The sequence below is a fragment of the Urocampus carinirostris genome, chromosome 3 (assembly GCF_059441175.1).
Source record: "Urocampus carinirostris isolate Australia breed hairy pipefish chromosome 3, RoL_Ucar_1.0, whole genome shotgun sequence".
NCBI classification, from domain to species: Eukaryota; Metazoa; Chordata; class Actinopteri; order Syngnathiformes; family Syngnathidae; genus Urocampus; species Urocampus carinirostris.
In genome coordinates this window covers 28,847,783-28,919,871 of record NC_142351.1, presented here as the reverse complement: position 1 = coordinate 28,919,871, position 72,089 = coordinate 28,847,783, and the positions used below count along the sequence as shown (strand labels likewise).

The 72,089-nt window shown below is 40.2% G+C and overlaps 1 protein-coding gene and 1 long non-coding RNA gene across 2 annotated transcripts; one reads left to right on the top strand and one right to left on the bottom strand.

Annotated features, from left to right (window-relative positions):
- Window positions 1-52,136: 52,136 nt before the first annotated feature.
- LOC148369355 (uncharacterized) lies at window positions 52,137-58,520 on the bottom strand. The gene is made up of 3 exons (XR_015850001.1): window positions 58,303-58,520; window positions 52,613-52,652; window positions 52,137-52,537 (listed from the first exon to the last, which is right to left on the bottom strand). It is a non-coding gene; the product is annotated as an uncharacterized LOC148369355 (long non-coding RNA).
- A 33-nt stretch (window positions 58,521-58,553) lies between these two features.
- Window positions 58,554-64,662, top strand: slitrk1 (SLIT and NTRK like family member 1). Its single transcript, XM_088331327.1, has one exon. It carries the CDS (start codon window positions 59,438-59,440, stop codon window positions 61,559-61,561), a length of 2,124 nt encoding a protein of 707 aa, XP_088187453.1. The 5' UTR covers window positions 58,554-59,437; the 3' UTR covers window positions 61,562-64,662.
- Window positions 64,663-72,089: the final 7,427 nt, after the last annotated feature.

The following is a 72,089-nucleotide window of genomic DNA, read 5'->3' as shown; positions in this document are numbered from 1 at the left end:
CCCATGGCAAACAGATCCTCAGTCTGGGGTATTCAAGCTCCAGGTTGGGTCAGCGCAAAGACCCTTTATGCTGATTTACAATATTGGTCCACAATTTCTCTCTGACCAACAAGCCAGGCCTAGAGGTGGTGTTCGCAAACAAGCACCTGTTGGGATCCATAATTCAGAATGAACGACTTGGGTCCCCCCTTCCAATGGAATCATCATCTGAGGGATCGGGTGTGCAGAGAGCTGGACGGCTGCTAAATGCGGGAAACCTGGCCAACTTATCCCCAGGTAAGGATGCTGGCTCTCTAAACATGGACTGTCTCCTCTCTGGCGGGTAAAGATCCTGAATTGTTGTATGAAGTTGATAGATATATAGACAGACTCATGTCCACACACAATTTGGGCTTTGTTACCAGTCCTCTCAAGAGGGGTTGCAATCCCTTATACTTTGGAGTTGTCCGCGATGATAGGTGCAGTGTGGTCAAATTAGTTGCCAATAACGCCTGTACATTGGGGTTTACCCCAGTAGATGAGAGAGTAACCTCCCTTCACCTTCAGATGGAAATAATTGTCCTGATGTTGTTGTAAGTGCTTTTGAACCAAAGAGCAGTTCAGAGTATTCACCTTTCTTTCAAGGTTTGCTGCATGGCTAGGGACTTCAACACTTATGTAGGTATTAAGAGTGAGGAGTGGTTAAGAACATCCCATTCAATCTAAACCCAAGTAGTGTTTTAGTACTGTTGCTGCTCGTGAAAAATGAACACGAAGTTTAAACATAATGTTGTCCTTATAAGCAACTGGCACCAGGCCACCGACGAACGTTTTCCAATGATCAACTTAGTGTTCATTTGATTGAAGTTAAGGCTGTCAAGTGAATACCTCCTTGTGAGGTGGCTGCAATGGTGGGGGAAGATTCCCGTCTTACCTGACAGACACAAACACGTTGTGTGGGCCTGTTGGAAACATATATCTGAATCTCCCATCAGAAAGAGAAGAACCTTTTGGTTGGCTATGTGGAAATTTTGGTCCATTCCGTAGCGTCTCAGCAGAAAAAAGCAAGACACTATAAACACTGCTGATCTTGACCCGAGAAGATGTGAAATAGTTGGCACAATATTTTGAAGCCCTTCTCATTTCCACTGGTACAATTTATTTTAAAAGAGAAAAGGTATGGTCCACTATCTCTGGTATTGAAGTCACCAGAGTGGTAAAAAAAAAATAGGGCTTTGAATCTTGTGGGGGTTGTGTGGTTGACAATAACCTGCAACATCACATCATGGACAGTAGTTCTAGAATGGCCATGGAGGTGTTGTTCCCCCATTTTAAGAAAGGTTACTTGAGACCCTATCTTTAGGATTGCCTGGGAATGGCTAGGTATCCCATTAGATGAGCTGAACAAGATTGCTGGGGATTGGGACATCCGAGCTTCCCTGGTAAGGCTGCTGCCCTCGCAGCCAAACTCCAAATGACATGTGGAAATTAGTTTGTTTTTTGGCTCTTCTGTTTGATAATAAGAACAGTGTTTGTGTTAATGTGAAGTGACAAAATGTATGAAACACATTATGCCAGCAGTTCAAAACATTATCATTAAGGTGGCATGCCTGATGCAAACCTTCCTTTTCACTTCTGCGCCTGTCAATACCTCTCATAAAGCATGCATGGATTGCTGTGCATGTGCAATCCTTGTCACTCAGAGGAGGAAACAATGCCTCTTCCTCTTGGTGAATTGTGCACCTAAAAATGTTAAACATAGCTACCATGGGTCAAAAGTTTATGTCTCCAATGTCCATTTTCCTGGGGATATTGATTTACTGTTTCTATTCACACCAGTGCCCTGTTATTCGTGTGGGTGACTAGTCTCAATCATACAGTCCACAGCTTTTGCTCTTATAATATCACAGTACATTGATTTTATTAAAAAAAATGAATAGGAAAATAAAAAAGGTCAATTTTCTACACTGGCATTTCCGTTACCCGTATAAAGCCGATAAACTTCCACAGCTTTTTTCTTAATACGTTTTCCAACTACAGGACACAAATAGATGTGAACACAAATGAGGTATTATTTAAGAAACAATAAATACATTTGTGTTTTGACCTTTGACAAAGTATAAAAAGCAAGCAAGTGGACATTTAGGAGAGTATTCCATTAACTTAAAAAAACTCTTGTTTTCCTAATATCAAGGCTCTATTTGTATTTCTGTCATTTTTTTCATTGTTATTATAACATTCCAAAACTAGAAATTAACATACATGTAAAAGTCAACCCAAATACACTTTCCTGTAAAAACTGTCCTTTATTTTAAAATCATGACATCAATTAATATTTACTATTCAATTATCTTATTACAAATGATACTTTTTGAAGTGATTTAAAATGTTACTTACACCCTGGGTAACGACTCAGGACAGGCAATGCATGCCCATTTACAGGCCAGTAAAACACCACTTATAACACATTAATTCTATTTATTTTTTGTTGTATTTTACAGTGCATTTGAAACTTAATTTAAAAATGCAATTATACACTTTTGGATACATTTTTAAAGCTGAATATCACTTGTCAGAATCAAAAGGAAAAACATGTCAATACTGTTTATCTTTTGTACTTTTTCACTCATTGAGCTCGCTTATGTGTTTGCAGATTTGTTAGGGGTAAGGTAGGCCTCTATCTTGACCAGTGAATTGGCAGACCTTGAGAAATCACTATCATCAATGCAGGCTCTTTTAAGTGAAATTCAGCATTCAGCGTGATAATTATTATTATTTTTTTTTCATTTCAGAGTTCCATCTATTTGGCTGGCTTCTTTTATCTCCCGTACTGATTCCCAAAGGTTGGCCATTTCAAGGTCTTCCAATACTGTCTATTACTACTGTATATATTGAACACTGTTGGCCGTAAACCATATCGTAGTCAAGTGAAGTAACAAAGACAGTGGTCTACAATTTATTTTGTTTCACTGACCGGTTTAGTGTTTGTTTATTCTTTCGGCCCAGCCTGACAATAACAATAATACGAATAACAACAACAATAATACGTTCAAATCCACTGTGTAAACCCCAGGGATCTAGATCAATGGTTCTCAGTTGGTCTGCCTAAGTGACCCACCATTCCACCCTAATTACAGGTTGCGACCCAAATAAAAAAAATACTCGTGTACCTAAACAATGATTTTTTTTTTTACTTTGGGTTGGCCAAAAGTCTGGAAGACATTGACAACTTGCAATACCGCAGCAGAGCCATCCACATTGTTAAAGACTTTTCCCACCCTGGCCACCACTTCTCTGACCTATTATGCTTTGGTAGGCGTTGCAGGTCTCTTAAAACAAGGATAAAACAGACTAAGGGATAGCTTCTACCCTGGGGTCATAACAACCCTGAACGAGTGTACAAAACTGTGAAATATAAACACATACCGTGCAAATAAATTACATACACAGTATATATCCATCCATCCATGATCTGCACCGCTTATTCTCAGTAAGGTCATGAGCGTCCTGGAGGCCATCCCAGCTATCTTCGGGCTTTCGGCAGGAGACATCCCTAACTGGTTGCCAGCCAGTCGCAGGACACACAAGGACAGACAATTCACTCGCTCGTCCACATCTAGGGACATTAAACCTGACATATTAATAATTAACATTGTTCCAACATTTGATCAGCCCATCGACTTGTAGCTAATTTTTAAAAGTTTGCCTTTTCAGCCGTTTGACACCGCTGCCTGACAAAGTTGAAGATAAAAGCACATTTGAATGAACAGCTGTCAAAAAGGAAAGGGGGCGCTTTCACACAAGTTATTTGTATTCATCAAATAAGCTTCCCTCTACCCTCGTACCCAAAAAATATATTTAAAGAGAGGAAAATAACGTATTAAAATGTATTAAAATTTGATTGACAGGGATATGTGGCTGTATTTTGTTGTGGTGTAGGACTGAGCTGTGTGACATTTAGAAATGTGTTCTGACTACAGCAAGTGTTTTGGGGCTTTTTTTGCAAGGAGGATGATATTACAGATGTCAACAAAACATCCTCTCTTACAAAATGAAACAGCTCCAGCGGGAGACATCAGTGTACGTGTTTGCCTTGTAAACAATTTGCATCCATCTTCAGCATCCAAAAGTACTTCCTCCAACATGAAAAAACTGCAGCCCGTACCCAAAAAAAAAACGCACGCATGTGAGCAATGCGCCACATGAGCATTTATTCCCTTAATTTACAGAACGTATTCTTTGAACTGGTTAAGTTTTACCGAAAGTCTAAAACATGCAAAAGGTGAGAAAATAGTACATGTTTTTTTGCATAAGACTTTTATATATTTAAATGGTACATTTCAATTATTTTCCGAGATAACGTATTTTGAAGACAGCCTACCTTGTCTTTCATTCCTTGAGCGGTGATGTCATATGAAGATCACCGGCACACGAGCAAGCCACTCATGATTTTGGTTTAAATGTTACTTAGGCTTAGAGGTTACAAGTGTTTTAAGCCGTGTATTGTTTTTTCATCGTTATAGTTCTTTTATGGAAAATGCCATAGTATCCCAGGTGGACGCAGTAATGGTACAACAAAGGTCAATCAGCCAAAATGGGGGCAAATTGGCAAAAATAATACACGGAGAGCTTTAAGGGGCAAACCAGGAAAATCAATGAAAAGGTGGTCGCAGCCTCGGCGGAAAAAGGCCAGGCTGGCCAACTAAAAACATACAGTAAGAAGCCAGGCTAACCGGGAACCAACAACGGAAAACAGCAATAGCAACAACAATAAAACCAGCCGCTAATGAACCAATGGACACGGCAGGCTAGCCGGCTGCTAAAGAGGGGTAACCAAAAACACTGTAAGCATCCTGGGTAACTGGCAACAAACATTACCTTAGATGAAAATAAACCAATGGATACAGCAAGCTAGCCAGGTGCTAACAGGGACTAGCCTGGACCAAACAAAACTAGAGGCTTTTGGCAGCCTCAAAGCTAATGGGGAGCTATCCGGACATAATTTGACAATCCACGAGACACGCAGAAAAAAACAAAGCCACAATCACCTACCTAAAAGAAGTTGAAAGCAAAAGCGAAACCCACGCGGTAACGATGGCAAGTAAACTTACCTCATGCAGCTTTTGGAGGTGAAAGCATGCAACTCCAACAAAACGGTCACAAAGATCTAAGCCACAGAGTAAAGAAAATTCCAAATTCTCCAAGAGGAAATGAGCTCTATGCATTCACTGATTAGTCCAATTACTGTCTGTTTCAGAGCTGTTCTCAAATCTTCAAATGTTTTAATGTGATTTGCCATTTTGAAAGTGTTATATTCCTTCAATGACGTCACAGTTCTACAGAAAACAACGTGTCAACTCTTAAGACTAAATTTCTCAAGTCCTGGGGCATGTGGAATATTTTGCAACATATTTGCATAATAGTGGGGAAGATCATCACATGTTCTGTGCCTAATTAAAAAAAGGATGAAGGGCTTTTATGTTTCCTTTAAAGTTAAAAGGAAAAAAAAAACGATTGTTCAGAGCGCAAAAACATATACTAAGATAACTGCTGAGAAAGCTCTTGGAAATATTTTAAAGCAGGGAAGAAGAGTGGAAGATGAAATTAAGTTTAAAAAACAAAAAAATTCAAATCACAATCAACAATATGCTCATACCACATGAGTACAGACTCTATGGAAAAATTCGGAGACAAATCAGAGACAAATCAACACCACAAATGTGTTTAAATTACTTTCAAAAGTACAAGGACGTTTTCCAACACCTATAGAAAAGAGTCAATTGATGTTTATTTGGATAGCCCTTATTCACAAAGAGTCTCAAAGGGCTGCACAGATCAAAGACCATTGCAAACTGTTATTACTCACTAACCCCTGATATTCTCAACATAAATAGGTTAACATATATTGGTTATTCATATGCTATAAATTAGAAGTGTTTTTTAAGCTTAGATTTAAACATTTCCACTGAGGTTGCAGACGGAATCTCAGGGGGAAGAGCATTCCACAGCACCGGGGCCCCAATGGAGAACGCTCTCGAACCTGCAGGTCTCTCCTTGGCTCTTGGGATCACTGGTACACCAGCGTTTTCAGAGCGAAGGCTCCGGACTGGAACATAGGGGGAAATTAAATCTGAAAGATATGAGGGAGCAAGTCCATGCATGATTTTGTATAATACTAACAGAACCTTAAAATCACATCTTAAGCTAACAGGAAGCCAATGCAGGTTTGCTAAAATCGGGGTAATATTGTCAAACATTCTTGTCTTCGTTAAAAGCTTCGCTGCAGCATTTTGTAGTAGCTGAAGGCTGTTGATTTTTGACTTTGGGAGACCGTAGAGTAGTGCATTACAGTAATCGGGACGGGAGGTTACAAAAGCATGAATTATTATCTCCGCATGGTGTAAGAGCTAAATAGCCATAAATTACTCTTTTTTTAAAGAAAATAAATTCATAACGTGTACATATGCTTTTTACATGCATGCATGTACGTGAAAGTGTACTTGAACAGTGTAAAAAAGTATTTCCCCCCATCTTAATTTCTGTGTTTTTGCCTATTGATCAGTAAAATCCATCTGTTGTAGTCCTATAGGGTTAGTCATTTTGACATTTTGTCTCCTGGGATGGTGGTATCGACGTTCGATCAGAGCAAATTGTTTTTTACCTCATGCTGTGTGAACACAACGTGTTGTGTTTAGACTTGCAGGGGGTAATTTAATATTATGTTTGAGATGACCTTCATGTAAAGTGGTAATCTATTTGTTATTAAAGCAATGTGTTATCAAGAACCCACATGGGGTGATGCAGAAGCAAAGTACAAAAACACTGATTAGAACAGGTGATGGTGGTCTTTTGCCCAGGCACGGTTCGGTAAAAAGGAAGAACAAGACACTAAGACAAGAGTGTTTGTGACGTGACATGGAAGACAACGTAATAGCAGAGAGCCAAGGAGACAGAGTTTAAATAACAACGATGGAGATTAGTGATAGGAGGTAAACCTAAACATTTGACTGCAGCTGCAAGGAGGGAAATTAAACTTGGAAGTGAGTCGCCAAATAACGTTAAGAGATGGATAGACAAGTAGGTAAATAAAGTTGGTAGGTAGATATGGTATGAAGGTACGCAGGTAGGTAGGTAGGTGGATAGGTAAATAGGTCGAATGGACAGATAAACAGAAATCTGTGTGCATGATTGTGGCATGTTTCCCCCTAAAAATTATTCAAAAAATCGTACATTTAAATTCACAAATAATATGTTTATTTTAGTTACCTGGTGGGTGGCACGGTGGATGAGTGGTTAGGACGTCCATGGGACAGTTCTGACGTCATGGGATGCATTCCAGCGACCTGTCTGTAGCAGAGTTTGCATGTTCTTCTCGTGCTTGCGTAGGTTTACTCCAGGCACGCTGGTTTTCTCCCACATTCCCAAAAAAACATGCATGTCTAAATTTTTACTAGGTGTGAATGAGCAAGTGGTTGTCTGTGTGCCTTGCGACTGGCTGGCAACCAGCTCAGGGATGGGCTCCTGCCCCCCCGCAACCCTATTGAGGATACGTGGTGCAGATAATGGATGGATGGATAGCTGCCAGATTACCCCCATATCCAACTTCAGTAGAAAAAATTAATCAACTCCTGCCACTTGCATTCTATGCCATGTGATCAGACTAGCTGCCGAAAGACCCAGAACCAATCTGGTCTGCCTGATCAGACTTTACAATAATTTGGTTAAATTAAGTTATTTATGTTTGCCCTCTCATGTGTAAACCAATTTTCTATTGTTTCTATAAAAATGCTTCACTAAATTTGTTGCTTCAGGATTAAGCAGAGAGGACAGCATGCACTGTTTGCACTCTGGTACTTTGAGGACACCAGCAAAGAATTGCACTTTGATAGCATCTCCTATAAGGCTCAATTACGCTGGATGGAAGCGCAGTGAGATGGATGTAGCCGGCAGCGCCGTGGCCAGCGTGCTGCCAGGCGAGATGACCGCAGCCTGGAGGGATGGTCAGCGGAGCTCTACATCTCCCTGACACATGATGGCAAAGACTTGTACGCTTAAATAGACGAATGAAAAAGAACAAGAGCAAAACATTTGGTGTGTATGTGTGTTTGTTCAGCAATACACATCGTTAGGATTGGGCAGTCTGCCTGCAACAGAGATGCTCCTCAGGGTTTTCGATAGAAAAGCTAAATATAGCAGTTTGAAGACAGCCCACAAATAAAAAAAAAATATTCCCTGGGTTACAGTCTTGGGCTTTTGTGGGCAGGGTCCTGTTCCCTGTGAGGATCCTCCCCCTGCCCTTTGTGCATAGGTGCTGTTATTGTGCAATGGGCGTGGCTAAAAGCATTCCTGTTGCCGAGTAAGGCTTTAAGAAACACCTTACCGGCTTGTTTAGCACATGTGAGTGCTGGTCTTTAACCTGCTAGAGGGTTGCTGCTGGATCCCGCCACCAGCTTGGATTTGTTTTGGACATATGCTAGCTTTACATTGTTTTGTCTCTGTGGTGCAGTAACCCACAGACACAGGAGACAGATGTGGCTGTGCTATCACATGTATTTTCACAATTTACTTTAAATACTTTGGATGTAATTTCTTACTGCGCAGCTACCGCAACCTCCCTGTGTGGAGTCTGCATGTTCTCCCCATGCCTTCATGGGTTTCCTCCAGGCACTACGGTTTCCTCCCACATTCTCAAAAACGTGTATGTCAAGTTAATTGGCCTTTAAAATTGTCCCTGGGTGGGAATGAGCAAGTGAGTTGTCTGTCTCTGTGTGCCCTGTGAATGGCTAGCCAACAGTTCTGGGTGTCCCCTGCCCACTGGGCTCCAGTCCCTCCGCAATCCTACTGAGGATAAATGGTGCAGATAATTGATAGATAGATGCATGGATGTCTTACTGTGCTGAGCATCTGCAGATGATACGCAATTCTTTTGCCCTATTGTCAAAAACCAAATCGCGGTTGTGCGATAGTAGATTGCAGTAACAATGATCAGCACAGAAAAATGGGGGTATTTGATTTTGGCAGTGTCATCTATTAAGCCAACAGTTCTCGTCCAAAAATCAGGCAAGGGGTCGGTGTAACAGTAAATCTAAACAGCACCGACAACAGTCGAAGAGTTCGGTAATCCAGATCTGGAAGGTTCGGTAAACTGGAATAAGAAGGCACTGAGACAAGAGTGCTGTGGACGTGACATGAAAGACGACTAACTAGCATAAAGCCAAGGAGACAGAGGGTTTATATAGTGAAAAGCAAGAGTCATGTAGGAGGGAACTCAAGACCAGTGACTGTGCCGTTTTGTTGGCAAACTGATACAAAAAGTTGAATCAGTGATCATTTTAGAATGCTTACTGCAAGTCAAGCCTCACGGTAATTCTGTTTCTCATTTCATGGAGTTTTGTCATAATGGAGGATTACCTATCTGTTGTTTGCAATAGCCTGTGGTCTCTGCAGCCATTGAGACTCCTTGTGATTAAGGGCTATACAAATCAACATGACTTGATTATCTATTGATGACTTCATTCAAAAGGAGCAGTATATAACATTACTGAGAAAGAGATTTTTGTAAGCTACAATATATGTGATGCGTTTTGCTCTGTCAATCAAATGATGAATACGGTTTAGGTTCATTTATTGATAAATCTAACTGTGCACCACTAGACACAAACCTCACCCCACATCACTGCTGTAGTTCGCTTTTGTAATGAAACCATAGTTAAAGCACTTTTACCTCATCGTGTCTCAATTTCCTTTGTTGAGACCTTGACAACCACATGCACATAAGCTTGAATACAGTTTGTTTAATAAACCTGTTTTTTTAGTTTTGTTAAACATTTTAGAACACAGTGGGAATCCTCCACTGATCTTAATCCTAACTTTTAATATTCAACAACATAGTATGTTGCCCAAGAGTATGTTCGGCTGTGCTTATAATAATCCTTCGCTGCGCCTTTTTGGACGATTGCTAATTTAAGAAAAGTGTCTTCCCTCAATCGTCCAGTACAGTCTGGTGGACTTTCCCCCCCACCTTCCCTACTGACATGCGTTTTGATCAAACGACTCACATCCAGTTATCAGAAAAGAAGTGCTCAACAAAGACATCGCTCTCCATGGGATGTTATCGCAAAGAGATGGCCCTTCAACGAGACGCCTTCTGAAGTGTCGGCAGAGTAGCGTGGGATGGAGAAAGGGGGCTTGTCACTTTGAAAGGGTTTTAATTTCTAACTTCAAAAGCAACAGCAAATCCCGGTCACAGAGAAAAATTGGAAGTAATTTGATGCGAATAACTTGGTGAAAACCTTTATGCTGCCTACTAAGGTCACAGTTTCATAAAGAACAGTATTTCAATTCAAGTCATTAGAGTGCAATATGAGGTTTTAAAACTCAAACCTTTTATCCTGGGCACCAGTGTTAGGCGTGCTACAGAAAAACAGTAATTAGTTGCAGTTACTAGTTACTTCATTTCAAAAGCAATTATGTTACCCCCAGATTACTGACACCAAAAGTAGCACATAACTCTGAAAGTAAGTAGTTAAAAATTACTGTGTATACTCGCATAGAAGCTGACCCCCTAATGCAGCTTTAAAATAACATAATAGTAAAATAAATAGAAAAAAGCATGAAAGGAGAGTGTGAAAACAGACACTCCATATCCATTTTGTCACTTGACTTTAAAACATGTTTGGAGATTTCCTTCTCCATTTCTGAGTACCATCTAAGGCATTTTCTTTTTTTTCTTCATGGTGCATTGCAAAAATATTTTCCAAATTTAAAAAAACTAACAACATTCGGCACACTTGTACACTAAACATTGTACTCACATTTGCCACATGGAGTTACCAATGGTTTGTTGTTTTTACATAAGCCACGCCTTCGTCCCAATCTGCTGCCTACCATTTGCTACTGGTGACACACAATCAAATGTGCATATATAAGCTGGCCCAGTGTTTTCAGTATTTTTTCTATATTTCTAATATTGATTTAGGTTCAACTATATACGCTGGGGAACATATCTTCATGAGTAGAAAATCAGCACCCGTACTTTGGAAAGCACCTGCCTCAACTCTGTGCTTGAGACAGCGCATATGTAAGTGTATACAGTTATAATGTGTAGGTAAATATAAATATGCCAACCCTTCTGAGAATGTGGGTTGTGTGATAACGTGTGTGTTTCAGGATAATTGAGCAATCAGGGAACCCTACAATTCATGATATGCACTTTATAAGTAGCGAACTAACGCATTAGTCCCAACACTGACCGGTTCATATGTGTCTTTGGCTTCTGCCTTTTGCGACCTGCACTGTAACTGGAAATTCACAATTTGTGTTGGGAAAGCAACAAATGAAAAATAATGCCCACTGTCTCCAAGCGAATCCGCTGCATTGTGAAAAATAATCTTTTCCCAATGACTCCCCTTTGAGAACTCTCTACCTTTTGCTGAACTCAGAGGCTGGGATTGTTTGCCGACATTAAGTGAAGTCTGAGGTCTAACCTACCCACTCTCATTTTCCATGCCTGCCTCCAAATCTTTGCCTGCTGGAGATTGCAAAGACTGAATAACGATTGATTCAAATTCTACTTTGAGCCTTGATAATTTCAATTGTCAAGGCACCCACGCGAAGATTTTTGTCAGGGTAAAGCTGAATAATGCAGCTGCCAAATGCTCTGGCCTCCATCAGTTACTGTCGAACTGTTATCAGTTAAAAATCACATAATTTTTGTGTGGTTATTTCATTTCTTTTGTTTTTGATTTTTTTCCTTTTAAAGTTCCAATGTTTCCAGGGCATGCTTCTGGTTTGTTTTGCAAACATCTGCATTTTGACATATAACCGATGTCTTGTGTAATTTAGTTCTTTATGAGCCAAGGATTATTAAGTGTTCTTTTTTTAAAATACATTTATTTGCATGATTCTGAAGGTTTTATGATCATTATTTGGCATTAATACTGTATAAAAACAAAAACAAAAAACTTATATAATTGACATGGATTTTAAGATACATTTTTATGGTTTCTTTGATAAAAAGGGGAAATATTCCTTAATTTAAGCAAGTTTCATATTTAGCGATACTTTAATTTTTTGTCATCTTGATATCTTTTTTATGTTGGCCATAAATAAAAACTGCTTAAAATAGGCAAAATAATTTCTCATCAGCTATAGTAGATCTCTTGAATTTATATTGATAATGGCAGAATGAACTTAGCATTGCCTAAAGTTTGAAGAGTCACACTAAGAACAAACAAACATTTTAGCCAATGGGATACAATTTCAACAACTTCTCCCCACCCAACACATCCAGTTCTTCAAGTCTTCTTGCCTTTTTTAACCCAACTCCCAACCTATACATTTTACCTTTCATTTCAGCAGATGTTATTCCGTCACAGCAGCCACAGCTGTTCCCTTGGTATCCTAGCCACTGTTGTTAAATAAAATTGAGAACTCTACAATGCAACACTGTCTGCCCATAAACATTGTACTCCATCATCATTCTCAAGTAATATAACATATAATTCCTCTTGATATAATTTCTTGACATTCATCATATACTGTACATTCACCAAACCTCTATTTGGGTTCCATCTTACCACTCGTGTACAGAGTCCAGTTTCTTTAAACTCTGTCACAGTTGCCATGGCGGTCAATTGGCCCCCACCGTGTGGAGCCAGCTTCTGTTACAGTTGCCATGGCTCCCAATTGGCCCTGCCTGTGCGCGCCAGGTGAAACTCATTGACAGATTAGATACTGACAGGGAGCCAAACGCTGTCCTAACATTCGCCTTTTGTCGGTCCGTCTGCAAATCTCAGTTTTTCCTGTTTTTTTGGCTCTTGTTTTTCTTCCGCCACGATCAGTTTGATTTTGACCCTCTTTCGTTCCTGACAACATCATCGCTCGCCACTGAAGTCCCACTTCCGCGGCTAACGATCTCCGGATCGAGTGTGCGCTCCTATCTTTTTTCCCCAATAAAACTGTGAGTAACGTCACGCGAGTGGGTTCTGTCTCCGTTCCTGGTCTCTGACATCATCATCATATAATGGAGTCTTAGTGCACCTGATGCCACCCTTGAACATCATCTTTATGTTTTCAACGTAGTTTCATTTTAATTGACAATCATCCACCCTTATATGCCTTTTCAAATTCCTTGTCAACCAAATGTCCCCACTACTTTCAGCTCAATAACCTATACTTTATGTTGATAATATGTGTATCATTTGCCCTCATGTAGGTTAATAGTCTGTAATAATAGTTTGCAATAGTCTTTGATCTGTGCAGCCTATTGAGACTCTTTGTGATTAAGGGCTATACAAATAAACATGACTTGACTTGACTCAGTGCGCTTTTTTTCCCCTTGGCCAACGTAGCGAGTGACTCGTTCAAAATTAATACTCCCTTCCATTTCAAATACTCAAATTTACTATTTCATCAAAGCCACCCCTAAAATGATCATTGTCCCCCGACTCATAAATACCCTGTGTAGCACAAGTACTGACAAAACTCATCATCACAGCTTCAATTTTAAGTTTCTCAGTCACAACATTTCCTGACTTTTTACTGACCTTGATAATATCTTTGCATAATCCTTCTTCAAAATCAGTTATAAAATCCTGTCTTTTGAAAAGCCTTTCCTCTTGCTAACGGTGGTTTTCTTGAAAAAGGGTCATCCGCCGTGGAGCAGGTCCAAGAAGTAAATCAACTCTTCGCACAAAAACTAAATCAGTAAAAAACACAAAAGCAAGTACATTTGTAATCTTAATATGTCCATCTAGTGTTGATCTAATAATTATATTTCATCTAAACTTTATCTAAATCTAAACCAAACTACTTTATAATCCTGATGTTTGTGTGTGTGTGTGACTTATAGGATCCGGAGTGTCTAAACCGATTTTCGGAAAAAATTATACAGGTATTCTTTAGGGCGGCATTATCTCAGGAGGTAGAGCGCTCGTCTTGGGATCAAGCGATTGCAGGTTCGATTCCTGGCTCCTCCGTGTTGGGCAAGATACTGAATCCCTAACGCCCCCAATAAGCAGGTTGGCGCCTTCATTGGCTGCACAACCGCTATTGGTGGGTGAATGGGTAAATGTGAAGCACATTGTAAGGCACTTTGGGAAGTCTTCATTGAAAAGCGCTATATAAATGCAGATCATTTCATTTTATTGTCTCTGAGAGCACCCTAATGAATATAAAAAATATTTGTAAACATCTGCTTTGGTGTACAAGCGGCTTTTTTGCGCTCAAGAGTGGCTACCCTCCTCGGTATCAATCTCCCAGAAAGAGTCAATAATCCCTACGAGACTGTTCTTGACTCTAGCCACCTCTCACTGGGAGGATACGGCTCTGTTACAGGCATACATATTAACCCAATACCTTGGCTAGATAGAATGCTCGGCAAAACCTATATAGGGAGAGGTTTTGTCTTAACCATTTTTACCCATGTAATAATCAGATTAGAAGACATATTCGTAATGTGCTTAAGATCTATTTGGTTTACCTGTCCATGTCAAGACCATAACAGATGGTAAACTAAAACGCATGTTTCTCAAGTTTTATTGCAGAAGCAGATAAGTCCGACGCGGGAAGACAAACGTCAGCGATTCGGCGATTGCTGGGCAGGAGAAGCAGGAAGCCCACGAGGTCGGAGCGTGGTCGGCGGGCGGAAACGGGTCGAGCAGTCGGGAGGGGAAATCAGAGGGTGGTCAAAGATTGGAACAAGTCAGGTAATCTGAGACGATCGGGAAGCCAGGGACAGGGTTACGATACAGGATACCAGAGGGGCTTGGATAAGGAATCGATACAGGGGCTTGGATCAGGGATCGAAACAGGAAACACGACGGGTCAGGAACAGAACGGGAGCCAGAGTCTTTTCGAGGCAGCCTAGCATTTTTGGCTTAGTCTTCTCTCTTCAAAGGAAATAATTTGAGAATAAGCATCCTATTATAAGGGCACATGTTCAGGCACCAACTAAATGTTTTGCTGATAAAACATCCCCCTCCTCCTTTTGACAACAAGTCAAGTTAAATCTATAAATTTTACTTATTGCGTGAAAAAGGTTTTTCACTTTTGAAAATGTGAGCATAAATTAACAATCAAGATTGAAAACACAATATACACTTATGATCACAAATGGCTGAGAGATTTTTCTTTTTTAGTCATTTTGTATAATATCAATCACAGAAAGGTTTCAGGTAAAGTAATTGTGTCCAAGAAGTTTCAGTTGCCTAACAGCATGCAATCCGTCCACACATCTAAAATGCCCAGTATGCCAGGAGTTTATTAATGGAAAAAAATCATCGGCATCATCTCTGAAAAGGACAAGGCAGCGTACAGGAATGTGGTGGAGTCACTGAGAACGTGGTGTTCGCAAAACCACGTCATACTGAACAGCACTAAAACAAAATAACTCATACTGGACTTCAGGAGAAAAGGCAGGAACCCAGCGCCACTAATTATAAAAGGAGACTGTCTAGAGAGAGTCCACTCTTTCAAATTCCTGGGTGTGCACATCTCCGATGAACTCTCCTGGTCTGCAAACACCAGAGCAGTGGTAGGTAAGGCCCAGCAGCGACTCCATTTCCTGAGAGTGCTCAGGAAAAATCATCTGAAACAGCAGCTGCTGGTGTCCTTCTACAGAGCCACAGTGGAGAGCATTCTGACATACTGCATTACGGTGTGACATGCAGGGTGCACAGCAGCAGACAGGAAAACACTTCAGAGGGTCATCAACACAGCCCAGAGAATCGTTGGTTGCTCTCTACCCAGTGTGGAGGCCATTGCCTGCTCTCGCTACCTCAGCAGAGCAGAAAAAAAACCCAAGGACTTTTCTCACCCCAGCCACCACCTCTTCAACCTGCTGCCTTCGTGATTTAGGGTTATACAAATAAAAATGACTTGACTTGACTTCCGGCAGACGCTACAGGTCACACAAAACATAAACAAACAGACTCAGAGACAGTTTCTTCCCCAGATCCATTTACCACCCTTAACACACACCGCACAAAAAAAACTGAAACTCTTGCAAACACACTACCTCATACCGATGTGAAATTGTATTTATGCCTATGCTCTCTTTGCACTATGTTGCCTATTTTTGCACTACCGCATATTGCACTAATACGATCCCAAAACTGTATGTAACATCGTACATGCCCACACTTTTTATGTAAATATTGTGTAAATTATGACCTTATCTTCTTTGTTCCTTTATCTTCTTTGTTTTCTTTTATCCTCACTGTTAAATGTGAACTGGAGTACCACGTCCAATTTTCACAATATGTTCAACCCATTTTGTAACAATAACAATAAAGGTATATTCTATTATATTCGATTCTACTATGACACTGATTTTCAAACTTTGTGCCTCAAGAGATGATCACATGTACCACAGGAAATTATCCACTGTCAGTTTTGTTCTTTTTGTTCATTTATTGATGTAATTCTATAACAGTAACAGGTAAACAATCAAGAAATAAATGAGCAACGGTAATATTCACTTTTTGGGACAAATTTCATAAAGTGTTATGGGACTAAATATGTGCCTTGATAAAAGTTGTTGAAAATTGCTTACATTGCTGATTGAAGATGCAGTCCCAGCAGATTTGGGTGTGTGACTGAACTACGTAATTAGATATAGCTAATTGTTGCTTGATTCATTTACCCCTAGAAGTCTGACACCAAAAAGAAGTGTGTTACACTGAAAGTAGTAACAAATTACTATATACACTTGCATTTGGCCAAAATGTAGCTCAGAGTTCTGAGACTACTGAATATTCAGGAGGGAAGCGAGCAGCACAGCCTTAAAGGCGGAAAAAAGGCCAATCCAGGGTGTCGCCATATGCAGGCAATACACAAAGAGGTAAGTATTAGTTTCAGGAACGAGCAGCAGCAAGTCAACTGCAGGAGAGAGTGTGGGAAAGGTGAGATGGCACAACATTCATTTGGACAGGTAACTTAAAATTTATTTTACCTGGTTATATCAGTATCAGAAATTATTTTCCCCCCATTTTATCAACACTCCACTTATTGAAACATAAATATTTTGTTTGTTTGTTTGTTTGTACATGATTCAATTGTTTGTTTGTTTGTACATGATTCAAATTGAATTGTTTCTTCCGGCGCCGTCACGAATGGCAGCCACTCCAGCAGCTCCCGTGTTATTTTCGATTGTTCTCGATTGTTCTCAGCTCAGGGATGCTGCTGGAAATGTGAATTTCCCTTCGGGGATGAACAAAGTATCTATCTATCTATCTATCTATCTATCTATCTATGTAGAGGGATCCTTTTAAATTGCTTTAAAATAGCAACATAATTAAACAAATAGATAAAAGGCTGTATACTAAGCATGACAAATATATGGCTCATAGGTCGCATCTGGCCCATTGGATTTTTTGATCAAGCCCACCATAAATTTCTGAGTATGTGAATAAAAACAAGTCTCTGGCTAATTTCTAAAGATGCAAAAGCCTGTCTTTTGTGCTGAAATCTAAGGTAAACAAAACTGTATAAAACGGTGATGCTTAAGATATTACCTAACGGCTGTATGTCACAGACAAAACCTTTTGTTTTTGTGCTAGGCTTGCTCGCTTTGGATTTGTCCAACTTTTTACTGATGAATATACCCTACTTTGTATTTCCTTGTTTAATGGCTGTTGGCAAGCTCGTTTTGGTGAATTATCGCCCCCGGTTTTTGAAAACGGTAACATTTCTTAATGCTTTGAAAAAAAAAATCTAAATTTGAACCAACTTGGGTTCTGATAGGCAAAATTAAGACTTTCATTTTCTCCTGTTCGGTCTCATTAGAGCCTACATATTCTTGTCTGCAGGCTTCAGGGTAGATATCTGAGCCTGGCAACAAGTAATGGCTGAAATGTGATTGGTTAAAAGCTTAAACACACACACACACATATATATATATATATATATATATATATATATATATATATATATATATAAAAATATCTCATCTCATCTCATCAGCCATACCGCTTATCCTCATTAGGGTCGCGAGGGGGCTGGAGCCCATCCCAGCCATCTCCGGGCAGTGGGCAGGGGACACCCTGAACTGGTTGCCAGCCAATCGCAGGGCACACAGGGACAGACAACTCATTCGCTCATTCACACCTAGGGACAATTCAATTCACCTGAAATGCATGTTTTTGGAACGTGGGAGGAAACCCAGGAGTGCCCGGAGGAAACCCACGCAAGCACGGGGAGAACATACAAACTCCGCACAGGAAGTCTGGAGCTGGATTTGAACCCACGACAGGTTCCCATGACATGAACTGTGCCGCACAAGCGCTAACCACTGCGCCGCCGTGCTGCATATATAAATATATATATCACATATCTGGAAGCAGTGTAACTAGGGGGAAAGCAATGAAAGGAAGCTGACAGAAGATTTGGAATTATTTATCGGAATTGATGGACAAAATATAATAAGACTGCATGTCTTGCAGGCTCTTAAAGGCCCACCACTGGGAGAAACTCAGCACCCTCATACTCTGTGCTTGATATGGTGTTCAGCTGTACTATGTGGTTAAATATAAACCTGCCCACCTCTTTTTGCACTTGGCTTGTGGTTTTAGGGCTTTATGTGACAACATGAATGGTGCTGTCGAGTTCAGTGGTTAGAGTCCACTGTAATTTATGATCTGGATGAACAGAATAAATGATAAAATAGCTCTGTAACGTACCTTGTAGTAACGGCAATGGAGTTACAAAACGTGTTACAATACTCGTTACCTTGAAAAGTAATTGTGTTCCAGAAATGTGTCCCATTGTAACAGGTTAGTCCCAAAGCTGAGTGCAAGTAACTCAACTTCCTGGGATGGGTAAAGAAAATATAACTGAGGAGACAAAACAAGTAAACTACTTGACCTGAGTTTGACATAATCTATTTTGGGTTTTAATCATAAATAAAATAAAAACGCTCTTAGATTGTTGCTGAGATTTTTATCTGCTTCTATATCTTTGGCAAACATATGTATTCTTAGGCAAGAACCGTGTTGTACTCTAACTGAATGTTGGTGTGCACACACCCAGCTTGCATTTGTTCTATACACAGGAACCTGTTGTGTTGTGTCCACAGGGTCCTATCTTTGAATAATAGATGCATTAGAAAATAGAGCATTTCTACTTCTGAGGAAATGCACGGATAAATCAGACGCCTGAATGCATGTCTGCTCCAACATGCTTCACAGGAGTATACTTATGTATGGATCAGTTTTTGAGTTTAACGTTCTCTTTATCATTGTTTGTTTAATCTTTTTCCACATTATCATTATACAAAAAAAGCTCAATTTAGTTTCTTTACATACATACTCTAAATTGTGCCATTAATTTTTTTTGCCCCCTTTCTGATTGCTGTGACTTTGCATATATATATATATATATATATATATATATATATATATATATATATATATATATATATATATATATATATATATATATATGTAACTGCGGTGTACCCGTCCCAACAAAGATCCACATTCACGCTGGATTGGATGATGAGGTTTTATTACAGTTGCTGCAATGAGTCACACAACACGTTGTTAGCACCTCCGTTGGCTTTCAACACGTTGGCAGTGCGCTGTAGACGGCCCAATGCATTTTCTTTACAGTTGAGATACAATACAAGTTCAGAAAATCAACCATGACAATTATTTCTACATCCAATTTAACAAGATACTTTAAACAAGAGATCGTGTAGTGTTTTTTTTATCGTTTACAATGAATTCAACATATTTGTCTTTAAACTGAATTTTAACCAACATCATCCTCTTTATATATTTGTGAAAACAGAAATAATTACAATAACGAGTATAAAAACGGGTATAATTTACTTGCAATGAGTAACACAACACGTTGTTAGCATCTCCGTTGCCTTTCAACACTATACGGGGAATTAGCATTTTAGGACAACGTACAACGTCCGGCAAAACTAACATAAATGGCGACAGAAACAAAACAAACATAAATCCAAACAGCTTGACTACATCAATCACATTACTGTGCATGTTGAGAGATTTGTCAGCTGTGGTTTTTAATGTTTATAATTAACTTTTTGCGGAGTACCAAAAGATCGTGGCTTACCGTTGGCAGCGCGCTGTAGACTGCCAACAACCCCCGCGCCTTCCGGTCCCAAAATCAGAAGCCAAATCAAACCTTACCCGATACCAGCAGGTGGCACTTTTGGACTCGTCATTGCAGGACGCTCACACATAAGCTATTCAAACATATTTTAGCAGGAATTTCAACAAAACAAAAGTTATTATTACACCTGTTACACACATTATGTGTATATATATATATATATATATATATATATATATATATATATGGAAAAATGGCGGCGCCATCTACGGCGGCGGCTGGATCTGCTCCCGACAGTTTCTCACATTCTAGTCAAAAACCCCAATCTTCGACTCAGTTTATGAGGGCGAACAAAGACAACTCTAACTGTAGATTAATTTACGATCGCAGTTTTTTGCTGGATATGCGAACATCCAGAAATCCAGCGCAAATTTCGACGATCACTCTGGAGTGTTTACTTAGCCTCGGAGTGCTACGTCAACAGAACACAGCGGCCTACAAAGCAGCGAGTAAAAGTGGCAAGCGGAAGCGCTGTGACCGGGGAAGGAAACGAGGTTGTCGGGCCGGGCTAACGGCTCGGATGAAGGCTAAACCCTTCAAAACGCCTCTACCATCCATTTTCCTATCCAACGTCCGCTCCCTGGACAACAAACTGGACCATTTACAATTGGAATTCTCATCGAACCGCGAGTTGACGAACTGTTGTGCTTTAATTCTGACGGAGACATGGCTAAACTCATCTATCCCGAGTGACGCTGTTAGCATTGTGGGGCTAACTGCTTTCCGCGCCGATAGAAGCGGCGAGCTCACCGGCAAAAGAAAAGGTGGCGGTCTATGCATTTATACAAACAACAACTGGTGTAGAAATGCGAAGATAATCTCGAAACACTGCTCACGAGACATTGAACTTTTGACGGTGATCTGCAGACCCTTCTACCTACCGAGGGAGTTTAGCGCGACCATCATTACTGCCGTGTACGTGCCCCCCAGCGCTAATACGAAGGAGGCAATGGACGTTCTCTACCGAACTGTGAGTGAACTGCAGCATGCTTACACCGAGTGCATTTTTATTGCGGCGGGGGACTTTAACCAGGCCAATATGAAAACAGTTCTCCAGCATTTCCATCAGCATGTAAATTTTGCTACAAGAGGTAGGAACACATCAGACCTGGCCTACACAAACATCAAAGGTGCATATAAAGCAGCCCCCCGCCCCCACCTTGGCTCATCAGATCACCTTTCTGTTATGCTAATTCCAGCATACAAGCCCCTGCTGACCAGAGAAAAACCTACAGTGAAGCAGGTGAGGGTGTGGTCTGAGGGGGCAATGGAGGCACTACAGGACTGCTTTGATTGCACTGATTGGGACATGTTTAAATCGGCTGCCACTTACAACAACACAATAAATATAGATGAGTACGCCATTTCTGTGTCAGCCTATATCAGTAAATGTGCAGAAGACGTCAGCAATACCAAAACTATATGCACCCGTGCCAATCAGAAGCCCTGGATGACTGCTGAGATACGCAAACAACTAAAAGTACGGAACCTTGTCTTTAAATCTGGTGACATGGAGGCGCTGAGATCAGCGAGGGCTAACCTGAACCGGGCTATCAGACTAGCAAAGCGAACGTACAGTCAAAAAATCCAGGAACGTTTCCTCAACAAAACCAACACCAGGGATATGTGGAAAGGCATTCAGGCCATTACCAAATACAAGCCAACCACCGCCCCAGTGCAGGACACTAGCATGGACTTTCTGAATGACCTCAACAAATTCTTTGGAAGGTTCGAGGCACAAAACGGCACCACTGCAGCGAAAGCGGTTCCAAACCAGGACGAAAGAGCACTCCACCTGGACTCATCTGACGTGAGGAAGACCCTGAGAAGGGTCAACACAAGGAAGGCTCCAGGCCCGGACAACATTCCGGGGCGGGTACTTAGGGAGTGCGCCGATCAGCTGGCTTGTGTACTAACAGACATTTTCAACACCTCGCTAGACCAAGCCAAAGTACCATCATGCTTCAAATTTGCCAACATCATCCCAGTGCCAAAGAAACCCCAGATCTTATCATTCAACGATTACCGGCCCGTTGCACTGACTCCTATCATAATGAAGTGCTTTGAGAGACTGGTTAAAGAGCACATCACCTCCAGTCTCCCCTCCTCATTCGACCCCTTTCAGTTTGCCTACAGGACAAACCGCTCCACCAGGGATGCCATCTCCTCTGCGCTTCACCTGAGCCTGACACATCTAGAGGAGAAGAACACCCATGTGCGGATGCTGTTCCTGGACTTCAGTTCAGCATTCAACACCATCATCCCACAACATCTGGTAGACAAAATGAGAGTCCTGGGTTTCAACACCCCCCTGCGGAACTGGCTGCTGGACTTCCTCTGTGACAGACCCCAATCAGTGCGGATAGGTCAGAACAGTTCAGATGTCATCTACCTCAGCACGGGCTCCCCCCAAGGCTGCGTCCTAAGCCCCTTGCTGTTCACCTTGATGACACACGACTGCGTCCCTAGGTCCGCCACAAACCACATCGTGAAGTATGCTGACGACACAACAGTGGTGGGCCTCATCAGGGATGACAACGACCTAGCCTACAGAGAGGAGGTGGAGCAGTTGGTGGGCTGGTGCAGGGACAACAGCCTGGTCCTGAATGTTGACAAAACTAAAGAGATCATTGTCGACTTTAGGAAAAAACAGCCCAACCATGCCCCACTTTGCATCAACAACAAGGCTGTGGAAGTTGTCAACAGTATCAAGTTCCTAGGGGTGCACATTACAAACAAACTCACCTGGTCCGTGAACACTGCATCACTGGTTAAGAGGGCACAGCAGCGCCTGTACTTCCTGCGGAGGATGAGGAGAGCCCACCTGCCCCCACCCTCCCTCATCACATTCTACAGGGGCACCATAGAGAGTATCCTGACCAGCTGTATCTCTGTGTGGTGTGGAGGCTGCAGCGCTACCGACTGGGGTAGTGTGAGGAGGGTAACGAGGACAGCAGAGAAAATAATCGGGACTACACTTCCCTCCATTCAGGACATTGGCCAGAAGCGCTGCCTATCCCATGCTAAGTACATTACCGGGGACCCCTCTCACCCCCATCATGGACTGTTCACTCTGCTAGCCTCTGGGAAGAGGTTCTGCAGTGTGCGGTGCAGGACCACCAGGCTCCGCAATAGTCTAGTCCCCCTGGCCATTAGACTGTTAAATGGTCAATCTAACATATAGTTAACTTAAATCTAAACGGCTGCTAATCTGACTTTTTGCACTACTGGCAGTTTTTTATAGCTTGCCACTCATTGCACATTGCTCTCTGCACTATGGTAAATTACAGCGTTATTGTTACAGTGTTAATGTTACAGTGTACCTGACTTGTTAACCTGACTGCCCATTTTGCACATCTGGTTAGCTACTCTTCTTGCACTATCGGCACTATGGTAAAATACTATACGTAGCCAAAATACAATACAACTTTATTTATTTCTGTACATTCAAGGAAACTGTGGGGGTCAGATGCATCGACATTTCGTTCTGTATACACGTGTACTAGAATGACAATAAAGTAGATCTGAATCTGAATCTGAATCTGAATCTGAATATATAAATATTTATATAATCACAAAGGTACCAGATCATCAAACCAATTTCAATATCCACAGAGAAAACACAAATAAATACAAAATGCAGTTTTGAAATGCTGATTCCATTTATTTGGCACAAAGTAATCAAAACAACACCTAGCGGGTTGGGCCACCTTTGGCACCACTATCAGAAATCAAACGATACTTGGTAAAGAGTCTTTCATAAGACGGTGGAAGAATTTTGGCCCACTCTCCTTTGCAAAAATGACTCAAATCTGTTTTATTGGAAGGTTTTCTACCAAGAACTGCCAATTTAAGTTTGCACCACAGCATCGCTATTGGATTTGAATCCGGACCTTGACTTTGACTTTCTTTTGGTTTCCTCCGTTTGATAATTAAATGCAAAAAAAAATCAATTATAATAACGTGTATTTTTTTAAGGTGACGTTTAATTAATTTAAATTCTTAATCTGTTTATACTAAGCCATTTTAAAGTCAAGCACTACAAAATATCTGAAACCACACAGCTAAATTTAAATGTATACATATTTATTTGGATGTGCAAACACAAAACCGTAAAATACAAGAATAAACCTGTTTTTAGTGTAAATACAAATTTTATAACACAAGATCCCTGAAAACCACAGGAAATGTACGTAATATATTGACTGATCTACGTCAATAAATGGTAATATGCAAAACAATGTAAACGTTTTATATACTTAAAACATTTAAAGTAAAAAGAAAAGCACAGAAACCTTGAAAAAAAACATTTAAGAGACAAAAGTAAGTAAACAATGTAAATAAAGTAATTGTGTTCCAAGGACACTTAACTTTCCTACGTCATAGTGGGCCACACTCAGATGGAAATAGAAAAATGACTCAACTCTTTATTTTATGTGACGCAGTATCTTTAGGAGACTAAAAAAGAATCAGCTATCTCCTGATTGGTGGAGAGCCAGCTCCCGTCTGTGACTTTAAAGAGCCGATTTGTTCGCGCATGTCACATCACTACAGTCATCAGCTTCACAATTATTTCCGTTTCAACCATTTTTTGGGGTGTTCAGTTGATTTACTGAAACGTAAATGGAGAGACCTACTTAACACACACTTTCCTCACCCACTAGTTTGCAATCACTGTTTGCCCACGATCCAGTGTTTGCTGGGCGCAGGAAGCAAGTCGCTCTCGTACTCGGATTGTGATCCAAACACTGGAGTGGATCTTCCGTAGCGAGCGATGGCGGTGTCAGGAGCAGAAAACTGGTCAGTTGCCGGGAGTGGGAGAGCAAGACATGATCGGGGTCAGAAACGGGAGATTAATTTGTGGTATTTTTTGCATGTCAAGTTCCACCACCACACCAGCACCTACCATGATTTGGGAAAATGATCCCGTTTAAAATTACAGATGATGATGGATTCTAGTGTTTGTGGCTACTAATCTGCCTATGCTAATTTCATCTTCCATCTTCTCATTTTCTTCAGAGAATGAGCACTGGCTTCAGTGAAACTACACCCGGTAAAAGAAAAATAAATCAGAGTAGGATCAGATCCACTACGTAAGCCACCGCCTAATTCTTTTGAGCTTTCAGTTTTAGAATGCTGAGTTGCTGTGGATGAAGCCAGGTATCACACTTCTACATCAACTATTTACCTCTGTGAGTTCACAGTCTGCTTGAATCCTCTAGGAGTATTATGAAGAGATATGCTGAAGGGCACAAAACCACGCACACAAACACAAATAAAAAATATATACTGAGACCTGCATCCCGAGAAGCTTATTCTTTTTTTAACTGTTGTTGTTAGCTTTATATTAATGAATGCAATGCAATACAAAACAATAATCAATTCGCCCATGAATCTTCATATCTGCAATGGTCAACTTAGAAAAAAGTTAGATGGACTAAATTTTCCACATTGAAAATTGTGTCTGATCTTTGTGCATGTACCAGAGAAATATCTTCATGCAAAACAAGTGTAAAATTAGTTTACTGGGATACCGTCCATGGTAACTTTGACTTACCCAGCCCCTTTGCCTTGGTCTCTTCTCTTAAATTTATCATCTCTCCTGTAGCAGAACTCCAGAGCCCCTGAGTATTAATTATTTGTGTTGCTTGTGCTTGGATTTTGGAGTCTCCTATTGGGGTTTTCAGAGATTGCACAGGCAGATGAGTGGAATCTTTCAGCATAGCCTGACTTCAGCAACTTTATATAATAAAAAAATATCGTGTTGTGAGCTTCACCAGCTCAAAACCATTGCGCTTGGATGATTAGGCCTTGACTTCGTTGTGTCTGTGTGTGTGTGTGTGTGTGCGTGTGTTGTAGGGGGTATTTGATTAGCTGATGGTGTAATCACAAGCAAAAATAATTGTGTTGAAAGGCCAGGTGTCACGATGCATCATCTGTTTGACACATAATTGAGGACCAATTGTAATACATTCCTTGAGCTAAGTAATAGTTTTTAATGTTTGTATTTTAGATTTATTCATTTTGCAGTTTTATTCATTCAAGCAGATGTTCTCTTATTTGTGTGTTACCTACTCTTCATATCTGGGTCTGAATCTTAAACTGGATTAGTATTAATTGAATTTTGAATATCAAGCTTTTTTCCAGGTACAATAATTCTTAATTTTTTGCAGGGTTGCATTCAAAAGAAACCCGGGATAGTCAAAATCTGCAAGGTTTAAACTTTTTTTAATTTATTAAGTACATTGATACAAACAAGCAAACACAAAACATTCTTTGCATATTTGTTTAACAAGTAAAAATAGCTGTAGTATGTTGATTTCTTTTTAAATTTTATTTATTTTTTTTACAAATAACTTCTGTACCTTGAAATCTGATTCTGTGAAATTCCCCCAAAAATCGTGCTCTAATAATGCTCTTATGATTCCAAACAGGGTTAAAAATGATTTCAGGACATTACAGATCATGTCTATCAGATTATAGTTTGTCACCATTTTGGATGTTCCAAAATGTAGCATGTAATAATTGTACCTTCCCTTATTATGTCAAGAAGTCGAACTTAGACGGCAATAGAAAGCACCTGCCTCAAACATTTGGTGCTTTTGTCATTCCAGACAGTTTTGTTGACATGATGATGCCTTTTAGAGAAATATCAACTTAAAAAAGAATTGCACAGCGGTAATGTGGGTTTATCATGCAGTTTTACGTATGTGTGATACTTCATTGACGTACAGACAGAAAGGGGCGGGGTGACTCTTTAGCCAATTCAGAATTAACAGAAATTCATGATGCAAGTCCACAAAGTAGCGAATCAGCGAAAAGTAAACCGGGATACAAGGATTCTTGAGAGTGGCTGACGTCTAGAAATCAAATACATTTCAATTATTTCAATGCAATGTAAATTACACTATCATTTTAGGATTTTGAACTATGACTTGAATATATATATATATATATATATATATATATATATATATATATATATATATATATATATATATATATATATATATATATATATATATATATTTTATTTTTTTATTTTTTTCCAGAAGAAATTGAGTTTTACATACTTGGGGTATTGACTACCGGAAATCAGTATTGGCTACTAAATAAGTAAAAATAGACAGCTGCATCTGTTAGCAAACAAATATAATAATATAGAACATGTTTTTAAGTCTTGAACAAAGCAAATATTTGAAGCACTCAAGCAGTGTGGCCTGAATGAGACCCGCCATTTAACTGCTCACGCTGTGCATCTGGGTTGTTACTTTCCCACTTTCATGTAGGTGTCAGTAGGCTCCCTTTCAAACGGTTGCCAGCTGTCAAAACAAATTATGTTCCCACCATCTGTGGACTCAGAATGCAAATGTTAAGAACAACAAGGCGACAAAAGTCCCTAATCGGTTGCACCTCGATCAGTTCTGAAAACTTTGATAAATAGACATACAGCCCTCTTCAATTTCTTTGCAGACACGGGACTACTATATTACATGGGTACATTAAGGTAGAAAAGAAAGGCTGTCATAATTTACAATCATGAAGATTCGTCGATGTATAGGACAGACAGACAGACAGCATTAAAATAACAAACAAAGGGCCAAAAACAACAATAAATCAATCTGAAACAGAAAACGGACCATAGGAAACTAGGATTCACTGGAAAAAAAAGTAATGATGGAAGATGAAAGTGGAATATGAAAATCACCCGAGGTGTCTAATCACCCCACACCTATCCCAGTTACAGACTGAATAGGTGCCCTCTGGTGGATGGAGATGCGCCAGACCCCAAAAATTATAAGACAACATTAATGTATTTTTGTATGTGATCAGTATCACGGAAAGTCAGGCGGTTACCATTAGGTGCTTCAACACCAAAACTTGGGTTAGCTCCCATTACATCGTGTGTATAAGGTAATTAACTACCGGAAAACATTTTGAATGACATGCACCCAAACTTGGATTAAGTTCTTCTTTAGGTAGAACAAATGTGTTACATATGCATATATATGCCAATGTATGTGCTCGTTTTAGTAATCACTATTTGACTGAGTGGAAGTAGCCATTTTGAATAGCTAAATCAAAACATGTGACCTACAAAACTTAGAGTTGAAAAATGGTGCAGCAGAAAACAACTTCAGGTGCGTCAGTGAGGGTGCCATTGACATTTTTCAGCCAATAGTGTCACCGCCGAAATCCCCATGCCAACGGTGGGAAAGTATTTAGAGCCTCCAAGAGGTACAACAAAACCCTAATTTGGCAAATAAAATCGTTTAAATAATGGGCTGTGGGGAAAACTGCTTTAAATTATATCTATCTGGTTCAAAATCTATTTCGTTGGTTACTGATTCGGCCAGCAGTTAATGCTCATGATTGACCACCAGAATAAGTTTCCAAGATAGCCTCTTTAGTATCAAGAAGGGATAAATTATTCCAGCATATTGCATTTTCAGCTTTAAATTATCGATTTTTAAATTCATTCATATTGATAATGGTTGATTATCCCAGAAGAAAAATGCATGAACACAGAAACAAATTAAGCAAGTTGTTTTGATAATTGAAAGGGTCAATTTATTTACATGGTAAGGGAAATTTAATTTAAAAAAAAGAAGAAAGAGCGGGGAAAGGGAAGAAATTCTGTAGCAGGAATGAAAGTAAAGATCGATAAACCCCGTTTTGAGATAATCAACTCATTTAAAACAATCAGTAATTATTCCATAGTTTGTCAAAATAAAATATTCATGCCACCACGGTTCCCTCTTCGAGCCAATGTCCGTAGAGAGCAAGCACCAAGAAAACAAAAGGATGAAAGACGTGTTTGTCTCTCTCTTTTCAATGCTGCTGATGTCAGTCACCGGCTGCGTTTCCTGAGACTTGTTTTTCTGTCGATGTTTTTCAAAATAATGTTCTCCAATTTGTTGATCAAGTGATAATAGAAGAAATTCACTTCTGAAATGCAATCAAATAACTGACATGAAACATGACACACATATTTAAATCATGAATGTTTTGATTACAAAAGAATATTTAGGGGATTGAAGGATTTTATCCATTTGACTATTAAAGGATTTCATACGATCGAATGCAAATTACATTTAATGCAAAAGATATTCACTGGCGGAGCTGTGGTGCGATGTCAGGGCACCCTGGTGGAAAATGCGGGAACGGGGCGTAAGGCTGATAAGATAATCAGCATATCCAGACGCAGATAGGCCCTGATAACGTAGAAACGCTCGGTGTTGTTTTGAGTACTCCAGACATCGCGGCGCTCTTCGACAAGATGGTGAAGCCCAGGGGGGGGCTTCCTTCGTACGCCCATGGGCGGAGTCGGCACGCCATTGCGGACAGAAGATGGCCAATAGAAGAGGGCTTCCCAGAGACTCCAACGACACTAATTCGGCCGTTTTCGTTGGAGTACACTTAGTTAAATTGTTAATGAAATTAAATCTGACCCCCGTGTGATAATGTCAGCTTTCTGGTTTATCTTTTCCCTCAAGAAATGAGCGCGCATAAATTGTTGGGTGAATGTAGGTTGTGTTTGGTAATGGAGTCAGATAAGCAATTCGAACAATTTAGTAAACGGTACATTTTGATATTAATATCCAACAGGGTTATTATTATTATTATACTGATGCAGAGTCTGGTCACTTACTGTGAATGAATTGTGGGTCTTTTGTTGTGTTGAGTCTGTGGTTGAGAAAGGTTAGGAGAAATGTATAAGTAGCAGGGTAGTACCCTACAAAGGCAAAAATAGATTAACTTTAATACTAATGTTAATCTTTTCATAAATATTCATAGGTTGATAAATTTGTAACACTTTCAAGTAGTGGAATCAATAACTAGTAGTCGATGCCATGTTTGTCTGGCATCTCGCTGTTACACTGTGCTCATTGGGCACTGTTTTTTGTTTGCATTTGAAAATATACTGCCATCTCGTAGTCAAATATTACAGAATGTACCTTTTAGTTTACGACTGCCTTTCAGATGGGCTGCACCCCTTCAGGAAAAAAAAGGCGTCATGGAAATGCGGAGAGGTTAAACCAGAATCAAGATTATGTTCCAGCAGGGTAAACAGATGGGCTAAAATATAAGGAAATGGCATTGTGGCGGCCTCAATGAATGCCCAGCTGCTCTTTATGCCCAGTCCAGAGCTGTTTCGGTCTCTGTCTCATTATTATCTTCCCTCAACATGTGAGGCATGAAACTTATGTTTTGAGATCAATGTACAGTATGCCTACCCTAGGAAATAATGATGAGTTGGTTACCTCCAAGTCTGACCCATGGCAGTGACTATAAAGTTCAACAAATTAGCAGATTTCATAAGTAAGGTTCTGCTTAACCTTAGCCCCGTTCTATACTCAAAAGAGGAACCAGGAAACCACATTTTCTCTTTTATATATTAACTGAATGCCAGAGAACTCACAGCTGTGGAGCCTTTTTCAGCATGACGCAGAATCAGTCCGTTTTTTCTTTGGTAGTGCGTAGTTTTATACCGTCTTGGTTGCTCATAAACGCAGGGGGGTGGCGACACAGTCTCTTCCATGTGCCTTTGAGAGACTCAATGGTCATTACTGGTTAAAACTGCATAATGTGTGCAAGATGGCTTTGACACAGTAAGACACCAAGCAAGGACGGTCACAGCAACCTAGCGAATAAGTTCAAGTATTCTCATATCTGAGAGGTCTAATCTAACTGATAAAACAGTTTTTGCAATTCAATCACAAAACATTTAACTTGAATTGAAACGCAAAAGAAATGGGTTTCTGGGTTTTGGGGCTGGGGGTAAGGTCGCTGCTGTTGAACTGAAGCTTAAAGGACAGTGGATGTACCTTGTACGTAACTTTGTTTAGTGTCTGCCTTTAAGCCAAGTTTGTTAATTAGTATTTTAAACCTGTGGATTTTATTTTCAAAATTATTATTTGCTAAATTTTTTTTTTATACTGTACATATTGATTTTCTGATTTATTCTTAAAATGTTTTTTTCTTCTCTTTTATTTTGTGTTTCCTAGACCATAACTCCAGCGGCCCCCAAGTAAATTGAGTTTGAGACTCCTAATGTATAGTGTAGATGCATGAATGTACAAAAGTAATAAATGTGTTTATATCTTAAACTTAATTACTATGCAGACAACTTGCATTCATTCGGCTGCATTTCTCTTTAAAAGAATGTTCCACACTATCCTAGATAGATAGATAGATAGATAGATAGATAGATAGATAGATAGAGTTGTATATTATCCCAATATTGGTGTCATCAACATTGTCTTATACATCCATGTGCATTATTTCATTAACGTTCAGAAAAGAAACGTCATTTTGCCAAAATAAATACTTTCAAAATGCTCAAAAGTGATTCCACAAGGTGCAAATGTCCCATGCTTTATTGTTCAACTACATGCCAAAAATTAGATACAAAGCCGTATCCGGAGGGACTGCCCGGGTCCATATGTTGGCAAAACCAAGTGTCTTAACTTGTATACACTTATAAATCAGCACTGATGTATGGAGATACTCCATTTACAATATAGTGGTACATCTGGTGCGGACTGAAGTCAGGCAGAGTGGAAGATTTGTTTATAGGTGTGAATTTGTCAGGAGGATGACTATCGCTCGAGAGCTAGCATTGCTATTGGTATCCCCAGTTTCTCTAAATAGCTCACTTTGTGCTTTCTGACAAAGTGAGCAACCTCATCTGACAGCTGCACAATATTCTTTTGAACAGTCATTGGCAATGGTGTTCAATACTATAGCTTTTATTGTTGTCTTTTTTTCTGCTCTCGTCCACTCTTTACAACGGGCTACTACCATACGTCATGGTGTCGTCACAAGGGTCGATACACCAAAGCCATACCCCTTCACAGGAGGTGGCTGGAGTCAAGAACACACTCACATTCAAATATTCCTTCCTTCCTCCTCTTTTCAACCTGACACCGAACATTAAGCCCACAGCAAAGGGATGAGTTGCTGTGCTGATAAACAGCGCAAATATTTTAGGTGCAAACTTTTACAGGATGATTATATATATATTTCTATTACAACTGTTTCAGAACACAGGCCAAGCGGGTCAAACAAAATATGCAACAAAAATACACATTCTCCATAACAATGTGAACTAGAGATTTACCTTCCATTGTACAATATTTTGCAAACAAGGGTCAGTAATATAAAGTATCAATTGTTACTCATTGGTTTTGTTGCTATAGTGACAACAGTTTTGTTCATAAACAGTAAGATGTTTAGATTTTTGTTGCAGGCATAGGAAGTTGCTAGGAGTGAGCATAAAACCTATGAAATGGCCGAGGGTTCTGGGTGAGAGAGAGAGAAGGGCTGCATTATCTTTATTAAGAAGCAGCACTTTGAGGAAACTGGTGGAGGAGTGAAGTAACGATCCCAGGACAATAGTTTGAATCCAATAAAAGTACTTTCTTGGAATTAATAATTTCAATATTTGTAGCAATCCACCCACAACTATTTAATATGAAGATACTGTAGATCATTTTACCATAAATACCCAGAGCAATCTGAAACAGGTAAGAGAAAAAATATAAAGCCTATTTAACTCACCATTATGTCCACTGGCCTACTTTAACTTCTTTGAATGACCATGGAAATTGCTTTGTTACATAAAGTACAAGCCATAGAATCCAAAAGTATAAAATATTTACTCCAAAGACAGGATAATGCCGACAGATAAATATAAATCCACCAAAAACCTGCTCTGTTGGATGTTGCTTCCTGTAATCCTTTACCAATATTGTAGTGAGCCCTCCCCTTTCTATTGACAGGTTTCGATAAGGGTGTGTTCCTGATAGTTTTTTTTTCATGCACAAAGCACAAAATTATATTAAACTTGGGTCTTCCTCGACACATTCCTCCTGCCCCACGCCTACCTAGCGGCTGTTATAAAGATTGCATCAACTAGCTGCATCATTGCTATAGCCGCAGAGTTGAAAGCTTGTTGCGGCTTATAGTCCAGAATTTACAGTATATTAATTGACCTGGTTTTGGAGCAGTTCTCCAAATGTATGTGCTTTGAATGTGAATGAGTGATTCAATTACATTTTCTTGCCATTCAACGGCAAGTATATATATAAAAAAAAGATTAGGTGTACGTATAGGGCCTTTTTCTTTTGTGTTGCCAGTCTGGCGAATTTGACTGCGTACTGATCGACTGTCCACAAGTGATATGAAAGCAAGGACCGAGGGCGTACATGCAACATGGATGTCACTCTTTGAGCAAAACGTACCACTTAAGATGATGATACAATGCAGGCAGTCCAGTGTAAGATCAAAGCACTTAGAAAGTGCCTCACATATTTGTATTGCTGTTTTTGTGTCGTCTGTGGTTTTCAATGCACAATTAGAACCTTGAAGGGGACGTTTCCCACCATGTTTTAAAGTTTAAAAATATTATAATTTGAGTCTGTAATGTGATTTTCTGAATAAAAAAAAAAAAAAACTAAAATAGCTGTGTGCCCGTAGAACAATACCCCTGTTGAGACGCGATACAATTGTGAGTGGCATTTCCCTTTTTTTCCAGTGTTTTTTTAACCTTTTTTAGCCAATCACAGCCAGTCAGTGCAGTTTCATATCTGGTAAAAGAAAATCCAAATGAAAGATAGCTTTCATCAGACGCACAGTCACACAAATTGGATAATATCCCAGAGAACACTTTAGCAATTCATTGAAAAACACTGACCTACCTGATTGCTTGTAAAGTATAGTGATCCTGGCCAAATTTGTTCAGGCCCTCAAACAAAATAATATACTCTTTGGAAAACTGTTATGTCGCATCTTGGCAACAAAGAGTGCAAAAAACACAGCATGCATTCATAAAAATCCAAGAGCAGCTTTTTAAAAAGCTAAATAAAATCAAATTAATACAATTTGGGTTTTATTTCTGTGCAGAGAAGAAAACAAGCAGAGAAGAAATGCGGCAATGCAGTTAAAATGTAATAATTATTCTAATTCTTTTTTACAATATTAAAAGAAAGGGAATAGCTTTTGTCTCATGTTTATCCTCCTACAGAAACCATATTAAAAAGAAACATATAAAATGCACAGCATGCGATTTCGACGTTAATTCTATGATATTCACAGTTCACATTTTTTTGTTACATAACCTCCCTGTCAGCAAAGCAACATGGACCAGTTACAAAGAACAGTTAAGCATCCAGACTTTTATACGATTTTAGATTACCGCCAGTGTATGGGAATACTCGATTTACAATATATTGGTACAGATAGTGCGGACTAAATTCAGGCAGACTGGATGATTTTGTTAGACCTTAAAGGAGGAAGACGTAATCGGTCAATAGGTCACCCTTCTAATGCTATCCTCATTTTCTCTAAATAGCGCTCTTTGTGTTTTACGACAAGGTGAGACACCTCATCCAACAGCTGTGCCATATTCGTTTGACTAGTCATTGACAATGGTGTTGAATAGTATAACTTTTTTTTGTTGTTGTATACCGTTTACTGTCCTCACTCATGAGAATTTTGCATCGTGAGGATATTTGTAGTCTTCTCCCCTTTCTCCTTGGAAGTTCAAAATTCATTCATGTCTCTTTTCCCCTTATTTTGAGTGTCTACTAAACTCTGAAGTTCTCACTCCATTAATTGTATAATTGATTGGTCTGCCTGTGTAATTATGTAAGAGAAGAAAATGGATTTGTGGTTCACGGTGTGCAAGTGTGTGTGTGTTTTTGGGTTTGGTGTCATTAGTGTGGCGCAGTCAAGGGTAGCGTCTCAGTGTGTCTTTAATGACTGAGGCCAAAGGAGGTTTTCAGAGTAAAGATTAGATGGCATTTTTTACCTGTTGTCAATTTGATGGCTCCTCAGAAGGCCTCCGGCTAAGACTGACGTCATCTGCCTGAGATGAAGTCCTACAAAAGTCCTGAAAAACAAACACATGTGCACTCATAAATCTACACACACTGACTCTTCCCTTGAATATTTTTGCCTATAATTTGATTTTCTATTGACCTCCCCTCTTTGGATTTACACTGCCTGTGGTTTCCATTTATTGTATTTTCTAAACTAAACTGCTCAATACTCCTTTTGTGGTCTTTTGTTTGGAGTTCTCAGTATTCTAGTCATGCCTTATTCTCTTTTTCGTGCGTTTTTTATACAAGATTAAACTGAATAGAAAAATAATCCCCTTCTCCTGCCACCCTTGCTCTCTCTCGTATTGGTTCATTAGATGGAGGGGTAGAAACAAATGATCTGGCAGTAAGACTTCATTTTTCACATACAAATTGAACCAGTGGGTATGGCACGACATGCTAGTATTAGTTTTGGTAGACTGAGTGCATGACGATTGAAATGAAGATTACAAATCCTTGGATTCGATCCCAGAAACCATTCAGACAGGAGACAACCTGCCTCCCTGCTGTTCCCATGAGGACTAAACTCTATGACCTTAATGCTTAGATTCCATCAAAAAGCATTCATCTGCATTTCCACGAAAGAATACAGTCAATGGGAAAAAAAACAAACATGATTTCACACTCAAGAATAAGTATGCAGAACCTTGAGGCACATTTAATGCATTATACATGACCTAATGCTAACGACTCAAATTGTATGTCTTTCTCCCAATACCTCAAACAGAATCATGCATTTAACATAATCTCATATTTTCTGCTATGAATACAACATCAGTTTGTCAATGGCCCTCTGGAAAAGGTTTCTCTATTCACAAGTGATTTGCACGTTTTCTAATTTGAGCTTAAATGAGCACCACTCCATTACCCTGCTCTGAGCTCCAATGTGCTCGCATAAATGCCACCTTGAGTGTGAGTTGGATTGCTTGGGGGGTTATTAAACTGGCTCAAGTGATGCAGATTGTACAACATATGTTTACTAGGAAATTGTGGTTGTTTTTGAACACCATAAAGCATTGCAAACACCTCTGAGCTCAAAGCAAGTCTAGAGCAAAGACACATCTGAAATTTGAATGTTTGACGTAGTCTGTCTCTGAGTGTTTTGATTTGTTCACAAAGTCTGCTGCCATCTCTTTCAGTGTGTATGAGCTTCCCATGGGTTCTTTTTCTCACATGGTTAGTCTGTGCTCTGACATAATTTTTTTTTATTAAATATTTATTTTGTTTATATTTTAATTTAACCATTGTGTATGTGTCTTTGTAATTCCCAGTTGTTGGGTAGGAAAGGAGGGGATTTTATGCAATGTTTTCATACAGCACTTTGAGCTGCAGTTTGTTCCCTGAAAAGTGCTACACAAATACATTTTGATTAATTGATTGAAATGAATAAGTAGGTGTTTAAACTGTTGTGGGATTAACCAATGTTAAGAGTTCCATTCAATGCCTTTGAATTCAAATCAGGATGATGTTTTCTGGAGTTCTTTCAGGAACTTACATGTGCAAATTATTAGAAGGATCTGGGCATTTAAATAATTAAAAACTATGATGTGTTAACTAATATCTACATTGATTAAGGGAAATTGAGGTTCGGTTCAGCTCAAAATTGTTAAACTGGTGCCGTGACATAGAGCAGCTTCTTTAGATTCCCTACCATTCTGCCAGGGCACACTAGTGTGCCATAAGGAATGCGCGATATGCCTCAAGACATTTTCCAATTTAACTGACTGAGTGACAACAAAAAAGATCATTTTAATTGAAATATTTTCCGCCGCTTTTCAGAGCACAGAATATAAGCAATCAATTCTGTATTGTAACATACACTAAATTATTTGCTCAACATAAGATAAAACACATTCTAAAATTACATAAAGTACCTACTAAGGTAACTTCCAGTAACAGAGCAATACCAAACAATTATACCTTTAAAGACATTGATAAGAACCAATTTGTAACGTAAACTCAGGCTGAAATTACATGTAAAACCTATTTTCAATGACAAAGGTATGCCTTAAAAAAAGGTTGGTAAACACGTGTTCTCAGGGATGGGGCAGGAGTAAACCAGTGAAAGTTGTCGCGCCCTGCTGTTGAACAAAGGAGTGTGTTGTGTCACCCTGAACCGGGTGACATGGCCACTTTTTTGTGTCCCGTTTCATCTACAGGGACGGAAGCATGACCACCCTGGGTGCAGAGGTTCTTAACTTGTTTGGGTGTTTGAGCATTTGGGTTCGCCATGGTCCAAAAATGTTGTGTGTGTTTTTTGCTACTTTTTCCCTTTTTTGTTTTCCTTTTTTTTGTATGTGTTTGTCTTGCTGTCGGTCACCCCTCTTGAGGGATATGACCAGCGTAGATAAATATATATTAAACACTGGTTTAAACTTTTTTCAGTGACCATGTTTTCTCCCCCGTTGGAAATTCCTGTAAGGTCGCATAGGGTTTATCAATTATGGTAAACTTGACTTGCATTACACCGAAAATACAGTTATATACCGAGTGTGGCTAAACTTGTCAATAAACACATTTCTGGTGTGCTATCAAGGCCAACTGCAGGGAGATGAGAGTGGCTCAGCGGCTATGACTGATTTAGAAGAGATGAACTGGCTGCCATGGAAACAAGGATTAATTGCTTTACCTTAAAACACAAGACGCCTCAAAATCAATTGAATTTCAAATGTGCTCCATGTACTTTTAGGGTGGATTTAACAACGCCAGGATAGAGTTTGGCCAAGCGTCAAAATTATTTTTTCTAGTCGAGCAGATGCTGACAAATAAGATTAAACCAAGCTATTAGAATAGGGGTGGGAGAACATTTTCAATTGTGTGCCACATTGGGTAAAATATTTTTTAAAGGGTGTAGTCCCAAATTTCACACCTCAAAAAGATTATGTGGGCCTATATAATTTTTTCTCATATACATTTAGAATAAATAAACACTGGAGATCAGAATTAGAGAACGACTTGTGAAAAAAAAAAACAGTCTTAGGCCAGTTTGTTATTTTGTTGTGTATATACCATGCTACTACAAGACTTTTCATAAAACGGATAAGGCATTACAACAAAACAAATTTTGCAAAGAATGCACTGTTTAAAATTTCACATGCCTCCCATTTAACGGTGCTTATCGAGCGTGTGGTGCTAATTGCCTTGATTATCTGTCCACCCCTGTTTAACTGGCATTCTAACTGCCAGTTTCACTGACTTTGCAAGACTGGGCCGTTCTGAAGTGACTAAAATGCTTCCGGCGACAGGATGTCCAGATGAAAACGAAAGGATGACCCTATCAATCATAAAAAGACAAGTTGACCGTTTCAAAGCTGTGATTTCAAGAATATTGAATATCTACAAAACTACAAACGTATTCAAGTCGCCCAGTTCACTGGTTTAACCCTGCAGCATCTTACAGGTGCCATGCCCATCCCTGAGAACACGTCTAAACATCCCACTGTCCTTTTACAACACCTCTTCACTCATTCCTATCACCAACAAGAGTTCTAGCTTCCACTGTATTCAGACCTCTTTCCTGCAGTGCACTCATACCACCATAATTCCATGTCCTATCGCGACCTTCCTCTTGGTCTCCTTCCATTTACTTCTCCTCTTCAACATTACTACAACAATACTTGCTCCTCATCCATCCTCTCCACGTGTCTAAACCAACCGAGTACTCTCTTATCCACACGCTTGCTCAGTTTCACGACTACTCCAGTTCTGGCTTTCACTATTTCATTTCTTAATCTATCCAATCTTGTCACTTCTAACATACTTCAAACACTTCATCTCAAAAATATTTAATTTCCTTCTTAAATCTGCGTTTAGGCTCCAAGTCTCTGCACCATACATCACAGTTGGCACAATCACACTCTCAGACAGTCCCCTCTTAACATCTACACTAATGTTGTTGCTCACTCTCCTCAGACCACCCAAAACCTTGCTTCCTTGATTCACTCTGTGCAATACTTCGCACTCCATTCCACCAACTGCAGGCACATCACAACCCAAGTACCTAAAGCTTTCTACTTCTTCCAGCACCTGTCCATGCAACCTTATTTCTAACACCATGCCCACTCCATCACGTGAACACTTCATCAGTTTACTACACATGATGAAAGCAAATTGTATTTATTTGGGTCAGGTGGGAAGGATTGTGCTCGGCTACACAATGGAGACAGACTAAACCAAAATGTGAAAAAAAAGGTCAGTGAATGGTGGAGGAGGAATTGTCTGTTTCGGACATTTTTTCTGCAGCAGGAGTTGGGCCTCTTATAAAACTGCATGGCAGAGTGAATTCGTCCTATACTGTCTCAGTCGGATGCGGAGATTATAATTCACGCGTTTGTTACCTCCCGTCTCGATTACTGTAATGCACTACTCTCCGGTCGTCCAATGACCAGACTAAAGAGTCTTCAGCTGGTACAAAATGCCGCAGCGAGGCTTTTAACTAGGACAAAAAAGTCCGATCACATCACCCCAATTTTGGCTAACCTGCATTGGCTCCCTGTTAGCCTAAGATGTGATTTCAAGGTTCTCTTATTATTATACAAAATCATACATGGACTTTCCCCCTCATGTCTTTCAGATCTGATTTCCCCCTATGTCCCGGCCCGAAGCCTTCGTTCTGAGAGCGCCGGTCTTCTGGTGATCCCAAGAGCCAAGAAGTGTTCCGCAGGTTTGAGAGCGTTCTCCATCCGGGCACCGGTGTTGTGGAATGCTCTTCCCCCTGAGATCCGATCTGCAACCTCAGTGGAAATGTTTAAATCTAAGCTTAAAACTCACTTCTACTCTATAACATATGAATAACCTAAACTGCTTATGTGTAATAACCTGTGAAGCCCTTTGAGACTATTTGTGATTAAGGGCTATACAAATAGAAATGACTTGACTTGACTTGAATGCAAATATATATCAGAACGTTCAACAGCACGTGATTCCTTTAATTCCCTTCATTGTCCAATCAGCCTGCAGTCTTCATGAATGATAATACTCCATGTCACGCAGGAAAACAGGGGAAATTTTTTTGAGGTGAAAACATTGATTTAAATGGCATGGCGTGCCCAGTCTTGATTCAAAACCCAATAGAGAACCTCTGCAAAATCCTTGCTGACAGAGTTATGGTCAAAAAAAAAAAACTACAATCACCAACCTGTGGAATACGATGCAAGAAGAATGAACCAAAAGTGTGGCTTTTTAATTGTGTTTTTCCCTGATTATGTTGCTATTGGTATAATCTAGACCAGAAAGCTTCTTGTTAGCATCAAGGCTATGGAGTGCTTTCCTGTTTCATTTTCCTGGATAGCGCTCTTTGGCTGCCCACCATGTGTTGTTTGGCCTGCGACAGCGCCGGTTTTTCCAACTCCTTTTGTTTGTTCCTGGCCGACTTCATGTTGATCGCCTTTGCCATTGGCAATTTCTGTTGTTGGTTCCTGGTTAGCCTGGCTGTTCACCGCATGTTTTTTGATCAGCTAGCCTGGCGTTAGCATCAGTTTTGCTATGATAATGGGCTTTTTGTTCACGACCGGCTTCACATTTGACAGCATTGCTGTTGTTGCTTTTCCTTGTTGGTCCCCAGTCAGCCTGCCTGCTCACGGTGTTTTTTCGGTTGACCAGCCTTGCCTATTTTTGCAAAGGATTTGGCCACCTTCCGTTGATTGGTCCCAGTTAGCCTCCTGTTGGCAAGTGTGATTTTTTTTTTTAACTTCTTTTTTCCCCCAGTTAGTGCCTTTTTGACTGCTCGCCATTTGTTTTACAATTACTGCAGTCACCTGCGATACAATGCCAAGGCATTCAACCAAAAACTACCAAAACTTGGTTCATAACACTCGTAACTAATTAACACGTAAACAATATGGCAATCGGCTTGCAAGGGTGACGTCACTGCTCAGGGTGTCAAAGACAAACATGTTGTTTTCAAAATTCATGATCCCAGAAAATCTTTGGAATGTAATCGTTGACATATATGTAGGTTTAATGCAAAAAAACAAGTACTGTTTATTTATACTTTTCATGTTTAAGAATATGGATTTACCTTTAAACAAAACCTTGAAACACAGCTGTGAATGACTTACAGGAATAGCTCAGTTGGGACTTGTGTCAAGAATTTCTCAGAGGGTGAGGGGTTGGGTGGGGCTTTAGACAATGTTTGCTGATAGCTGTATATAGATTTGCAGTCACAGGTTTTGCTGACTCCCCCATATAATCTTGTCGCTCAATAGCACAAGCCAAGCTTTTGCATATCGTCCTATTGACTCCCAGTTAACACTTGACCTCTCTTTTTTTATTTTCCTGACACATTTCATTGAAACACATTCTCATTTAAAGCAACGTCCTTATCTCTTCACCAGTGTTAGGCGCATTTCTGAAATACATGATTCAGTTCTGAATACTAATTAGGTCTAGTTGGCTATTTTTTTATTTCACTTGTGCAATGTGCATTGTATATTATTTGACAACTAGATTGCACTGTAAAGAGGACCAGGTCCAAATGAGTACAGCTTAGCAGCAAGATACCAGACAAACATGGCGGCGACTAATAGGTATGGATCCCTCCATGTCAAAGAAATAAAAGCGTCTCGACCAATGCATATTTATAATTATTGACATTTGAATTATAGTTCATGTATTTTTATCATTTTTCAAAAAATGTGGTTATATTACCGAATGAAGGTGTTTTGTACCACAAGGAGCTACTAATATTACACACTGTACCTTTAGAGTGATTTAGGATGATTTAAAAAGGTGAAGGACTCAGGAGTGCCACTTAATTTGTCAACATCACATTATATACACTTTTTGGGTGGCAGACGCACTATGACTACGCCATACCCAGTTTTAACTAAGGTATTTCTAATAGAATACACACACATACCGAAGAAGAATGGTGGAACTTATTAGACAATGATGCATTCTTTTCAACACTTTAGAATTCCACCCTACACTTATACGGATCAAGCTGTGTCGCCTGGCCCACACACACAATGCCGACTTACACAAATTCTAGGTTTATCATTGCTCTCGGTTCAATGCTGCTAAAATAAGGTCTAATCTCCGTTGATGATAATAAAGTCACAGTATTGGGTGGTAAACTGGTTGTTTAACATAACAAGTGTACAAAGGTGAGTAGCAATGAGTTACATTTACTTTAGTTTTGGGACACTTTGTACTTTTGGGAGTATTCTTAAAACAACTCTACTTTTTACTTTTACTCCAATTTTTTTGGGAAGAAGAGAGTGTACTCTTGCTCCAATACATTAGGCTATATTTATGCAGTCACCTTAATCCCCTTCACATAAGTTCGCACATTTCATGCACCTCGCTCAGGGTGGCACGGGAGCACAATGCAGAAATACATATAGCAAAATGGCTTTTATTTCAAGCAGGGTTTGGCTCATGGGTACACTGGAAAGAACCAAAGCCATGAAGAGAGGCAACAGACTAGCATCAGACCATAAAAAAAAGGAGTGCTTAAATATTTAGCAGGTCAGGTGATTAGGGAGAAATCAGGGCAAGTGACTCCAGGTGGGTTGAAAGTTATAGCCAAGGAGGAAGTGACCGAAAAAAGGCAAGGTAAAGCAAAGGGGGCTTGTTGACTTCTCTTTGGTGTACCCTGAGTGAGAGCAGCTGTGCCAAGGCCCCGCCCCTTTTAAAGGGACAGCATCACATGCCAGGCAGGTTTTAAAGCAAACCGGCGGGTGTCTGAGAGGCGATGGAGCCCAATGGTGGAAAGAAAAATTCACTGCACAGAAGCCAAACATAAATGGTTGTCAAACTTCTATGACGGTGTATGTTATTTTGTCTAACAAAGGGGTAAGAGATATTGTTGTGAGTAATTGGTTTTGGTCCTTTTTTCCAGAACCACCCACATTTTCAATATCTGGTAATATTTACCACAGCTATGTGTTAAAAAAATGCAATAACAGTTACAAATGAAAGAAAAACAAAACAAACGACTCACTTAAATTTTTCGTTATTATAATGAAGTAGAGACTGAAACTAAACGTGCAGACATTGTAAGATAACATAAATTGGAAAAATAAACTGTTATACCTAGGATTGTGAAGATCCGATTCCGGAATACAAGATCAAGGCTGGCGTTTCTCCGTGGATTCAATCGGTTGAAAAGTACCTTTCCGACGTTGTCTTCTGGATTTGTTCGTCCGGATATGACACCAAAACGAAAGGGAACGCGACAGGGAACTACAGGACGAACTTAAGCGCCGTCGGTACGAAGGTGAAGTAAACATTATTATACAGGATGGGAAAATTATTGTCAAGCCGGGAAATGCCTAAGGTCGCCTTCGCCTTTATTGAACAGCCCCTTGATTCATCTCATTAATGCCCAATGTTTGACTTCTAAGGCAGATGACTTGGTCTCGTACATCAATTTCTACACCCCAGATATTTTGGCAATTACAGAAACTTGGTACTCCGCTGGTGACACAGGGCCAACTATAGCGAAATATCATACCATTAGAACTGACCGAAAAAATGCCCAACATGGAGGAGTTTTGCTCATGATTTCTCATGGTATATCTGTGTTTTCTGTCGCTAATTATCAATTCGATAGAATTGAGTTATTGAGTTGTGATATTCTTATTTCTGGGGTGAAGCTGAGAATAGTGCTTGTATATCACTCTGGTCTGAGCTCTTTTCAGGCCAACGTCGCTATGTTCGAACATCTGAATTCTATTTTTGATACTAAATTGCAAATTCTACTTATGGGTGATTTTAACTTTCCTGACCTTCACCACAGTTTTCTTCAAAATTCTGATACTAATCTAACTTCAATGTTCACAAACTTGGTTTCAAATGCAGGTTTCTGTCAGCATGTCGATAAACCAACCAGGGGGTCCAAGGTATTAGACCTTGTGTTTTCTACTGACAGATATCTGATTAAAAACATTGACGTTGGGCCAAGTTTCTCTACCAGTGATCACGATTCTGTTACTTTCCAACTTAACCTGGCTCTTAAAAAAGACACCACTGCTCAGAATTACATACATTTTAAAGACTGTGATCTATATGGCATGAGATACTTTCTGTCCAGTGTCAACTGGTATCTCTTATTTGATAATTGTGGGAATATTGAAGAAATGTGGGCAATTTTTAAATCTGTTGTTTACACTTTGATATCTGTATACGTACCCTCAGTTGCTGTTACACCTCACGTCAAACGGGATATAGCTGAATTGCATAGGCGAAAGCAGTTTATTCACAAGCTTTATAAACGTGATCAGTTGGCATACTTGGAAAGTTATCAAGATGCTTCAAGGGAACTGCGGAGGGCCATCAGGCGGGAAAGGGTGGCTGAGGAAAACAAAGTTTTAGAGGCTAATAATACTCGTAAATTATTTTCATACATCAACCGTAAACTAATTTCTAGGGCATCTATTCTGAACCTGAAGGCATCTGACGGTACCGTTGCTACTGATAATGCTGATAATGTCCGTATATTAAATGATCAGTATGCTAGTGTTTTTGGTCGTGACAATGGTGTTTGACCCGACTTTCCCAGCAGAACTCCAGCTGTTCTGAATTCTGTGGAACTTTCAAAGGAGTTAATTCATAAATACTTGATAAAACTTCCCAGCAAATTTTCAGCCGGCCCTGACAAAATTCCACTTTTTATGTGAACCATTATTTTACCTGTTTTCTAGATCTTTTGAGGATTCACAGCTGCCTGAGGACTGGCTCAGTGCTATTGTCATACCCATTTTTAAAGGGGGGAGTAAAACAAGTGCAGCCAACTATAGACCAGTTAGCTTGACTAGCTGCGTCTGTAAAGTGTTTGAGAAAATTATCTCAGATGCCATATGGAAATTTATACAGGAGCACAATCTTTTTACGTTTAAGCAACATGGGTTTAGGTCCGGACATTCTACCATGACTAACTTGATAGCTCATTTGAATAATATTATAGGTATGTTTTTTGTTCACAATATGGCTGGTCATGTTGTTTACTTAGACTTTTGCAAGGCTTTTGATAAAGTGTCTCATGACAAGCTTTTACAAAAACTGAAATGCTATGGTATTAGTGGAAAACTGCTTGAATGGATAACTGCATATTTGTCAAATCGTAAACAATGCGTAAAAATTGATGATGTTCTTTCAGCGTGGTCGGAAGTTTGTAGTGGGGTACCGCAGGGCTCAGTACTAGGACCATTATTATTTCTGTTTTTTGTGAACGACCTACCTGAGGCCATTCAAAGTAGTGACATCTCAATTTTTGCTGATGATGCTAAACTGTCGGCTTTCTTACCAAAAACCCAGGTTGCAGGAACAATTGATTCTCTCCAAAATGACATTAAATCAGTTTTTCTTTGGTCCGAACAGTGGCAACTGCAACTGTCATTTCATAAATGCTTAGCACAGTCATTTTTTCATGGTTCTGTTCCGCTGTATAACATTAATGATCATGATTTGCATGTTGTTACTGAACATAAGGATCTGGGTGTCACTCTTACTTCAAACCTAAAGTTTATCACGCATATCGCCAAAATTACCAACAAAGCCAATAACATAGCATCAAACATTTACACTTTTACAACAAGAACCCAGCATTCTTAGTTCGAATGTTTTGCGTTTATGTTAGACCCGGGTTAGAATATAATAGCAATGTGTGGAACCCTGACTTACTCAAGGACATTAACCTACTGGAAGGAGTTCAACGTCGGTATACGCAGCGGATACCTGGGATGCACAACTTGTCATATCCGGAAAGACTACAAAGACTGAACTTGTACTTTTTGGAGCTCCGCAGAATTCGATTTGATTTAATTTTTGTGTTCAAAGTACTGCATGGAATGATCAATGTGCCTTTTGATCAATTTTTTGAGTTCTGTCGTGTTGATGGTTTACGTGGTCACAGATATAAGTTACGGGTGCCTAGACCTACCAGCAACTTGCATGGGAACTTTATTTCTTTCAGGATACCAAAAATTTGGAATTTTTTGCCTGACCGGGTTATTAGTGCAAATACGGTGCAAACTTTTAAGCAAAGGTTGGCAGAAATAGATCTGTCAAATTTTCTTAGGGGAGGGGGCGTAAGGTGACCATATTTGGCCATGCTCACTCTCAGCATTAGTTTTTTTTTTTTGTGTGTGTGTCATGTTTTGATTAATGTATCCAACAATACCTTCAATAAACATTTCATTTCATTTAATTTCATTAAATATATAAATAAATAAATATATATAATCAGTTTGAGTCTTTCTCTCTTAGTATCCATATTTTTAATTAGATCTCTGGCGACAACTATGGCCCCAAATCCTCTCCATACATGGGAGGATGGTGTTCAGCAGTATCCTTCCCCAAAGATAGCCATGTATTAGTCTTGAAGGCAGGTAACTAATGGAAAGGTGGGCACATTGAAATAATTATAATAACGTACCAATTTACAAAAACATATCAGAGAATAAAAACTACGTTTTCAATTGGTCACAGATAAAAATTAAGATGTTTCACAAGATGCGTTACTTACTCTGCTTGAGATTGATCTGCTCCAGACAAACATGTTCCTTCATCCAACCCTCCACTACCAATAGCTGGAGGATAATCCATTGTGGGAAGTAGCTGTAATTTTGTAGGTGTTTTGAGAAGTACTTTGATAAAATTTCATTTAAATAAAGTGTTTTATCTAAAGCCTGTCTTCTCTTCTTTCAGGAACCATTTGAGTTTTCTCTTTTAGCTGTACAGTTGCGGGGATACAGTAATTTAAATTAGCACTTGTAAGACCCCACGGTAATTAAAAGGGTAGGTGATTTTATTTACTTTATCTTTTCAAAGTTTTGCTATTTTATTTTTGTAAATGCATTCTGCGTTTTATTCCACTTGTTTTGTTGGCCAGATAAAGAGCACTGTCATGTCCTGCACGGTTGTCATGGCATCCAGCTAGCCCCGCCCCTTAACACCGGCTGAGACGCATTGAACTGATTGCTTGTGAAGTACTTAAAAGCTCCTTTTGGGACTACCCGTGGCCAGACCATTGCTTAACCTTGAGGTAAAACCTGTTCATGCCTGTTTGTTCTGAGTAATGCCTAGTTTGTAATTTTGATTACCTTTGAACCTGTTTTGTTTTGTCCTTGGTCCGTTTGTGTGTTGGACAACTTTTATTTCTCGAATAAAGTGAAAGATCGGCCACTCAAATGAGTTCCGGCTTCCTGGTTTGTTTCGTGACAGAGCACATTATGCACATTTGTTGTTTTTTTCAAAATCTTATAATAAAAATTACATCAAACATTGGATTCCCTAATTGCAATTTTATCAAAGCAATTGAACTTTCAGTTATTCATTAACATAGTATCACAGTTAAACTTGATTTCGTATCATATAACAGAGCAGTCAAGTATTGATCCACAAGGTGCACTGCATTCATTCATCCATCCGTCCATTATCTGCACTGTTTATTCTCACTCGGGCTCTGTGGGCAGGGGACACCCTGAACTTGATGCTAGCCACTGGCCAATAAATAAGCTACCCAATACATTAGATGTTGCTACAATTACTCAGTACTTAAGTAGTTTCTTCACTAAGTACTTTTTACTTTTACTCAAGTAATTTTTCGAATGACTACTATTTACTTATACTGTAGTCATATTATTCTGAAGTAGCAGTATTTTTACTTGAGTAAAATTGCTGGCTATTCTACCAACCTCTACCACTGTAAAACATGCTGTGACTGGAGCGTCCACCGACTTTGGAGCTATGCTACAAGTGATGCTAGCTAAACGAAAGAGAAGTAAGGAGGGGGCGATATTTTGCTCGAAATCAAATGGAATGGACCATTTTAAGGCAGTGGAGTTTATCCAACATTGTGTTGTTAAAAAACTTGTTACTTCGTTTTTTTATGATTTAGCGTTTTGCATTATATGTAAGCCTATCCTGTTCTTTATAAGGGAAACGAGAGTTTTAAAATTCCTTTTATCTTCGGGAGTGCTTAGGTTGAGTTTGGGCATGCTTCAGGTTGGTTACACCCATGTTCCCAAAACAACCCTTAACAAGTAACATTTTGTTTAATGAAGTGTTTTTAACTTTGTCATTTGATCGTTTTTTTTTGACAGGCAATCCCCTTCAGCTTTGCTGTGCTAATGTTTCAGATACTTCCAGTATCGGAACAATGAAGCTTCATTATGCACTTTAAATATTGTTGGGGGCTTCAGCAACAGAAGTTGAATACATATGCACTGAATGTTTAACCAAAGTAACGTTTTTTAAACCTTCTATCTGTGATGTTGCCAAAGTGATTTTTTTTCTTCTGCCAAGTACCTCCCTACCGGTATGCTTTGTAGAGGATGTTTAACATTGTCCACTGCAGAAAAAAAACATTAAAAAAAAGTAAACAATTTTTTTCCCCTAAAGAACTCAGTATATGTCTGCCGTGTCCTAAGTCCAGCCCGCGGGGCAGTTATGGCCCAGAATCAAATTTTTACTGGCCCTCAAGTCTGTTATAGAATCAATAATACGCAGTATATAATACATTTCTTCGAGAAAAAAAAAAAATCACCATTTCACCAGATGGTGGCAGTAGTCCTTTGGCCACCGTCCCGATTACCGACATGACAACTGTAATTAAAAAGAGAAAAAAAGAAAAGTTGACTTAGAGGCCGCCACTTTCCAGATAAGTGGAAATTGGAGTATTATTGCACCAAAATCAAAAACAACTGTGCTTTTAGAATTTAAAACAAGAGCAAACGTGATAATGGGTATTGGGCCTTGAGTCAAGAGAACTTAAAACCTTATCATGCTTTAAGTGAAGCGAAACACCGCCAGTAAGTCCTCCTTCATCACAGGCTGCACAACGTCTGTGTCCCTGTTTGTGTTGGCAATGAATACACTGGTGAAGTATGTGCAATCGGAGAGCAGAGGTCCACATTCCAGTCGTGGCACCCGGAAACCCGATTAGAGCATTCATGGGTATCTCACAGATGCCACAACATCAGTGCCCCGATGCAGATGGCTCCTCTAGGGCAACGATTGTGTGATTGGCTGGAGATGGATGTGTTTCAAACAGGTCAAGTTCAGATACTTAATCTTGAGGAAGGGACAGGTTACCGACCACTTCAACTTCAGTCTGGGAGACACGGCAATTGTGAGAAAAGCCAGTGAAGGGACTGGGCAAGCACTTCGCCAGCAATTTGAAAGCTACCGCTGGACGTCAAGCTACCAGCATTACCCTCTACAAGTGGCTCTCAGCTTAAGGCCTGAATCTATCAGCATGGTATCTTTCCTCGTCTCTCGGGGCACCAATCATGTGCAAATTCCTCATGACATCTACTGAGAGCCTTTGGAGGAAGATCAGTTGATCTCTGCGCAGGTGGATAAGCAACATTGCCCTTTTTTGGGCACAACACTAAGCTAAAACATCCCTTCAGCAGAATATTTCAAGATTTCACAGGGCAGGGAAGTCCTGCTCTACCAATATTGCACTGATGGAAAAGTCTCTTCAGCAGGGGTGGAGTTCAGAACAGGCAGGAAGTGGCGTGCCCGGGAGACGAAAGAGCTCACGACTGTAGGGTACTGGCAGATTCTGGTGGACATAGGGAAGCAGTTGAGATTATCAGACATCATCGCAGCTAAAACACTCCTGCCGGACATGCTTATGATGCTTGGAGCCAGCAAGCAGGTGTTGCTCCTTGAGCTTTAGGTAGAGGGCAGGTCGACTTTACTGCTCTTTTACTCACCCCTTTACTCTCCTCTGCCAGATAGGTAGGAGGCAGCTGGCCAGTCTGTGACCAAGTAGGGGAAGGCATTAAATTGTGCCCGTCAGTCACTTACTCATGCTTAGACTCAAAGCGATGCAGAGGGCACTGGGTGAAAGAGAGGGTGGTGTTCTTTCTGCAGCTCTTTGAGGGAATTGGTGATGAAGTATCGATCCTAGGACAATATAATTGATCTGATCCATGTACGTGCTTAGTATCAATAATATTGATATTTGGATCGACCAGACCACTTCGTCCACCATCAACTGCTAAATTTAGCATTCAAACGGTTGCAATCTAAAATATTAGCACATAATCAGTATATTAAAAGGAAATGCGTCTCATAGATTGTACCAAACCATAAGGTTCACAGTGACTCAAAATACAATGTTAATACTATTTTTAATAAGATTATTATATTATCTTTTCTGTATTTTAGTTTAATGATATGTCTGGTTAAATACAACCATGGGAATTCCAATAGAATCCATGCTTGCATTTGCCACCCCAGGAAATATTTCGTCATCTGGCAGACTGCAAAGTAACATGTCACAACTATGAGCTCCTCTGCTCTCACGGTCACACTAATGCAACGCGGCAGTAACTGCATCGCATCATAATGCAATTATTATTTGGATTAAAAACATAAATGTGTGATCACGATCAGGTGTCACTCCAAGATAAGTATACCCTCCTAGAAATGCAATTGAGACTAATTTGGGGTTTATATTTGAAGTCAAAATGATTGGACACTGGAAAAATGTGTCTCCAGACACAGTTCACTGATATCAGCCACCATTGGTTGGTACACAGAAGATGTGTATGCGAATATGTGTATGTGGTCAGCAGTTTTGTGCAGTATGTAACTGAATTACATTTGACAGTTACCACAGATGTGCAACAACGCGTTAAAAAGTAACACATTATTAATGAAATCGCTGCTCCGGATTCCCAAAGACCCAATGTCTAGCAAAAGACACTATGCGGTTTGAATGTTAAAAATGATTGCAGCGTAACCTCCAATTTTTCGAAGGATAAATTCATACTGAATGTGTACTAAATGTGATTGAATTATTTACTTGAAGGGATGCTAAAATTTATACCTAATGACAAAACGATTGCATGCTGGAGAAGTCGGGCAAGGCTGCGTAGGTAAATGAGAAGAAAAACATGGTTTGGTTTGGCCAGTTTTGGTCTCCGTAGGTCAGCGGTCTCCTACCTTTTGAGATTGAGTGCTACATTTTTGTTAGTGTTTAGCAGTTAGGACTACGAGTTAAATTTGAAATTCAAAAACAAAATCTTATTTTCATCTTTTACTATGCTATTTCTATGTTTTATGTTCTATTACCGGATTGTTATTATAATAGGGCTAAATTAGACTCAATTAACCACTAAACACCCTGCCAGTTAGAAATCAAATTTCCTAGAAAATTACATTGAACCGTGACAGTTTCAGAACCAGTATGTGGGCTAGTCACGGGGTTTTAGGGGGCTACCTGGTGTCTGGGGGCTTTGTAGTAACTTGTTTTCGGTCACACTACGGACTATGGTGATATTTTGTGGTCAAATATTAAACAGTGTCCTCTTTGGAGTACATGAAATTCGACAACATAAAATGTAATAATGAATTATATGTGTGTGTACCCTGTACCACAAAAAAAACACTAACGGTATCGAATGAAGACAGATTAATAAGAATAAATGTATATCAAATAATGCTGCGTCATACAATGTATTGAAATGTCAATGTTAAAAATGTGAGTAAAGCAGAGAATAACAATTTTCGAACATATTCTTCGTTCTGTGTTTCTCAAGATGTTTTCATCTACAAAACATTTACCAAGTTCATAGAAGGTTGGAAAAAACTGCTTTGGTTGGCCCGTTTCATGATAAATGATCGGTGCCATATAAGACACATGGTGCGTGGGTGGTTTCTCGTTGTATGGTGACGAGTCAGTTTGTTTGTGTTTTGACATTTTATATTTTTGTCTCTTTTCATCTGTACTTGGCCCCCTTCTTTTTAGTATCTACAGTATATGATCCCGCTTGGTGACATTATCCGCAAGTATACTGTAATATTAGTTTCCATTGCTATGCAGATGACACTCAACTGTATGTGCCACTGGAGACAACTGGACAGTTAAGTTGTAGAAATCTGGAGGCTTGCCTTACTGAGATTCAAAGATGGATATCACTTAATTTGCTGTGCCTTAACCCAGAAAAAAACTGAAATGTTGGTTATTGGTCCAGCTCACTGTCGTAAGTTGTTTTCAAACACTACCCTGAACCTAGACAAATGTAATATCACCCATAGTGACTCGGTCAAAAATCTAGGTGTTATGTTTGATCTTAATCTGTCGTTTCAGTCACATGTGAAAAACATTACTAGAATAGCTTTCTACCACCTCCGTAATATTGCGAAGATTCGTTCCAATCAGATGCAGAGGTTTTAATTCATGCCTTTATTACTTCTCTGCTTGATTACTGTAATGTATTGCTTTCTGGTCTCCCGATGTCTAGCATCAAAAGTTTGCAGCTGGTTCAGAATGCAGCAGCTAGACTTTTGACTAAGACCAAAAAGTTTGAGCATATTACTCCTGTATTGGCCAACTTGCACTGGCTCCCAGTCCACTTAAGATGTGACTTTAAGGTTTTCTTATTAACGTATAAATGTTTGCATTGACTTGCACCCTCTTATCTCTCTGATTTGATTTCCCCCTATGTTCCTGCGCTCGGAAAATGCCGGTCTTCTTGTGACTCCGAGAGCCAAGAAGTCTGCAGGCTTGAGAGCGTTCTCCATCCGGGCCCCGGTGCTATGGAATGCCCTGCCTCCAGAGATAAGATCTGCAACGTCAATGGAAGTTTTTAAATCAAGGCTTAAGACACACTTCTATTCCAAAGCTTATGATTGATGCCCACCTCATATTCTGTATTGTCCTGTCTTTTTCCGACTGCCTGCCTGGTGGTAATACGAAAGAGAAGGACAATTTGAGATGAGTCAGTGGACCAGCGTTTGACCTGAAGCATGTGAACACCTGCATGGACCAGCTGGCAGAGATGGAAAGCTGCGTCGTGGCGTCATAGACTTTTTGGACTAGTTTACAGGCTGGGGGCGTCGCTGCTGTCATGCACTTTCTGGACAAATTTTCAACATGTGACCTAGTGTTTATTATGTTTGTGTATTGTAATGGTAAATGTAATTAACCCTGGTCATCCTGAAAGGGGGATACCACTTGTGAAGTCCCTTCTCAAGGTTTCTCATTTTCCTCACGCTGAGGTTTTGAGTTGTTCCTTGCCCGCATATTGGTTTAAGATCAGGTAATTGTGTCATTGTAATCCTATGCAGTCCTTTGAGACATATTTGTGATTAAGGGCTATATAAATAAATTTGACTTGACTTGACAAGAGAATGTTACAATCAACTACGAATGGTGCAACAGTCACTATAAAATATAAATGATAAAATAAGAAAAAAAAAAACTGAAGTTTATCATTGTGTCTTCCGCTCAACTGTCTTGGGTCTAGAGACTTACCACAATAACAATTCAACTCGAGAAAATAAATGAAAATAACAAGTTAATTAATAAACAGTATTGGTAAAAAGACAACTAATGGTGAACTCACATTAACTCAGCTACAAGGCATACATAAAATGGGCAGTGTGTTTATTTAATAAAAATATTGCTTTAATTAATTAAGGGGCCGGTCACACAGACATTTACGGCTGAATCACGGCCAGAAATTTCTGCCTCTGAGGCGGACGCTATTGGACGCAATGAGCTCGCCATTCAGGCGAGATACAGCGGTGCTTAAGACGAGGTCGGAAATTCGCGCGCGGGTGGCAGCGCGAGATAGTTTAGTGCTGCTCATTTCTTCAGAGCGCGGGTACAAAGCCTTTCACGAGCATATTGAGGCTGAACCACGGCCAGAAATTTCTGACCGTGAAGCAAAAGCTGCTGGGCGCTGTTGGACGTTTTGAGACCGCCATATATACGAGATAGAGCAGTGCTTTACTCGCGGTCGGAAATTTTCACGTGGTTGGCCGCGTTCAAAACTTTTGAGCTGCTCAAAAGTTTGAGCACGTGTTAAACCGCGTGCCGCACACGTGGTCAACACGAGGAAATGACGCAGAAATGACGCGAAACGACGTGCTCTGGCCGCGGCCAGGGCGTGCTTACACATGGGTAGGACGGGAAATTTCAGCGGGTAATCGTGGGTGGAGCATGGGAATAGCATGTTCTGCGCCTGTATCGCGGTGTTATTACGTGAAATTAGCGTGTTACGCGTGTGACAGTCAAACGCCTTTCTCCGCGTCATTTGTGCTCGTGACGTCAAGGGGGTGAACATGGATCCCCGTCAGCGTAGTTTCTCTTCATTTCGAATAAATCTTTCGGTGCATTCGCGGCAAGACCTTAACATTGGGACCTTAGCTTGGCCTTTTAGTTGAGAGTAGCACTGGTGTTCCAGAGCTCTGACAACTAAGCAGTACTTGGCTGATGAATCAAGGACTGTAGCCACAGTGTGAGTGATAGGCTAGGACCTTAGCTTGGCCTTTTGGCTGAGAGTAAGTGTCCCGGCTCCTAGGCTTTGTAGCGAATTATGAACTGACCGATAACGGATAATGGATAATTAATAACGAAGATAGAACAATAACCCTTAAAATCCCCAAACCCCAAGAGTCTCTGCTCCTAAGCTCTGTAGCGTATTATGAACTGAACGATAATGGATAATGAATAAAGGAGATTGAACAGTCACTTAATAACATTTTCCATCCCGGGCAACCACGGGCAAAAAAAAAACGCAAAATTTTAGCCGTGATTCAGCCGCAAACGGCTGAGTGACCGGCCCCTAACAAAAACAAATGAACTATCATAAAAATGTGCAGTTTTTAAAATACTCGTTTGATAAGAAATAATCAATTACTAAAGAGAGCTGACATTACTGTCCGGCATCTTGCTGCTATGGGTGCCCAAAAACCTCAAAAACGCTCGGAAAATAAAAAAAAATAAAATGGTGCATATTGGGCACTTTTGAGTTTTTGTAGTTTATATTTTTCCTTGTGCTTTTTATTTTTAGCACTTTTTTTTTGTTGTACAACACAATGCAATGAGATCTCGTGGTCAAACATTGTAGTGTCATTAAAAAGAAAAAAAATGAAGGGCAAACCATCGTCATTTGTCAATGTAATCTTTAATTATCTATTCAATTATAAACATAACGCAACATATTCCTGTTTAATTGTCATGTTTTTGCGTCCCTTTTCTTCTCAAAAGCAGCATTACTCCATTTACCAGTCCCATTCACTATTCTTATCCTCAGGTGATTCCAGTTTTTGAAATGATCATGTCTACTCTAAATACCCATGGCTCTTAGGCTGTTTATGATAACACTCTGTGGCTACGCCCCACCTTTTCAAGGGATAAGCAAGCCTTTGCTGCCCATTCCTAATGCAGTGGTATTTGGTGATCAAACAGCAGCCCCATTAGATAGATAGATAGATAGATAGATAGATAGATACTTTATTCATCCCCGAAGGGAAATTCACTTTTCCAGCAGCATCCCTAAGCTGAGAACAATCGAAAATAACTGAGAACAATCGAAAATAAGCAGTCTGAGAGTTTGGAAAAGGTTCGCCAGCTGCTGCCACTACCCAAGCAAACACGGGACGTCATCACGTGTGAACCTCAGGGCTCACTCATTGACACCAAGGGGAACAAGATCGCCGGCTTTGAGAAAGAAGTAAGCCACATTTAAGTGACGGTCAATTCTGAGCTGTTATTTTAAATTGTGAAAGGGTCAAGCGAGAGTCGGCAACATGCAGCCCTTTGGCGCTTACTATCCCATTAATAAATCCTGGGTTGCTACCATATCAACTGTTGTCAGTTAGAGCACTGCAATGGGCTAAAGCTCTCCGGGGAGCAAACTAACCCGTCTTCTTATCATATGTGACTTTCACCTGTGAGCTATGACGTGTTTTCAACCACCCAACTCGTCAGGCTGAGGCTCCCAGTGGGTTCCCGCAGAACAGGCTGCCTTCTTTTGACTCAAAGAGCTGTTTCTTTCTTCGCTTAGCCTGATTCAACCAGACTCATCGTGTCAGGTGTCAGAGGTGGATGCCTTGGACTCAGGAGTGGGAGCTCTCGTCTCCAAACGATGTACCTCAGATAACAAGGTTCACCCGCGGCCCTCCTGTGCATTCGTTTGTCGTCTGGACGAACCACATGAACCTTAAATACATCTACTCTGCAAAGGGACTGCCCTCCCGCCAGGCCGTGTGGTCCCTGTTCTTCAGCCGTTTTAATTTCACCTTGACTCAACAACTGGCTCCCGCAATCAGAAACACAATTCTCTCTCTCCTCTCCATGACTCCACCAAATCCAGAGGCCAAACCACCACCATTCTCCCTGAGGTCAGAGTAATCCCAGAGGTCTCGTGGTAGATTGAGAAGCGAATCCAAGAAGCTCCTGGCCTGCATAATGTCCCACCCAATAGGCATTTGTCCCCTCTGCTTTCCCTTCTGTTGGCTCCTTTGGGCTCATTCCTCCCACTTGGCACTCAATGCACACTCGTGCATTCTGGTGGCCCCAAAGAAAAAATATATCCTGGAGTATGTGGGAACATGCACCACCTGCGTCTAAAGCAAAGCATGCTACTCTAACACTGTGGCTGCCTCCAACAGCTCCCGATACAATAACAACTTAGGTCCCACATATTTGTGGATTCATTTACCTGTGTGCCCCCCTCCAGGCGGATCACGGTAATCCTCACCGACGTTCACCGGTTCTTTTAATCAGTTCACTTCATTCCACTCCCTGAACTACCCAAAGCCAAGAGACTGTACAAGCCCTATTTCACCACGTCTTCCGCCCACACACTCCTTCGGTCGATGTTGTTTCCGACCAAAGTCGCCAGTTCACTTCCTGGTTCTAGAAAACTTGTTTTTCCTACTGGGTTTAAACCAGCATCCGGACCTCGAAGTTCTGTCCCCAGTCTAATGGCCGAGCCGAGCAGGTCAACCCAGGACCTCTAGACCAACTACACTGAGTTGACTCCATTAAACCCGCGTCCTGGGTTGACCACCTGGACTGGGTGAAATCTTCCTGTAACCCCTTGCCCTGCTACCCCACTGCCTTCTGCTTGACAATAATATTTACTTTTTACTTTTTTTACTTTATTATATTATCATTTACACTGTAATGTAATATTGGTGTGTCCTGTATTGTGTAGTGCAACCGAAAGTAAGTGCTACAAAGCAAAAAGAATAATAAAAAAATGAAGACTCAACATAACCAAACTTTTCTTCTCATGTTTTCTTGTGAAGCCTTTTACATACAACAATGTCTGCTCCCTCTAGGTTAGCCTTATGTTATGTAAAATACATACAGTTTTATTGACCTGAGTGTTTAAAAGAATGCATGCTTATATCATCCATCAATCCATCATCTGCAAGCAAGCACCGGGAGAACATGACTTGTTATATTTCAAAGAACTGTAAGTCATTATTGCTATTGTTGCTGATTGTATACTCGTGCTATTGGCAGATTTTTATTCATTAGAAGAGATGATCTAGCACTTAGAATAAAATTGTTGTCTACATTTAGGGTTGTAATTCAAAATGCTCAAACATTGTATTTTGGAATGGCAAAACCATTTGCCTGTTTGACACATATTCTCATTGTTTTGATCTAAGGTGCTGCGTTTGGCCAAGTTATTTCAGATTTGTTTTCCAGATGTGTTTTGCTTATTTCTTTTGATTGTTTGTTGTAATATCATGAGATTATTATGTTTTTCAAATTCTACACCTGCAAAGCAGATATCAGTTTTTTATTTTGACTATGATTGATTATTTACATGATTATCACTGTCGGCCAAAAATGTTGCTTTTCTTTGATTGGCACACGCTTTAGGGCATATCGTCTTTTTGTAACATGAACTATTTATTAAAATAAAGGTCTGAGAGGACTTTTAGAACATTTTGGGAATTTGGCCTTCTAATGGTTTATTTTCCAGTTTTCTCTTGTTAATTTGTTCTCTTGTTATTTTGAGTGTCTACTTAAGTGTACATGTATAGATAGTTTCAAATAACTTTGAGTATGTTTTTTTTTACGTGTCCTGTGAAGAGTTTGCATGTTCTTCCCATGCTTGTGTGGGTTTCCTCCAGGCACTAGGGTTTCATCCCACATTCCAAAAACATTCATGTCAGGTTAATTGGCCGGTCCAAATTGTCCCTAGGTGTGAATGAGCAAGCGGATTGTCTGTCCCTGTGTGCCCTGCGACTGGCTGGCAACCACTTCAGGGTGTCCCCTGCCCACTGCCCAGTGATGGCTGGGATGGGCTCCAGCAACCCCCGCGACCCTACTGAGGATAAGCGTTGCAGATAATGGATGGATGGATGGGTGTGATGTTGAGCGCATATTAGTGAGAATAATTTCAAAAAGATAAACACAAAAACCTTTGTTTCAATAGTAACAAATTGTTTTTCTGTAAATATATTCTACAGAGCATTTTTTAACCAGATAACTATTAACTGTAACTTGTTGTGTTTTTTTTTTTTTTGTACGTAACTTGCACATCACTGGTATTCAAGATCATGGTAATTTTAAGCCTACCCTAAATGGGGAGTTGCTGTTGTTCACATACTGGCAAAGTATATTGAAGTCTTCTGCTGCCTCTTACTTGTGTGGAAGAAAGAAGATCAGGAGCGCAGCAAACACGGAAATAAAGTAGAGACCACCCTTGCTGATTGAAAGAAAAGGCTTCAATATGAACATCTAACTGCAAATACGAATATTGTCTCCTCTTGCTCTTTTTGTTTCTTATCCTAGTGGATTCGTCTCTGTAAAGCATCTCAGCAAAGAACACGTCACGCACACATGCGCATACAGGCTGACGCAACGTTTGATACTCTCCGGCTGAGCTGAGACATGCCTGTGGCGGATTAATTAGTTTAACCACATTCAACAGTGTTGCCAAAAAAACAAAAAACACGGAAGGTTTCAATCGCACTACTGGGTGCTTCTTTCAAATAATGGAGGTGGAATTCGGGATGCAAGTGAGGCATCACGACCTGAACATGTCATCGCGCCACTGCTGCGTCGACTTGGGCACTTTTGCAGCGGTGCTGCGAGCTGGAGGAGCGAGAAGACGGCTGGTTGCACGTTGAAGTGGTGCAACTTTGGCGCAATCGCTCACATTTTGGTGATTTACACGACGCGGACAAACGAACGGATTAGTTCTTGCTGTTTTTGTTTTATTCGTTTTCCAGCGCAGTTGAGTGGAGTTTTTGCGGCTCAACGCTCGATTAACAATTCCCCTCGCCCTTTTTTGGCGGGGGTGATGCCTTTCGACGCAAGAAACAATTGGTAAGACGCAACGGAAAGATGTGAGATGGAATGCGGGTGTTTTGCAGCCGATCAGCACTAGCGGAAAGCAGACAGCTCCCCGCACCGCAGCGCGCCAGCGAGAGAAGAAGGCGATCATTTGTTCCTTATTTTTCTGCCAAGGTCAGTCGTCTCAGCTGTAAAAGGGATGCGCCGGACTTTCCTTCCTCCCGTTTCTAGACCGATAGCATTGCAAAGGCTGTGAGGAGGTTTCCGTTCGAAAGTACAAGCACACGATGTGCTATACAGAGACTGCCTTATCCGAGCGTGTCCGCCCGCCTGCTTTCTTTCGTTTTGGACTGATTTGTACTGGCTCAACAACTCCCATGTCTTGAAACCGGGGATGTATTGTCCGCGTTGAAAAATGCTGCTTTGGGTTGTCCTGCTGAACGCGGCTCTTTGTGTCGCCAGCGGGAACGTGACAAGGGACGTGTGTAAGGAGCAGATATGCTCGTGCACGGAGGTCGAGGGGGACGTGCACATCGGCTGCGAAAAAAGGAGTTTTACCACGCTGCAACATCTCACGGGGCCCAGTTCGCATTTCTACCACTTGCTGCTGCACGGCAACTCGCTGTCCAGGCTCTTTCCAAACGAGTTTGCCAACTTTTACAACGCTGTAAGCTTGCATTTGGAGAACAACGGGCTGCATGACATTGTCCCTGGCGCCTTTTTAGGGCTGCAGCTGGTGAAAAGGTTGCATATTAACAACAACAAAATCCGTTCCTTCAGGAAGAGTACATTTCTTGGCCTGGATGATTTAGAATACCTCCAAGCGGATTTCAACCTATTAAGGGACATTGACCCGGCTGTGTTCAGGGATCTGAACAAACTTGAAGTGTTGATACTTAACGACAACCTTATCAGTGCCCTACCCGTGAACGTGTTTCAACATGTGCCAATCACGCATCTAGACCTGCGTGGCAACAGAATCAAAACGCTGCCTTATGAGGGGATCCTCGAACAGATCCCGGGCATCGTGGAGGTTCTGCTCGAAGACAACCCGTGGGATTGCAACTGTGACCTGGTTTCTCTTAAAGAATGGCTGGAGAACATACCACTCAATGCACTCATTGGGAGGGTGATCTGCGAGGCGCCCACAAAACTGCAAGGGTGCGATTTAAACGAGACATCTGAAATGGAGCTCTGCCCGTCACAGGATGGCGGTGCAGACACCAGTCTGGTAGCCCCTCCCACACAAGATGAATCCCCGGCTGCTGTGGCACACGACGACGGCCCACGTCCAACTCCTCAAAAGCCCAGTGCCGATGCTAGTAAGCCACCGACACCTGATGCTCATGGATCTAAGAGCCGGTCTAAGTCACGCGAGAACTGGCAGTTGAAGACCAAACCCACGCCAGGCCCGGCAGGGACCATCAATGCTGGAGAGCAGCTCCATAACGCCACCTGCCCCCACCCCTGCAACTGCAAGCTGGTGGGCTCAAGGCAGGGACTGGGCGTCAACTGTGAGGGAAAGAAGATCGAAAGCTTATCAGCCCTGAAGCCTCGGCCACTGGCCGCCCACGAGCTGAACATGCGAGACAACAACATCCATGCAGTGAAAAAAAATCATTTGTTGGGCTACGCCAGCCTCAACCTACTAGATCTGGGTGGGAACAACATAAAAGCCATCGACAACGGCACCTTCCAGAACCAGACCGAGCTGAGGTGGCTGTACATGGATAAGAATTATCTAGATGCCCTTGCAGCCGAAATGTTTGCAGGCCTCGTCAACCTGGAATATCTCAGTTTGGAATACAACGACATCCAGCTGATCGTGGCGGGCGCTTTTAGCCCTATGCCAAACCTGAGGGTTCTGTTTCTTAACAACAACTTGCTCAAGTCTTTGCCCGTGGATGCCTTCTTTGGGATTTCTTTATCCAAGATCAGCCTACACAACAACTACTTCTCCTTCCTGCCAGTAGTGGGCGTGTTGGATCAGCTCAACTCTATCATCCAAATCGACTTGCACGGGAATCCCTGGGATTGCTCCTGCAACATTGTTCCCTTCAAGCAGTGGACCGAGAGACTGGGCGCGGATGTCATCGTGAGCGACCTTAAGTGTGAGTCGCCTGAAGAATTCTGGAAACGCGACCTCCGTCACGTGCGGAATGACCTCATGTGTTCCAGACTCTACGAAAAAATCCCCTCTCCCACATCCCTGTCCAAAAACAGCACTTTCATGCTGGACTCAGGCACACGCTCAAACTCTTATATTGAGCCCAACCGGGTGTCCATTTCTGTGCTGGTCCCCGGGTTGCTGCTGGTGTTTGTCACTTCGGCATTCACAGTGGTGGGCATGCTGGTCTTCATCCTGCGCAACCGCAAGCGGTCCAAAAGGCGTGACGGCAACTCATCCGCCTCCGAGATTAACTCCCTACAGACAGTGTGCGACTCGTCGTACTGGCACAGCGGGCATTACCACGCAGATGCAGGCGCTCACCAAGGCTTTGATTGCACCACGCATCTTTCCACCACGAGCGATGCATGAAAAGCAGCCTGGCCTAACTGGATTTATAAAGGACGCCTTGATTGGACGCCTTGATTGGCAGCCATACACAACCCAGCGATCTGGACGGTCTCTCGCCAGCTTATCTAGTGAACGTTTACTAAACGAAGAGATGTTGGGTCAAAAAATAAACCAAGTTGGGTAAAGGGTGGACTCATCCATTAAATGGGTTAATTTGACTAGACCTCACAGTTTTTTTAAAGGGACAGTGTGTATTATTTACTGCTTACTAGTGGTAAAAACAAAGTGTGCAATAAAAAAACACAGATTGATTTGAATGACAAGTAAAAATATAAAAAAAAACTATCATATAAACATGCATTTTCAATATACTCATAGGTTAAGAAATAAGCATTTATTTCACATACCATAGGCATCACCTAAAGTGAGCTGGCATACTTGCCTGCCATCTTCAGTCGCAGGAGTCTCCGTAGTTTGTATTCTTACTTGTGCTTTTTGCATTGTTTAAGGTTGCATTACAACTTACAACAAAAAATAGCGGTCAAATATTACACACTGCCCATTTAATAACAAAAATGGGTCAAAAAAAATAAAAATAAAAATTGAGTTGTATTGTTAAAAAAATTCCTGGGTTACAGAACTCGACAACCAACAAAATGTTTACTGTTATTATTATTATTATTATTATTATTATTACAGTATTAAAATGTTGTAAAATAAAGTAAACTCAGTTGCACCCAAATCTAGAATTATTTTTTGTTAAATAATTAATATCCCAATATTGGTTGGTTTGTAAAAAAAAAAAATAATAATAATAAGAAAACTATGTAGCTATAAATAACAACTCACAAGATAAGATTAAATTAATCTGAGTTTTGGATCAGTCCATATTTAACCCCATTTGGGATTATTTTTCACTCGACTGTATTTAGAATGCAGTTTATCTGCTGAACAGCACCTCATCTTTGTATATTTTGTACATAAATCCCCCACCACCTTAAAAGAAATGACGCCCTTCTCTAAACTGCAATTGGACAACAGATCGGTTTTTTTCCAAGCCGAAAGGGGTCAGACGATAAGAACAGGCCTTGTGCACTTGAGGGAATGGTGCACGAGCGCATGAATGTAAATGTAAATAGTTGGGCCGATGTATCATATGCATGATTTTTCTGCATGGTTTCAAACATGCACACATAGCGCGCGACCGAGGAACCATGATCAGCCAAGAAGAGACCAAAACCCCCTTCCTGCTCATCAATGACGATTTTATATATATATAGATATAGATATTACGAGAGTTACATATATATATATGACTATAACAAAGTGCCATTCCTCTATTTTTGTGAGACTGCAGTTGGGATTTGTATTTGTTGTTTTAAAGCTGTTGGGCGAGACATGAAGGTGAACAATCCTAGTTTTTATCTGAAAGGACAAAATGCTGTCAGCGCATGTTCTTTTGTTCCATTCCTAATGATTCGATTGTCGATAAATTTCGGGGTTAATTATGCTGCTCCGACCAGCAATCATTCAACCACATGCCAGTCTGCGCAGTCATCCTCATTTTCTGAATGTATACTGTTTTCTTTTTATTGACGTTCTGGTTGTTGACTTGGTGGCAACATGTGGACAAGCATGATGCCACTCAGATGCTTCTGCTGCAAAGTCGATGTCGCTCAAATAACAGTTCTGTGGTTTTGTGTGTCTACAAATATAGCCTGCTTTGGGTGAGAGAAAATCCAAAACACAGAAATATTAGTCATTTTAATTGCGGGTGGTTTGTATCATTATATTTTCTTTAAAAATGTTTTCAGTTTACCTAGGGTAATTCAGTCTATATAACCATGACAGGTAAATATAGATACTATTTAATCGTGGGGGAAAAAACAAAAAAAAAAAAAAAAAAACCTTCCTCCACACATAAAAAATGGCTATGATTCGCCCTGCTGGTCGACTTTTCTTTTTGAGTTTTTTAACCTTGTACAAATAATTCATTGTATTTACAAAATGTGCTTGAAATATTCAATACTGCGGGAGTATCGTTTGCTTTTGTGGAATGTGGTGTGTCCTAACAACGAGGAAGTGCTTTGACAAAAATGGCAACGACTGATGCAAGATGCCTTTGATACCGATGCAGGTCTGCTTTAATGGAAGGTGTGAACACCAATTTCCACTTGGGAAAAAATGCCTAAGGCAACCCTTGCCCTTTCCTATTTTTAACACAATGTGAAACATGTTGACACAAATTGAAATAAGTTTCCTTTCCAAACGTTTCAAAACACTGTCATCTTTCAATTAGATGAAGCTTAGTTGAACTTATAAAAGCCTAACTGGTAAGATCTGGCCAAAACAATTTAGCCCGACCAGATCCAGTGGGTATTATTGCCTAACCAGCTCAATCCCGACCCCAAAAATTGATTTAAGGGACCGAACAGAAAGCAAACCCCGAATTTTCATATTTATAGGAGGAGGGGTTATTTTGGCCGAAACGCAACGTATTGATTGACATTTTAGCCCCGACCCACCCAAATTCAGTTTGGGTTAGGCTGAAGCTAAAGATCTTATCTAGAATAGAAAAACCCTTCAGGTAAAGTGCAAAAAGGCGGGCATTTTGCCCCCAGAGCTGGAAGGACGACGTTGCACCCTTGGTAAAAAAGGTTGAGCGCTATCCACGGTGCAGAATAACTTATTTCGCTCGTCTGTTCATCGTCATAGCTCTTATGTAACTAAAACTAAAAGAAAATTGAAAACAATGCAGTGGCCCAGTGGTTAGACTTTTAGTATGCAAATGTTGTTAACATTTCGCAGTGGCTGGTGTGGACGCATCAAACAGTTTTTACTGTGCTGTGGATTTGCTTTTACATTTCAACCCTGCAAGAATTCTCGTACGAAGGACACAGTTGACCAGTGATTCATCAAGGCGTCTTATCCTCTTTAGTGCCAGTTTTTGCTCTTTTGTTCAACCCAAAGGGACACTGAAGAGGGGATGCTGTTTGGTTTCTGTCTTCTTCATGTAGTGTTTTATCATTTTCAAACGCTGTGTTTCTGAATTAAATTTGTATGCTTTGCAATATTTGATCTGCTCCTATTTTGTTAAATAAAGTGTAGCTGAGGTTGAATAATACAGTCTGTGGTTTCAACAATTGAAACTAGAATACATTTAATTGACGTGGTTTTCAGCTAAACGATTTCTTGATTCTTTCAAGCAGGCGACTGTTTTCCGATGATAGTTTGAGGCCCCTTCCATAATAAGAGAGTTAAAGAGACAAAATGAGTCATTTGACCACTAGGTGTTACAGTAACTATTCATGCAACCGAAAAAGAGTGCTAAGAATCACATGTATGAATGAAAATGATAGCAACTCAAAGTAACCATTAAGCATTATCGCTCTTCTATTTTTTACCCAGCCTTTGGTTATTTTTTAATTTTATTTCATCCCCTCTTGGTGAGTCTTATGCCTCTGAAATCAGTGAAACAAATATTGACCTAGCATATATAAAAAATAATCTATATAATTGTAATTGTTCAAGTGCTTTTGCCATTTAGATCATACATACATGCATATATATATGTCTCATCTCATCTCATTAGCCGTACCGCTCATCCTCATTAGGGTCGCGGGGGGGCTGGAGCCCATCCCAGCCATCTCTGGGCAGTGGGCAGGGGACACCCTGAACTGGTTGCCAGCCAATCGCAGGGCACACGGGGACAGACAACTCACTCGCTCATTCACACCTAGGGACAATTTGGACAGGCCAATTCACCTGAAATGCATGTTTTTGGAACGTGGGAGGAAACCGGAGTGCCCGGAGGAAACCCACGCAAGCACGGGGAGAACATACAAACTCCGCACAGGAAGTCCGGAGCTGGATTTGAACCCACGACAGGTTCCCATGACATGAACTGTGCCGCACAAGCGCTAACCACTGCGCCGCCGTGCTGCCCGCATATATATATATATATATATATATATATATATATATATATATATATATATATATATATATATATATATATATATATATATATATATATATATATATATATATATATATATATATATATATATATATATACCATTAGGAGGCAATGAATACACACTGTCACTTTAAATGCAGCCTTACTGATTATTGAGTATTCCATTGCTGATTGATTTGTTTATTTTCATATGAATTCTTGATTAAAAAATGGTTTATCTTATTTTGTGTAGGGATATATATATATATATATATATATATATATATATATATATATATATATATATATTAAATAGGGGCCATTATACCATAGTAATTGATATACAGTGTCATTAAAAAGGGGGGAAATAATGGCTAGGGCAATCATTTTTTCACATAGGGCCAGATATGTTTTGATTTACTTTGTGTGCCCTAGTAAACGTAATCAACATTCCAAAACTGCATTTAGTGATACCTTGGGTTTTCTCTGTGTGGATTTGAGGGTCTGACACTTTTGTGAATTATACATATGCAAAAAATACAGACATCAGGAAGGAGGCAAATACTTTTTTCATAAACTGTACATCCAACCCCAACAACCGATTATTTCATTCATTAATAATTACCCAAACAAATTAATCATGATGTGCATGTTTTGTCCACTATATTGACCTAAGGAATTCCCTTAACTTGATAAGGAAGAGGGTGCGTGAAACACTAACCTTATTCCAATAGCACAACACATCACGTCTTTGGGCAACGCTCTGTTCTATAAATAGACATAATATTTCCTAAGCAACCTTGTTCTTTAGGCTGGTTGTTGACACACGAACCAATTGTTTAACACGAACAAGTGGCGACGTTGTGCTTGTTAATACGCAAACTTGCCTGAAAAACGACATTTAATTACAACACTAAATTGGAGCAACACAGAATGTAGCCTGGAGCTGTACTAAAAGCACGGCTTGACGAGAGCCCCTGTAAGTCAGTTTCAGCGCGCCTAATCCGTCTTATGTTATTTATTTGGCTCCCGTTACAACTCCGCCTGGGCTGGCACACAGCGGGGCTTTCCAAGCAATGCCACAGGTTAAACATGAAACCATTTTGGTTGCAGATCATTGTATTTTTCGTCATTCCTAAACCTCTACATGAACCCATATCCGCATTAGTACTATCAAAACATCAGAATAAATAGATGATCTCAATTCAAAACAAACCCTGAGATCTGGTGTTAGGCCACACTACAAGCGAGCCTCAAACCACCAAGAGTGGCCTATAATAACTATAAGGGAATTGTGTTTCCGCCAGGCCTAAGTAATACCCTTACTGCAGCATCTACTTATTGATTATCTTATTGATTGGATTCCGCTGCCTTAAACTTGCCCATCCTTTACGGTGCTTCAGGCGTCCTGCGGTTTGTACTGATCCAATTACTCTCTCAGCTTGCCGCCCCGACTTGAGAATGGAGCCTTTTGGTTTGAATCTTTGGGGGACACAATCTACTTTTCATATTTTAGGAAAAAATGTTTAGGTTTCTTTTGTAAATAGAGTACGCACATTTAAGAGATGGTTCCAAAGAGGTTCAAGTCTCGGTTGAATAATAAACATTTTTTCACTCTGGAACCAGATCATAACTCCTACACTAAAGTCTGCCAGGAAGCAAGCACAAGATAATTTAGCCATTTTTAATGTATGTTTGACTAATTTCAAGAAAACTTGTCGTTACTACGTCCAAAAAAAATAAACACTGGCCACTTAGACCAGTGTTTCTCCAACTTTTTTTGACCAAGGCTCACTTTTGCATAGTAAATACTCAAGGAACAAAACCCAGAAAATATTTTAAGATAATACATTTTCCGATCTTAAGTTTTTTCTTATTCTGCTCTTGCTTCCTATTTGTTAGCTTAATAACCTTTCTGTAGAGCTACTCTTTTGTAATTGATCGGAGCGAAGAGCTACCATTTTTATATAATTTTCCAAAAGAACAGCTTACAGTATTATTTTGTTATTACCAGGTTTTAATTATCAAAAGTCAGCCGCTAAAACATAATCACAATAATCCATCACTGGTGAGCTATTTTCAGAACACGTCCACAGTCTACACAGGTGTTCTTATGGGGCTACCAATTGTCCGTGGGCAACACACTGTCTTAGCAGATAGCTAACAATATACAGTATATTCCTTGATAATAAATTATGTATCTTAAGTTTGTTTTATTAGTTAAGGAACAAAAGTAATTTGTAAAACTGTCAAAAAGCACAAACATTTTCCATTCAGCCCCAGACCATCACACTGCACCCACCATGCTTTGCTTTTGGCGTCATGTTCTTTTTGTCAAATGCTCCACCATTTTTACGCCAGATGAAACGGGCTGAACACATTTCAAAAAGTTCAATTTTGGATTCATCAGTCAACATAATGTTTCTCCAAAAGTCTCAAGGACAATCAGGATGGTTTTTGGCAAATGTCTGATGACTCTGTGTTCTTGTGTAACAACATCGGTTTTCGCCTGGGAACTTTTCCAGGATGCCATTGTAGGCCATTTTCTTTCTCATAATGGAGTCATGATGTCTGACCTTAACTGGGCTGCTTTGCTACCCCAGGACCAGAAAAACTTGCTGTGGTCGATGGAAAAAAATAATTCTGTTTTTTACCAAGTAATCCTGAAGTAGAACGTCCAGCCATCATTTTGTGCCCTCAAACTTAAGTGCTCTTGGATCATTCAGCAGGACAACTATCCGAATCACACCAGCAAGTCCACCTTTGAGTGGTCGAAATAAAATAATTAAAAAAATAATGATAATAATAAGATTCTGGAGTTGCCAAGTCAAAGTACGGATTTCAATCCAATCGAAATGTTTTGGTGTGCCCTTAAACAGGCATTTAATGCTAGAAAACTCCAAAATGGCAGATTGATTTTTTTTGGGTCAAAGTATAGTGGGCCAATATTCCTTGGTAGTGTTGTGAAAGACTCATTACCACATAACCTAAATGTTTGATTTCTGTTTGTGCTGACAAAGAGGGGTAACTTACTATTATGTTCAGGGGACAATTATTTTTTTCACATAGGGCCAAATAATAATAATAACAATTATTATTATTATTATTATTAATAATAATAATAATTTTCTTTGTATTGTCATTCTTTGTTAGAACGAAATGTCGATACACCTGACCCGTTGTAGCGAGCCGATGCAGCCGCAGCCAACAGAGGGCGCCGCCATTTTACCAATGTTATAAGTCTTAGGTATGACTCGGCCGAGGCGCGAACCAGCGACCTCCCAGTCTCAAAGCGGGCACCCTACCATCTAGGCTACTGAGCTATGTTTTTATTTCTTTTTTTGTGCCTCAATAAATTGGATCAACATTTTAAAATGGCATTTTGTGTTTTCTTGGGTTGTCTCTGCAATGTTGAATCTGGTTTGATAATCTGAAGCCTTTGTGAGTAATACATATGCAAGAACACATAAATATGCGTGGAAGCTTTATGTATAAGATGACAAATCATTTCTCACAGCACAGTATGTGTCAAAGCAGGGGTCGGGAACCTAAGGCTTGGGAAAAAAAACTGCTTATGCATATTTCATCTGTGCTGTTCCAATTACGATTTGCCCTTAATGCTGGTAGTGATATCGGTATTGTCCATTATATAAAGGGAACATGTTTTAACTACAGTCAAGGTGTTGCACCAACAGTTTTGAGTGTATGTTGGAAAGGAATCCTATATGTGGAAGCTCAATGTAATGTGATAATGTATGTCCACCATTGTATTGTAATCAACTTTTGGTCAGTATTCCATTTTGCAATTGTCAGAAAATGATCAAACAATGTCAAAACATGTGAATCTTGTGTTCTAAGTCAATCAAATAGATGTTATCTGACTGATATTGGTGGAATAAGAGATTGGAGATCGGGCGTTTGCTTGCATTTGCACATCAAATGTTGCTCTGACAACTTCACAACAGGGGGTCCGCCCCTCCCAAGAAACAGGAATTGAGAGTTGGTACACGTCTCACCTTTCAAGAGCAGTCTGAATTTTGGTTAGCAAGAAGCAAGAGGGCATATTCTAACAGGAGGAACTGGACCAAGGCCGCCCTGGCTAGTCCTGACAAAGTCTAAGCTCAACGGACAGCCAGGGAGAGTTGCCGAGTTAGCAGCCAAGCTTGATCAGGCTAGCAGCCAAACAAGTGGGACAAAGCCAGTAACCTCAGAGAGAAGCATCAAGCCACCAGCAGTCAACAGTCTGCATCCTGTGGTCCTCGTCCCAACCAGCTCTCAAGCCTACCATGATTTCTCATTGCTCTACAGCCGAGGACCTGAAGACCGGGCCATCATCTTCATCCAAAAGAACTTCCCAGAACATCCCATGGTTGCTAGGTATGGGTATTGGTGTGCAGTAAAGGGGGAACTCTATCAAAATGCAGCATATAATAATCAAGCCAACATTGTCTGTCCAAATGGTGCCAGTTTAAGTTTTTAACTTCTAGTTGTCTTTGTTTTTTTTTTTTTTTGCTTATTAGTGTTTGTGTTCTATTCAAGCTTTTTCAGTAGAGGATTAGTAAAAGAAAAGTCCATAACTCCAAGTGTGTGTGTGTCTTGATTGAAGCATACTGAACTATCAAAACAGTAAAAATAATTCACCTTAAGCGTGTGAAGCCACCCTTTCGAATATTTTTCATCCGTTTTTTGTGACATAACGATCCAAAAAAAACGTATGTGGTGCTCAAAAAAGGCCAGACAAGTTTGGAAAATAATAAATTCAGCTGTTTAATTCAATTGGTCAATAAATTGTTTGTTAGAATAACCTATTTACCATTAATATTCGCTCCCCTGTTTAGACACCTTATGCTAAAAACCCAAAAAGCAAATCGTAAACGCCACCAAAATACTAGCAAAAAGTACTGAGTAATTTGATTGGGTGAGTTCTAGGAGTGTACAGATTTGATTGGTTAAGTGTATCTCTGTACACACAGCTCACTTCCTTTTCTCTCGCAAGTGCCAACTGCACTGAATAATGTTCAGGCGTAAACTTTTAATTTGCAGTATTTTGTGAGACCTTTACAAAAGAACTGCTTGCACCTTATTCTGAAACCATTCATTTTTAAAATCATTAAGGTCAAAATGAGCCGTAACCATCATAGTTAACTGCTGGAGGGTGATAAGTTTAAAGCGGTATATGTATCAAACACAGGGTATGACATTCCTATATTATTATTATTTTTTTTTTCTTATCAAATCGTCTGACATCACTCAGTAAAATTAAATGCACGGAACAATAAGCTTTTGTCTGGAGAGCTGGTTAGATGGTTTTGTTGAATTTTGTGGAACTAAAGTATTTAAATACCTATTTCATTTAAATAAACATACAGGTTTATAAATTACAAAACAACTAAATTGAGATCACGCTTGGAACATGCTCTGAGTACTGTTTGTTTGCTTTTAAACTGGTTGTTCCTGCTGTGGGCGGCACAGTAGCTGAGTGGTTAGCGCGTCTGCGGCACAGTCATGGGTCATTGGTCATGGGTTCAAATAGAGCTGCCAGCCTTCCTCTGTAGAATTTGGATGTTCTCCCTGTGCCTGCGTGGGTTTCCTCCGGGCACTCAGGTTTCCTCCTACATTTCAGCCTGTCAAGCACGAGGCCTTTCCCTGATTTGCCAGTTCATTTTCCTTCACCAGATGCATAGACTGTTGCTTATCTTACCAAGAAAACTAAAGGAGGAATGAGAATGAATTCTTAAAGGCACAAACACCAGTATCATCTGAATAATCTTAACAGGAATTATTCACTCGGATCATAGTAGGTGATGCGACAGGTGAATAAACCCACATCCGGAAAGAGGGTGTAGAAAGCATCCCCAAATAGGAAGTGAAGACTTGTGAGGAATGTCATGCCAGCTTATCCAGCCAACTCTTTGAGGTTCTAGTAGCACATGGGCATGCAAATCTCACCCAGCAGCTCCTGCCGAAGAGGAACAACACCACCAAGACGACTAGCCACCCCCAGCACAGCTACAAGGCAGGGGGCCTGCCAAACCCCCAGGCCTCTACCAGCCAACCCCATCCCACCCCCACCCCCTTGACCACCTGAGTAGCCCACGGACAGTTTCTGAAAATAGCTCACCAGTGATGGGTCATTGTGATTTTCTAAGATATCTAAGTTCTAACTGCCAGGGTGTTTTAGTGGTTGACTGAGAATATTTTAATTGCACTTCGGAAAAATACAATCTGGTGATAGCATATTACCAACATAGTGATAACTTAGTTATTTCAAAAATGCATACCAAACTGGTAGCCCTTTGGGCCAATCAGTAACAAAAATGTTGTTTCAAAAGCTTGTATGGCCCATAATAAATGTTTACAATTGATGTTATCCTTGCATTAATACACACTTCATAGTGCCCTGTTAAGAAATGGCAAGCACCGGTTTTCTGGGTCACAACCCACAGTAGGCAATGATTCTTCATGGGACAATGCCTTACAAACTAATGCCAGTTGCGGTTATTCACGAGGGAAGAATAAATGCTTGGACAAAGTGAAGCCATCAGAGAGAAGTATCATAATCATTTTTAAGCAGACTTGTTTAGAAAATGG

Bases quoted from the DNA above. Each gene is read 5' to 3' on its own strand.
- slitrk1 (XM_088331327.1), top strand. From the start codon at position 59,438: ATGCTGCTTTGGGTTGTCCTGCTGAACGCGGCTCTTTGTGTCGCCAGC.